Source organism: Rhineura floridana, chromosome 3, assembly GCF_030035675.1.
Source record: "Rhineura floridana isolate rRhiFlo1 chromosome 3, rRhiFlo1.hap2, whole genome shotgun sequence".
Classification (NCBI taxonomy): Eukaryota; Metazoa; Chordata; class Lepidosauria; order Squamata; family Rhineuridae; genus Rhineura; species Rhineura floridana.
Genome location: NC_084482.1, coordinates 192,673,328 through 192,741,673, shown reverse-complemented (window position 1 = coordinate 192,741,673; position 68,346 = coordinate 192,673,328). Strand labels below are relative to the sequence as shown.

Sequence of the window (68,346 nt, the reverse complement as noted above, 5' to 3'; positions counted from 1 at the left end):
TGTAGACAGTACTGAGCTAGATGGACAAATGGATCTGACTCGGTACAAGGCCAGTTCCTGTATTCTTTAACATTAACCCTTTATTCTGGATGAAACTTATTGCTCATTGTTTGGGTAACTACATGAACTACTGTATACTGTACTCATGAGCTGCTTTACAAGTACACACACAGAAGGTTTTTTTATTGATAGCTCATTGCTTCTAATGAAACCCTGGAATACTGTAAACTGCTTGATGAAACCACCAAACAAAGCAATCGAGTATCTTCCCTCCATTTTGGTCCATCCCCTCCAACGTCTCTTGCTGATTCTTTACGTAGTTTTCTCTCCCCTATCCAGAACTGAAATTGTCTTTCCCCCCAGGTGCTTTTGTTTTGGCAGGGGGTTGAATCCTCTCAGCCATGGCGATGCTGGGAACTATAATTCCCAGTAGACAACATGATATGAGTACAAGGCATCATCAGTATGCAGGTGCCACTACTATGAGATGGGAGAGAATTCTCGGAAACGGATGTTTCTGAACTCTTGTATACTGAAATGATTCCTAGTTGAGCCAAAGGGAGTTTGCTAATTTCTCCCCCACACAAAAAAGCCTCCCCACGTTAAAAAAACTAGTAGGGCAGGGAGAAGAAACTGTTAAATCCCTGGTGTGCCTGTTTTCCACCAAGGGGCTGTTGATATGGGGGTGAAGCATTCAAGTGCGCACATACCTACATTCTGAAGTGATACAGTCTAAGGAGGAATCTGCTGTTTTGAATGTGTACATAGGACCTTATACTTATAGGGAGGGAGTCTGTGGTGTAGTGGTTAGAGTGTTGGACTGGGGCCTGGGTTCAAATCACCACTCAGCCATGAAGGCTCACTGGGTGATGTTGGACCAGTCACTGTCTCTCAGCCTAACCTACCTCACAGGGTTGTTGTGAGGAAATAATAGGGAGGGGGGAGAAGCATGTATACCACACTGAGTTCCATGGAGCAAAAGGGGGATATAAATGCAAAAGCAAACCAAAATAAAATAATTATACAATAGCCATCTTAGAAGAAATTACTTTTCATCTGATGTTATTTCGAAGTTGTATGTTCAGAACTACTTTAGGGATGCCCTGCATCTAAATGCATATAGCTAGCTTGAACAGCTTCTTTTTAAATGTGCACAATACTGTGTACTCTCAACCTTGCGTCACAGGCTTTGAATCTTAATGTTACCAACTGGGAGTCTGTGTTTTCCAAGACAGAAACCAAAAATATTCTGCACATATGCATTTCAATTTTATATGTCAATGATTTCAACAAGGGGGGGGTGTAACGGGACAGCACGCATAATGGCTTAAAGATTTGCCTAGAATATGCATAAGATTTGCTGAAATAGCTTATGAAGTCTTCTTTTTGTACAAGAGCCAAACAATAAGACAAGAGTAGTTTACAACTGCCCCCCTTTTTCTTCCGTCTCCTGACCAAAGCTGTAATTTTCCTATGAAAACAACTGGAACGGTACAAGATAAAATGTCTGGGCAGACAGCCAATATGTTAGGTTAACTGTCAACATGAAGTAAAAGGAAGCTCATATGGCACAGATGATACTTGCAGAGAGGGCACAGCAAACTTTCCAGGGAGTTTAAAATAGAAGTCCCACCAGGAGCATCTGACTATCGACCTAATGGAGAGCCTGATGAGGCTGCAGAAAGAGAGCAAAAAGGCAGCTAGGCCATGGGAACACACCTTCCCTTAGATAAAATAAAAGTGTTTAAAAAGCCAGGTTGTATAGCACTCAGGACCCCTCAGCTCTGCTGGAGTGGTGGTGGGTGAAGTAAGCAGGAGAACCATCTATTCCATCCATGATATCTGATGGGCGATGTATCATTACATGTATTTCTGTGTACTTTATAACTTTGGCTCTATTGATGTGACTTAGAGTTTAACTAAGTCCTTATCTACTGTAACTTGTTTTAACTAAGATGTGCCTTCAGAGTCTTATACTTTGATGTTGAATTGATATTCAGCAATTTTTTTCATGATAATTTGTTTTTCTGTTTCTGCAATGATGGCTAAGGCCACCTAGAATGCATTTTATTAGTTGTAGAGTGCAAGATATGAATAAATAACATATATTATGAAGACTGTTCTGCTGTCTGAAGTCTGACTCCCCAATAGAAAATTTCTGGTACCTCCCAAGACTCACGAATTCTTGAGTGGGGTCTCTTCTAGTCTCTGCCTGCACTAGACAGCCGCAGTTGATAACCTGTGAGCTTAGGTGAACTAACGTTCGACATGCAAGGACTATGTAGACACGGAGGAAGGGAGAAAGCAAGAACCCTTGGCCCTATGTATTCATTGGCAAGGGGGCTGGCCTTGCCGATATCACTCAGAAACACCCTGACCTTCCATATCTTAAAAATAAGCTGCTCTCCTTCAGAGAGAAAGACACTCTGCACAAATTATTTGTTACTTATTTATTTATTAAATTTATATCCTGCCCATCAGGCTCGGCGGCGCTCTCTGCGAGGGAGAAGGGAGTCGGGATTCCTGACCCTGAAAGACCTGAGAGACTTGGGAGGCAGCTGACCAAGAGAGGAGGAGGAGCTCTGGTGAGGCTCGGCGGCGCTCTCTGCGAGGGAGAAGGGAGTCGGGATTCCTGACCCTGAAAGACCTGAGAGACTTGGGAGGCAGCTGACCAAGAGAGGAGGAGGAGCTCTGGTGAGGCTCGGCGGTGCTCTCTGCGAGGGAGAAGGGAGTCGGGATTCCTGACCCTGAAAGACCTGAGGGACTTGGGACGTAGCTGACCAAGAGAGGAGGAGGAGCTCTGGTGAGGCTCGGCGGCGCTCTCTGCGAGGGAGAAGGGACTCGGGATTCCTGACCCAAAAACCAAACCAAAATCCATTCAACTAACTCCTGGCGCTCACAAGAGAAACATCAAGACTGCCACTGGCAACCGAAATAGGAAACAACAAACATAAAATGGAGGGGGATCAAGCAGTTGTTGTCACCTGCAACGTGTGCGCTATGTTCATCTTCTTAACGGAAACCAGACGCGATTACACTTGCAGCAAGTGCAGATTGGTGGTGCTCCTAGAAGAAAAGGTTAGGGGGCTGTAGCAACGCATAGACACCCTGCGACTTATCAGAGAAGATGAGGACTTCCTCGATAGAACACAAGAGGAATTAAGGGAGCGACACAAAGTACAGGAAGAAAGTGACAAGGAAGAACAGGACTGCAAGAGCTACAAATCCCCGTGGAGGACTGTCACTGTAAGGGCAAGGAAAAACAGGAGGGATTCAGAACTGATGCAACTAACAAATCACTTTCAGTGTCTCTCGGCAGACAGCACCTCTGAAGAGCCTCAACAAACTCACCTGCATCAAGAGACACTGACTGCAAAGGAAGACTCCACACCTCGGAAGAAGGAAGCTGATGCAACCACTGCTCACGGCAAAAAGAGGAGGGTGCTGGTGGTTGGAGACTCGTTGCTCAGGGGGGTAGAGGCACCGGTATGCCAGCCGGACAAAATGAATCGAGAAGTCTGTTGTCTCCCTGGAGCGCGCATCCGGGACGTCGCTGACAACCTGCCAAGGCTCATTGGAAAACAAGATAGGTACTGCTTTCTCCTCATCCATGTGGGCACAAACGACACGGCCAGAAACACCTTGGAACAGATCACCTCGGACTATGAGGCTCTGGGTAGGAAGAAGGAGCCCAGAATGCCAAAAATTGGGAAAAACCAAGTAGTATCTTCAAAATAATTTTTTTATTGTATAAAACAGTATAAGAATATGCCCAACGCGTTTCAGCCCAACCAGGGCTTTCATCAGGGGCCTGAGACACAGAAGCAATTGAGATTGAAGGCTGCTTCTCCTTGCCGACTCAACCAGAAAGTCTATGGATAAGAGATGGAGCTGCATGTGCTGATCAAGTGTGCATGTGCAGTTTTCTAAACTGCTAGATTCTGCCTATGCAGCAGGCAGATGAGTTAAAATCAGCCTACACCTGCCTTCCATTGTTCTTAGCCAATGAGGGACACCACAGCTGTCCTGGGAAAATCAACAATTTTAACCCATCTGCCTGCTGCATAGGCAGAATCTAGCAGTTTAGAAAACTGCACATGCACACTTGATCAGCACATGCAGCTCCATCTCTTATCCATAGACTTTCTGGTTGAGTCGGCAAGGAGAAGCAGCCTTCAATCTCAATTGCTTCTGTGTCTCAGGCCCCTAATGAAAGCCCTGGTTGGGCTGAAACGCGTTGGGCATATTCTTATACTGTTTTATACAATAAAAAAATTATTTTGAAGATACTACTTGGTTTTTCCCAATTTTTGGCATTCTGGGCTCCCTCCTTTTTTTATACAGTTTTGAATGTCCATCACCCCCTTTTTTTCTCTGGGTAGGAAGGTCAAACATTTGGGGGCGCAGGTGGTCTTCTCGTCAATTCTTCCCATGCAGGATAGAGGACTACAAAGGGAAAGGAAGATACTGCATGTCAACGACTGGTTACGCAGATGGTGGCGATGGGAGAGGTTTGGATTCTGGGACCATGGTCTAAGCTTCTTGGAGGGGGGTCTGTTGGCAAGAGATGGGCTGCACCTCATGAGGACTGGGAAGAATCTCTTTGGCAGAAGTATGGCAAAACATCAAGAGGGCTTTAAACTAAAGTCTCTGGGGGATGGAGATGATAGCTTAAAGACCGATCCAAAAACAGCGGGTTGTAAACGCAGCGATTTGAAGGGTACAGGAGACACTGCGAGAGAGAAAGGGATGCACGGCAAAGCTCATGGTATATTAACGGAGGAATCCAATCGGGACAAAAGAGACTTCTGGTGTCTATATAACAACGTGCGGAGCTTGGGAAACAAGCAAGGGGAGCTTGAAGTCTTAGTGCATCAAGGCAAATATGACTTCATAGGGATAACAGAAACTTGGTGGGATGACTCCCATGACTGGAATATAGCCATTCAAGGATATAAACTCTACAGAAAGAATAGAAGCAACAGAAAAGGAGGGGGAGTAGCGTTATACGTCAAAGACAAATACACCTCTATGGAAATCCAAGAGAGCGAACAAAGGGGTCCGGTGGAGACCATTTGGGTAAAAATAAATGGAGAAACAAATAAAACCGACATGGTAGTAGGTGTCTACTACAGACCCCCTGGCCAAGAAGAGGTGGTAGACGAGGCCTTTCTCAAACAAATCTCTGAAATCTCAAGGAGGCAAGAAGTAGTAGTGATGGAGGACTTCAACTACCCGGATATCTGCTGGGAGACAAACTCTGAGAAGCACAAAGCCTCCAATAAATTCCTGATGGGCCTTGCTGATAATTTCCTCTTTCAAAAAGTAGAAGAAGGAACAAGGGGATCGGCAATCCTGGACCTGATCTTAACTAACATGGACGAATTGGTCACGGGAATTAAAGCGGTCGGTACCTTGGGGGAAAGTGACCACGTAATGCTGGAATTCGGGATTCTGGGGAAAGCCAAAGAAGAATATAGTCAAACATGGACCTTGGATTTCAGGAAAGCCGATTTTAGCAAGCTCAGGGAAATGATGGGTAGGATCCTGTGGCTAGATAGACTAAAGAAAAAAGGAGCCCAAGAAGCGTGGGAGTTCATGAAGAACGTATTACAAAAAGCGCAATCGCAAACAATTCCAAAGAGGAAGAAAAACGGAAGACATCGGAAAAAGCCAATGTGGCTACACGGAAGACTGGTGGAGGAGGTAAAAGTAAAAAAGAGCATGTATAAAGAATGGAAGGAAGGACGCATCACCAAGGAAGAGTACCGACGAGTGGCTCGGGCTTGCAGGAATAGCGTAAGGAAAGCTAAAACCCAGAATGAGCTGAGGCTGGCGAGGGAAGCGAGGAACAACAAAAAGGGGTTTTTCAGATATGTTCGAAGCAAGAGAAAGACCAAGGAAACGGTGGGACTGCTGCTCAATGAGGATGGCAAAATGTTGACAGATAACAAGGAAAAGGCAGAACTGCTCAACACCTATTTTGCCTCCGTTTTCTCCCAAAAAGGGAACAGTGTGCAACCTTGCATCGGTAGCAATCTCAGTAAGTGGTTGGGACTGCAGTTGGAGATTGATAAGGAGATAGTCAGGAAATACCTAGTTAACCTAAATGAGTTCAAATCGCCAGAGCCTGATGAACTGCATACCTGTCGGAAGGCAGAGCTGGGGTCCCAATCCCGGGGAGCTGGATCCCGGAGAGTTGGGAGAACAGTATTCGGATGGATGGCAGAGGGAAGGGGGAGGAACTTCCCCCCTTTGGAGCGAAGACGAAACAGAGGAACTGCCAGTGATAAGGTCGCTTAGCAACGGGGAGCCTGAGCCCTCCCTGGACATTCTCACGCCTCCCCCTCTTTCAGGCTCAGAGCAAGAGGGGAAAGAGGGAGGGCTGCTCACAGCTGAAAAGCGGGGAGGCAGTTTACCATCAGCCCCTCCCCTATCCCCCATCCTGGAATCGGAAACTTCAGAAGAGGAGGGGGTGATGCTTCCCCCCTCACCGCGCACACGCAGACAGCTGAAAAGACAGGAGAGAAGGGGGGGAAGGCGGGCAGTACCTGAGGGGCAGTTAAGGAGGAGCGAAAGATTGCGCGCCCGTTTGGCCCCTTCTTAAAGAACAGGCGGGAAGAAGTCCCTTGCTCTGTCAACTTTCTCCCAATGCCGCAGGACCTGTATCCCTGTATTGCTTCATGAGAAAACGCAGTCTTTGTTTGGACATTACCCTAATAAAACACGAATTAACTACAGCCGTTGGTCTGGTTCCTGAGTCACATCCTGGGCCTGACAATCCCAGAGTATTGAAGGAACTTGCTGATGTACTCTCGGAACCTCTTGCCATCATCTTTGAGAAATCCTGGAGAACGGGAGCGGTGCCGGAGGATTGGAGACGGGCAAACGTCGTCCCGCTCTTTAAAAAGGGTAAAAAAGAAGATCCGGGGAATTACAGGCCGGTCAGTTTGACTTCAATACCAGGAAAGATATTAGAACGGATAATAAAAGAGTCCATTGGCAACTATCTAGATGACAATGCTGTGATTAGAAGGAGCCAGCATGGGTTTGTCAAGAAAAAATCCTGTCAAACTAATCTCATCTCTTTTTTAGATCAGGTCACTAGCTTAGTAGATGGTGGAAATGCTGTAGATGTCATCTATCTAGATTTCAGCAAAGCGTTTGACAAAGTCCCCCACGACCTTTTGATTAGCAAACTAGTCAAATGCGGACTACATGGAAATACTGTCAGGTGGATTCACAACTGGTTGGAAAACCGTACTCAAAGAGTGGTCGTTGGTGGCTCTGCTTCGGACTGGAAGGAGGTCGCGAGTGGAGTGCCACAGGGTTCTGTCCTGGGGCCGATACTCTTCAACATTTTTATCAATGACTTAGATGATGGGGTGGAGGGAAGCCTTATGAAGTTTGCGGATGATACGAAACTGGGAGGGATAGCTAACACAATGGAAGACAGGAATAAAATCCAAAGGGACCTGGATAGACTAGAAAATTGGGCTGAAATTAATAAAATGACATTCAATAAAGACAAATGCAGGATTCTGCATTTAGGCCACAAAAACAAAATGCATGGGTACAGGATGGGAAATACCCGGCTTAGCAGTAGTGCGTGTAAGAAGGACCTTGGAATTGTAGTGGATCGCAAGTTGAACATGACCCAGCAGTGTGATGCTGCGGCAAAAAAGGCAAACGCGGTTTTGGGCTGCATAAACAGAGCTATAGTTTCCAGGTCAAGGGAAGTAATAGTCCCACTATATTCTGCATTGGTCAGGCCTCATCTGGAATACTGCATTCAGTTCTGGGCGCCTCATTTTAAGAAAGATATAGACAAGTTAGAGCGGGTTCAGAAGAGGGCGACAAGGATGATAGCCGGTATGGAGAACAAGTCTTATGAGGAAAGGTTGAAGGAACTTGGCATGTTCAGTCTGGTGAAGAGAAGGCTGAGGGGTGATATGATTGCACTCTTTAAGTACCTGAAGGGCTGTCACATAGAGGAGGGTACAGATTTGTTCTCTGCTGCCCCGGAGGGTAGGACTAGGTCTAATGGTTTTAAGTTGCAGGAGCGTAGATTCAGATTGGATATTAGAAGGAACTTCTTGACAGTAAGGGCAGTTCGGCAATGGAACCGACTGCCTAGGGAGGTGGTGGGATCCCCTTCGCTGGATGTCTTCAAGCAGAGGCTGGACAGCTATCTGCGGGAGATGCTCTAGCTGTGGATTTCCTGCTGTGAGCAGGGGGTTGGACTTGATGGCCTACAAGGCCCCTTCCAACTCTATGATTCTATGATTCCTCCCAAAAGGAGCCCAGGGCAGCAATCACAGAGTTTGTTGAACCTTAATGCCAGTATTCAAAGAATGGTGTCTTCAAGAAAAGAAAAGCTCTCAGCACATGCTCAGAGGCACTCTGCCATGAATGCCAGAATTTGAAAAAATAAAATTGGCAATGCTGGGAGAGTAACAAAAGGTGAAGGAAGAACCAAAGGCATAATATTCCAAAGAAAAAACAAAATTGTTAGCAAAACAATTTGATCCCAATGGCTAAATTTACATAACTTCCATGTACTTTGTGTCAAGAAGCTAAACATTTTTGAATCGCCTGTATTTGAAATTATGCAAGAAAAGCCCAACTCTTTGTGCAGAATTCCATCGTTTATTTTCTATTTATGTTTACAATTCTATTTACATTTCCTTGAAACACCTGTTCCTCAACCCCAGGTATTTTTTAAAACACCACCACCAGGAGGCTGCAGAGAGTGCCATCCCAGTCCATCCCAGCTAGAGTGGAAAACCATTTTTTATTTGGCCTAGGGAACAATGTGAAGCAAATTGGGGGGAGTGATTTCAGGTGTTTTGATTGAGGAAATCTGAAGGAAGCCCAAATAATTTTGATAAGATAGTAATTCCACCCCCCTCTTCTTCACATCCTGGCCTGCTTCCACGAGGGCGTCCAGCTCAGATCATTCTGCTGGAAAAAGACGAGCAAAGGCAGATGGGAAGAGGAACAGGAGGGCAAAGAGTGAAGGCTATGAAATGTCTAGCTCCTTTCCACCACTTTTCCAGGGCTTTTCACCTCCTTGTTAGATGTTGCAGTAGTCAGTGGAGCAGCACTTGATTGTTAGTTTGTGGCCTTGTGACTCCATTACTACGCCACAGCCTTTTTTCCGTTGTCTGCTGCAGCCAAGAATCTTGAATTTCAGTCTTCTGTCTGTGCAGGGAGGAGAGGGGGGGAAGAGGTTGGCATCCACTGGACGCAATTGTCACAATATCAGTCAGGGCCAGCTCTAAGCTTGAAGGTGACCTGGGCTTCCTTCTGGCTTATCACAGCTTCTTAAGACCCTTTCTCCATTTCTCTCTCACTACCCGCTAACCCTCTGTAGCATCCTGATTTTTTTGTTATTAATACTAATAAATTTCTATCCCATCCTTTCTCCCAGAAGGAGCCCAGGGCAACAAACAAAGAACAAAACAGTAAAAACATCTTAAAACATCCCCAAAACAAAAATCTTAAAATAAAACATCTTAAAGACATTTTTTTTAAAAAAACGTTAAAATCATATTAAAAAATAATTTCAAAACAGATGCAGATTGGGAATGGGATGAGATCTCTACTTAAAAGGCTTGATGAAAGTGGAAGGTCTTCAGTAGGCACCGAAAATATGGATATGGTGCCTGCCTAATATTTAAGGGGAGGGAATGCCAAAGTGCTGGAGCCACAACATTAAAGGTCCACTTCCTATGTTGTGCGGAATGGATCTCCTGATAAGATGGTATCTGCAGGAAGCTGTCGCCTGTGATCGACTGAGTATATAAGGAGTAAGATGGTCTTTCAGGTGTACTGGTCCCAAGCTATTTCAGGCTTTGTATACCAAAACCAGCACCTTGAACTTGGTCTGGCCATTTGTTTACAGGGAGGCTGTGTATACATTGCCAGCAGCTAAACCATTCTTTTTCCCAGTTCAGATCAAAGCTGGTTTGGGGATAAACCCATCAAAATGCAGCATTTCATAAAAAACGAGAGGATAGATCTGAATTGCAGGTGATGCCGCATGTACACCACTTCCCAAAACAGCAGTGGGAGTGCACTGGATGCAGAGGAAACAGGAGTGTATACGCAGCTGGAGATGAGGTGACATTGGCTATTTAGTGAACGTTCATTCTGATTTGTTTGCAGGGAGAGAAGATGATGTTGCGAGTGTTATCCCACACTTTCCAGAGCATTTCCCCATCACTCTCCTTTCCACAAAAAGCCAGATTGTTTGGGTGAAGTGAGTTCATTGTGCAAGAGCTCCCAATCAGTTCTAAGAGTCTGGAAGCGCCTTTGGCCATGCTGACTATTTATTTATTATTTGATTTATATCCTGCCCTTCCACCCAGTAGGAGCCCACTGGGTTCATAGGTTGACTTTACTTCAACCTATGAACACGGCACCCGTTTCTGCCCTCGGAACTTTCCCCACTTCTCCCTGGACTGGCCCTGACACTGACTCCTCCAGCATTCCCATCAGGAGTGCCTCCTGCGCACATATGAACTCTCTCTAATTAGGGTAATTAATTTTGTTTTACTTATTGTTCTGTTTTTATAGTTACATTAGCCATCTTTAGCTTTTCTTTGGAACTGGAAACCTGTGAGAGAAATCACTCAATAAGTACAATAAAAAATTGTGTAGTCGAGTATTACCTAGCCCAGTGGTTCTCTCCCTTTCTGTTTGTAGGCCACTTAAAAACTGTTATGAGTCTTGGTGGACCTCTTAAGAATCTCCACGCTTAACTGGAAATGTATTGGAGAATACTGGTAGAGTGCACCAGCGACTCCATCTGGGCTCCAGACCAGGGCCTTTTAGCTAACCTGTTAATAAGCACAGTCCTGGTTCAAATGGCCACAATTTCCTTTGTCTGAAACATAAATCAAGTTCAGGGCCCAATGGGGGGTGGGGGGGAGGGGGGGAGAAAGCAGAGATATTCTAGACTGTTCCACAAGTCAAAGGTCTACCTTTCTGCAGATCACCTGGAAGGTCCTTGCAAGCTACAGGTGGTCCACAGATCATGGTTTGAGAGAACCACAAGCCTGGAAACTGAGGCCTTCTATCAGCCCCAGCCTGCATGGCCAATTGTCAGGGATGATGGCAGTTGTAATCCAGCAACAACTGGAGGGCTGCAGGCTCCCCATCCCTGCTCTGGATTAATCCGTTCCTGTGGTTCTGAACAATGTGGCAACTAGACCACCATCACTTACTGTAGGTGATGCGGATTGTCATGCATCTTTCCAGAGCTTGGAAAAGTTACTTTTTTGAACTACAACTCCCATCAGCCCCAGCCTTTCTCCCACATCAGACATGCAACCTTCATCCCCAGTCAGGCACTCAGAATGGGTACTCTTCATAAGACAGGTATTGCACTTGACACTCTCTAGAAAAGAAAGCAGAGTGAGACCTATTTGCTTTTACCATATGTTTTGCCCTTTGTTTAAGACCCTCTTGCCAGGAGTTATGGGGGGGGGGAAGAAAACCTTGCTTCCACAAAGGGGTTTCAAGGAGGTTAGGAATGGATCAGACTATTTCCAATCTGTGTCAATTTAATAGAATCAAAGAATAGTAGAGTTGGATGGGGCCTATAAGGCCATTGAGTCCAACCCCCTGCTCAATCCAGGAATCTACCTTAAAGCATATCCACCAGGTAGCTGTCCATTCATAAGCCTGTTCCATCTTTATTTCCACATAAAAATTCAAATTTAGGTTTGTACTTAAATGCACATTTTATCACACAATGCATATTTAAAAACATATATTATCCTAATGTATGTGTTTCTAAACATATTTTATGCTATGAAGTGAGTGTAAATAAGTAAATAAAGTTATAATAAAGAGTTTGAGCTATAGATGTCCTTGGGATACAGAGCTTATCCAGTTCATTCCTAATCACTTCCAGGGCTGTGGAGTCGGTACACCAAACCTTCAACTCCGACTCCTCTATTTTTCTACTGTCCGACTCCTCTATTTTTCTACTGTCCGACTCCGACTCCACCCAAAATTGCTTCTTGTCAATCAAAATTTATTTGGAAGTTGGAGTCGGTACATTTCTACCGACTCCAACTCTGACTCCGACTCCTCCCAAAATTGCTCCTGACTCCAACTCCGACTCCACCCAAAATTGCTCCCGACTCCGACTCCACGACTCCGACTCCACAGCCCTGATTCTAATACTAATTTTTATCCATTTTCCTAGTATGGAGATAGCAGTAACATGCAATCTTGCATGTTGATCACTAATGCTGTTGTGGAAGATGCTTGCGGAAGAAAGGGCTCTGGCTCAGTGACAGAGCATCTGCTTTGCATGCAGAAGGTCACAGGTTCAATCCCCAGCATCTCTAGGTAGCACTGGGAATGTCCCTAGCCTGAAATCCTGGAGAGCTACTTCCAATCGGTGTGGACAATATTGAGATAGATGAACCAATGGTCTAACTTGGTACAAGGACAGCTTCCTATGTTTTTAAGCCTAAAGTCAGTAACATTTATCAGCTGAACTTTTTGACATTTTTTCGCTGTACCTATGAATCACTTGCTCAATGGATGAAATGCGCATGTGTGCAAGGACACGTGTGCACACACACCCCAGCATAACACTCCTTTCTTGTGGCCTGGGGTAATGTAATTTTTGCTGATTCCAGTTTTAGGAGACTGTCTTTCTTTGAATGAACACTTTTAGTATTTTATATTTGCATTATTTTATTGAATTTATTATCTTATATTTCTATTATTGTAACCAGGATGCCTCTGGATGAGTAAAGGAGTATCTAAGAATAATCTAAACTAAATTAATTTTGCAATGTGTTTGGGGGGGCAAAACTGTATTGCAAAGTTTGGAGAAGTGGAAAATCTGAAATATCATTATGTTCCAGTCCACTCATTGGTTTGGGAAGTATGGATCAGGTTAGTTCGCATCAGAATTCACAGAAATAAAATTCCTCGGGTATTTTATAGAAATGCCATTTCATTACTCCTTTTATTATTTGTGAAATATATTAATAGAATAATTGGAGGGAACTACAAGAATGGAAGAATTGCTTCGATAAACCACAACTATCACTGCTGCAAAGAATGCTCCAAACGTATTATACAAGTTAGGACTTACCCCCCAGATTCAAGCAGAGCAGAGCACAAGTAGCAAAGAGTATAACCCAGAACATCTTGGAATCGATTGCTTCTCCTTTTGGCTAAAATCTTCATTCAAGGGGGAAAATATGTACTGCACTGGCAGAGTCACTGTGGCAGGGTACAGACCTTTGCAAAACCACAATGTGTAGGCAGTGTGTGAAGTAAGTAGCTAATCATTCCCAAGACTGGGAAGTAGATGTACTTCTAGATAATCTGATGCCTCATCCCTATCTTATTCACAGGGTAATGCCCATCAACATCCCTAGTAATATCCATATTCAGCATCAATCAAACCAAATTTTACATTTAGAATTATATGATGCAACTTTCTGTATATTATGATGTCTGCAAAATGTACGGTAATGGGATTTATTACGGTAAATACCGCACATAATACCATACAGTATGGTATTTATTTATGGGTTATGATTAATTTAAAATTATACCATTATTTTCATATATGGTGCTGAAAGTAGCTATTGTGTTTTGTAAGAAAGTGAAGTGCCTCTCTCTAGGTGTTTGTCGAACTCAGTTGATCAAGTTGCTTACTCAGTGGGCACTGAGGGAAAGTCTGAATTTTGCAACTAGATGGCACAAATGTATGGGGAGGATAGAAGATTACTGCTTGCTTTTGTGAAATGAAATGGCTGTTACTTCATAGACTACCACTGTTTGCTCCTCCCTGGTCTTTCTGTATATTTTCTATATTTATAGATCTGGGTTGCCAATCCTTTTGGGCCTATGGGCACATTTGCAAACTGGAAAAATTGTTGGCACAATGCAGATGCTGTAACAACAAGCATGTCCTGCAACCACGCATATGAATGCACACTCAGTTCCTCCTTCCTTGCTGCCGGGATTTAGGCTTGGAAAAGTGTTTTCTCTCTCTCTTTTTCAAACCTAATTTGGAGGCGCAGGTGACCTTCCCAGCGATTGCAGTTGGGGTGGCAACAACTTTCTCAAGCCTAATTTCAGCTAAGTGAGGCGAGGGGACCCTGAAGGGACAAGGGAACCCAACCCACTGTAGATAAACAAAAAACCCCAACACGGACAGCAAGTCACCCTGAAGAATGCATTTTGACATAAATAATTTGAGACACCCTGCTGTTTCTCTTTTCACAGGAGAACATTTGGCCCTCCAGATCTTTCTGAGCTACAGCTTCCATCAGCCACAGCAAGCATAGCCAATGGCCAGGGATTATTTATTTGTTTGTTTTAATTTATTAAATGATGGGAATTGTAGTTTGGTAACATGTGGGGAGGACAAAGGTTCCCTACACCTGCTTTACAAGTAAACTGATACAGTAGCAGTTGCCCCTGAAACTTTATTCAGGGAAATTGGGAATGTGTGAACTAGCATCCCACCTCCAAAACACAAATGATGAAAGCCTGCCTAAAGAGGACAGTCCTCCTGTATTGAGCAGGAGGTTGGACTCAATGGCCTTAAATGCCCCTTTCAACTCTGCTGTTGTATGATTCTACTCCTGACGTCCCTCCTGAAGGCTGGCAGAGACTAGTTTCAGCAACACCATGGAGCAGGCTCTGTCCTGTAATCCCCATCAATGCAACTGCATCCCAAACCTGATCTTCACTAATGGGGCCAGTTTTGTGAGGGCACTGAGAGAGATCCTAAGCCCCTCCCCAAGCTACAGTTCCCAGGGAACTTCCCTTGCAGGAGAGGAAATGATGTGTAGACACATTTTCATTACTTCTGGGATGGTTGATTGACACATACACACACACACACTTGATGGGGGTTGCTGCCTATTCCCTTTGTAGCAAATGGCATGGCTTCCTTTAATGACTTGAGCCAACTTGCATTCCAACTCAGAACCCTGATGATGATGTCCACCTGGTTTTTTCCTGCTATTCGACTGTGGCACGCTGGATCGTGTGGGTTAATGGGAAGTACGGGAGGCTGAGGATAGAACATCTTGTGCTGGGCACCTGATGACCTCCTGGTCCTTCCCAGACTCCCCCACAAGCAGAAGTCTGGTGTGAAGTAGATGTACTGTGGGCATAAAACTGCTCTGATGATTATGTTTTACGGTTCCCAGTCTTATCATGTAACGTTGTTGTGTGTTGTACCCCTCTGTGATTGGTTTTGGTAAAGAGGAGCAGGCTAGATTTTTTAAAAAAAAAATAAATTAATCAAACCAGCATAAAACCCAGCAAAGGGGAACTTGGTGCAAAAACTGAAGCACTGGATGGATTATAGTCCTTGCCTCCTCTGTAGCAGATTTCCACCAGATGGCAAAGACTTATTCGGGCAGGCTTGTGACCTGCCCTGTTGATCTTTCTCCTGTCCACTTTTATACCACTTAAACAGTCATAGAGAATCCTGGGAACTGTAGTTTGTTCAGGGTGCTGGGAACTGTAGCTCAGCATCCATAACAAATGACATTCCCAGGATTCTTTGGGAAAAGCCACGACTGTTAAAATGGTATAAGAATGCTTTAAAGGTATGGGGTAGATGTGACCATATAAGATGGCTGCCTGTGTCACCACTTCCTCTCTCCGCCCCCTTTTTATTATTTATGTATTTATGGCGTAGTGGTTAAGGTGTTGGACTATGACCTGGGAGACCAGGGTTCGAATCCCCACATAGCCATGAAGCTCACTGGCTGACCTTGGGCCAGTCACTGCCTCTCAGCCTCATGAAAACCCTATTCATAGGGTCGCCATAAGTCGGAGTCGACTTGAAGGCTGTACATTTACATTTACATGATTGCATTTATATCCCACCTCTCCTCCAAGGAACTCAAAGTGGCATACATGTTTCTCCCTCTCTCCATTTTATCCTCACAACAACCCTTTGAGGTAGTGTAGGCTGAGAGGCAGTGACAGACCCAAGGTCACCCACTGAGCTTTGTGATGAGGATTTGCACTCTGGTCCTCCAAGTCAGAGTGCAGCCATGCTGGCCCTCCTATGCCTTCAACAGCTGCATGTGGAACAGAAGTAACCCCCTGAGTCCACAGCCCCAACTGGAACAAAGCTCAAGTACACAGAGTTAAAACAACATTGCTGTGGCATCCTAAAGAGGGAGGGAAATACGCTGCGGCATAACGTTCAGGCCAGAGAGCCAGCAGTTTGTCAGATGCTGTACATAACTACATTTGTTCACAAGGAGTCCCTTAGCATCCTTTTCTCACCCGCCCCTTCTAATATTGCCTTCCTTACAGCCTCTATAAATTGTAAGCTCCTTGGGATAGTGACTTTCCCGCCTTAAATCTTTCTTTCTCTTTCTTTCTCCCCCCCCACCTTAAATCTTGCTAATGACACTATATCCATTTCTAATCAGTTCAGTGGGTGACATTTCCAGAAAGGTGGAACTAGTGATGGGAAAGGAGGTGGGGCTTCACCTGTTGAATTTCAGCTTTTCAGATTGCTACACACCATACATTTAAAACATATCCCCTGCCCCCCAGAATCCTGGGAACGGTAGTTTGTTAAGGGTGCTGGGAATCGTAGCTCTGTGAAGGGAAAACTACAGTTCCCAGGATTCTTCAGGGGTTACAAATGTGCTTAAAATGTGCTTTAAGGGTATTGTGTGTACGCAGCTTAGCACAACTAAAAAAAATAAAAAAGTAGTAATCCTGCTTTTTGCGGCATCTCTGACCCTATCCCTATTGCAAAGCATTAAGCCGGATTTTTTCTCACTCTCAAAAGGGCTGAATCAATGCATTCTGGGACTTGTAGTCGTAAGAAAAATTGGTGGGCTACATCACGCTGTAATTTGCAGTACTTGTTTATTTAGTGTATTGGTGCTTGTGCTCTTCTGGAGTTGTAGTCCTTGGCTAGTTGGAAAGCGGAAGAGTTTCTATTCCTCCCCCGTGAATTTGAAAAGGAGGATGCAGTTTGGCATGTTATTCCCTAAGAAGCCAGAATAATGCAACTGCATAAGAGGAAGTGCCTAAGGTGAGCGGTAGCGAAAACTTTATTTTTTTTATTTGTTTCATTTATAGACCGCCCATAGCGAGTGGCTCTCTGGGCGGTGTACAAAAAGGTTAAAATACAAAATATCAACAATAAAATCAGACAACAAACAATAAACACAAGCAGCAACTAAAGAAAAAAATAAAAAATAAAAAATTTAAATTATAACATAAACGCTTAAAATGCCTGGGAGCATAGCCAGGTCTTAACCTGGCGCCGAAAAGACAGAAGCGTAGGCGCCAGGCGTACTTCTTCGGGGAGGCTGTTCCACAGTTCGGGGGCCACTACAGAAAAGGCCCTAGATCGAGTAACTGTCCTCCAGGCTTCTCGATGGGTTGGTACCCGGAGGAGGGCCTTAGATGCTGAGCGAAGTGACCGGGTAGGTTCATAGCGGGAGAGGCGTTCCACAAGATATTGCGGTCCCATGCCGTGTAAGGCTTTATAGGTCAAAACCAGCACCTTGAATCTGGCTCGGAAACAAATAGGTAGCCAGTGCAAACGGGCCAGAACAGGTGTTATATGTGCTGACCGGCTGGTCCTCGTCAGCAGTCTGGCTGCTGCGTTTTGCACTAGCTGAAGCTTCCGAACTGTCTTCAAGGGCAGCCCTACGTAGAGCGCATTACAGTAATCCAGCCTAGAAGTTACCGGAGCATGAACAACTGAGGCGAGGTCATCCCTGTCCAGATAGGGGCGTAGCTGGGCTACCAACCGAAGGTGGTAGAACACATTCCTTGCCACCGAGGCCACTTGCGCCTCAAGAGACAAGGAAGGATCAAAAAGAACTCCCAGACTATGAACCTGTTCCTTCAAGAGGAGTGTGACCCCATCTAGAACAGGGTGAACATCCACCATCTGGGCAGGGGAGGCACTCACCAACAGTGTCTCAGTCTTGTCTGGATTGAGTCTCAGTTTATTAGCTCTCATCCAGTCCATTATCGCGGTCAGGCAATGATTCAGCACATCCACAGACTCACCTGTAGAAGATGAAAAGGAGAAATAGAGCTGCGTGTCATCAGCGTACTGGTGGCAACGCACTCCAAAACTCCTGATGACGGCACCCAGAGGCTGCATGTAGATGTTAAAAAGCATGGGGGACAAAATCGACCCCTGAGGGACTCCACAATGGAGAGTCCAAGGTGTCGAGCAATGTTCCCCAAGTACTACCTTCTGGCGACGATCCCCCAAGTAGGAGCGGAACCACTGCCAAGCAGTGCCTCCAACTCCCAACTCCGCGAGTCTCCCCAGAAGGATACCATGGTCGATGGTATCAAACGCCGCTGAGAGATCAAGGAGAATCAACAGAGTCGCACTCCCTCTGTCCCTCTCCCGACAGAGGTCATCGTACAGGGCGACCAAGGCTGTTTCAGTGCCAAAACCAGGCCTAAAACCGGATTGAAACGGATCCAGATAATCGGTCTCATCCAAGAGCACCTGGAGCTGATTGGCAACCACCCGCTCCAGAACCTTGCCCAAAAAGGGGATATTTGCCACCGGTCTATAATTGTTCAAGTTATCTGGGTCTAAGGAAGGTTTCTTCAAAAGAGGTCTCACTACTGCCTCCTTGAGGCTACTAGGGACTACTCCCTCACTCGAGGCATTTATCACTTCCTTGGCCCAGCCGGTGGTACCAGTCCTGCTAGCCTTGACCAGCCAAGATGGACAAGGATCTAGAGCAGATGTGGTCGCCCGCACCATTCCAAGTACCTTGTCCACTTCCTCAAGCTGCACCAACTGAAACTCATCCAATAATGAAAGACAAGACCGTGTTCTGGACACTTCAATGGATTCATCTGTCGTAACATCAGAGTCTAGGTCCCTACAGATGCATGCGATTTTATTTTGGAAGTGCCCTGCAATGTCGTTACAGCGAGCTTCAGATGTTTCAATGGTATCTTGAGGACCAGAATGTAAGAGTCCTCGTACAACCCTAAAAAGCTCTGCTGGGCGGCAGAGAGATGTCTTGATAGAGGCAGCGAAGTAGGACTTCTTCGCCGCCCTTACCGCTTTTATGTACGACTTAGTAGAGGCACTTACCAAAGCATAATTGCATCCGTCTGGAGTTCGTCTCCATCTGCACTCCAGCCTCCTTCTCTCTTGCTTCATCACTCTCAGCTCTGGGGTATACCACGGAGCTGTATGAGCTCTGCATCGAAGAGGGCGTGCGGGAGCGATCGTGTCGATAGCCCGGGCCATCTCTGTATTCCACAGTTCGACCAAGGCCTCGACAGGAGCGCCAGTACTATCAGCTGGAAAAACTCCCAGAACCCTCTGAAAACCCATAGGATCCATAAGCCTCCGGGAGCGGACCAACTTAATAGGTTCCCCCACCCTTGCAGAGGGAAGAGTCTGATCTGTCCATGACAATGGAGTAGATGAAAAATACCCCACCTCCAGATCACCATCTCCATGACCAGTGGCGAAGATCAAATCAAGAGTGTGACCCGACACATGCGTTGGGCCAGTAACAAATTGAGACAGCCCCATGGTTGTCATGGAGGCCATGAAGTCCTGAGCCGCTCCAGATAAGACAGTCTCGGCATGAACGTTGATATCCCCCAACACCACAAGTTTGGGGGACCTCAACAACACCTCCGAGACTATTTACAACAATTTAAAAAATACTTCAGTCTAAAAGTACGCTTACTTGGGAGTAAGCTCCAGTGAAATCAATGGACTTCCATCTGAGTAACACACAGGATTGAGCTATTAATAACAGAAGCTTTTAAAATGCACCTCGGAAGTGTCTCACTCACAGCCGGGGGGAGTTTCTGTGTATTTATTTTGGGCATGTTCTGAACTTCTGACGAGCGTGCAAGGCTGTTCTCCTTCAAGAATGTTCAAACCTAGAATCCTGTTTTTAAAGGGCTGGGTTTCGTTGCTGTTTATTGTGCAGATATCCTGTTGATATGCGAGTTCTGTTCCAAAGTGGTTCAGTCTACTTTTTAGAAAAAGAAGATTCGCTGAACCCCAATGATATTTGAACATACATTAGACTAGGTGCGGGGATCTTTTGGCACTCCAGATATTGCTGAATTACAACTCCCATCAGCCCTAGCAGTAGCAGGCATGGTTAATAGTCAGAGATTATGGGAGTTATAGTTCGACAACAGGCTAAAGGTTCCCCGACATCTCATTTAAATACCTGTTTGAAAAATAGGTATTTATAAACTGTTAAATGTTGCAAAATGCCATAGTGGTATACAGTAAAAACTGCACACACTCGTTAGTAGTTTGCATAAATGACATTGCAATGCATTAACAGGTGCACTTAAGCAGAAAGTTGGTGATTCTAGTCCATTTTAATTACGGGAAGTATGAAGTTGGGGGAATCACTAACAGCACAATCCTATACCTCCTGGAAAACTAGGTATAGACATTTAACTGGAGTAAGCTTCATTGAATACATTAGGGCTTACTTCCAAGCAGATAAGAATAGGACTGAAGTTGCAGGGCTGTTCCGCCCCCTCCCCATCTGATACTTTAAATTGTTTTTTGCAATTAAAATATAAGAGTATTCCATTTTTAGAATTCCAATGTGGAGTTGGACTGGGACCTGGGAGACCAGAGTTCAAATCCTGACTCGGCTATGAAGATTACTTGAGTAACCATTGAACCATTGCTCTCTCTCAGCCTAACCTACCTCACAGGGTTGTTGTTATGATAAAATGGAGAGGGGGAGAATCATGTTTGCCACATGGAGCTCCTTGGAGAAAAGGAGGGATATAAATGTAATCATAAATGAATAAAATAATAAATCTTCTCCTGTTCGGACTATACAGATAGCACCAGTGGCTCAAGGTGCTTTTAATGTTGTTTGTGCAAACACCCTTAATCTAGATTAATCTAGTGTAAATGAGTGTCATCCTGTGTATCATAATCATCATTTTGTTTTGTTTATAAAACTGTCTAAAATTGCTAGGCTCAGTACAAAACATTTTAAAAGACAATTCCCCGCCTGCATGTTCGCAATCTAAAATGATACAGGAAGAGATAGGTTTAAATCTTACAAACTAACTGCATATACACCATATATTTAAAGTACATAGCTTACCCCACAGAATCCTGGGAAACATAGTTTACCCCAACAGAGCTACAGTTTCCAGCACCCTTAACAAACTACAGTTCCCAGAATTCTTGGGGTGAGTCATGTGCTTTAAAAGTATGGTGCAGTAAGTCCCAGGTAAGCATACGCATAGGGTTTGCAACTTTGAGAGGATAAAAACATCATTCCTTTCTAGGTGAGGCCAGAGTCCTTCTAATCCTGCAACATCACCAATGTGTTTTTAAAATTGTTTTTAATGTTTTAAATTGTTGTAAACCACCCAGAGAGCTTCGGCTATGGGGCAGTATATATAAATAAACAAACAAATAAATAAATATAGTCAGATGCCTCTGGGCACTTTCAAGCCATGCAAGAAGGTGATGGGCTTTTCCAATTGTTTGTCCCTAACATAGTGATGTACTGCCCTTTTCACTGGAGGTTCCATTTCACTATCATAATTAATGGTTATCACCCTATCGTCCATGAATTTGTCTAATCCTTAAAATGACATCTTAGCCAGTGGCCATGAATTCCCTAAGATAATTGTGCATTGCATGAAGATGCATGTGTTTATTTTATTTTTTAAATTTATATCAAAATCTAAAAACAATCACCTGCTCTCACCACTCGTTCCTTTCTTGCTTCAGAAACCTTATCAGGATCTGAAGTGGTAGCTCTAAAAATGTGCAGTCTTGTTGATAATACATCTGTACATTCATTATCAGCCAGCAAGAGCTACCTCAGGCCACTATTTATTTTATTACTGTGTTACTGTTTTCATAATATAAATAATTATTTTAAATAAATAAATAGTAATAATGTAATTGTTATTGTGGGAGCTGGTGTGATTTAGTGGCTCAGAGACTGAACTAAGAATGGGAAGGTCCCTGGTTCAAATCTTACCTCTGCTGTAAACCCGCGAAATAGCCTTTTTTCTATACCTCGCTCCCCATATCTGCAATATCAGGGATAATAATATTGACTTGCCTTACAAGGTTGTCACAAGTATTACAATTAGATAAAGCATGTGAAGCACTTGGAAGCACTATATATATGTTTAAAGTATTTCTTTTTTTATTATGGCTCGCATTCTGAGTTTCAATTAAATCCAGTCCCCCCCCCCTTGTGGCTGACTCCTGCAGGCCTTAAAACAAGGGTGGGGGATTAGTGGCCTATTGATGGACTCCAATTCCCATCAACCCTAGCCAGCATGGCCAATGGCCAGGGATAATGGGGGCTGTAGTCCAGCAACATCTGGGAAGGCCACAAGGTCCCCATCCCTGCCTGTATCCCAAAGAAAAAGAGCCTCGCTGGATCAAATTTCCAGCATCCTGTTTCTGGCTCTGGGAAGCCTACCACAACCAGGGCCTAACATGGCAGCTGCTTTTTCCGCCAGTGTGGATATGGAGGGGTTAATCCACAGCAGTGCTCCTCCTGACCTATGCTAGCGCTATCTGTCACCCTCCCTCTGGTGGCCAGTGCTTCTGCATCCCTCCCCCCTTCTTCACTTGCTGATCTTGGGTTTTTTTGTTTGTCTCAAAGTTCAGATGTTCAGTGACTCACTGCAGTTTCCAGAGGTTAAAATGCACCAGTGGGTGAAGTTAAGCGAACCTTTTGGTATCCGCGGATGAAAGTGAGGAGGCTGTGTGACTCTTCCCTGCACTAGCCGTAGCTCTCGGGGATCCAGCGCAAGGACCATGGGCAGGTTTGGTAAGCATGAGGGCTGGCTAAGATGGTAGGGGAGGTATGTGCGCGATCCCCTTGATGGCTTTAAAAGAGAATCTGACAAATTCATGAAGAATACAGCTATCAGTGGCTACTAGCCATGATGGCTATGCTCTTCCTCCATGGTTGGAAGCAGAATGCCTCTGGATGCCAGTTGCTGGAAACTGCAGGAGGGGGGAGTGCTTTTGCACTCAGGTCCTGCTTCCAGGCTTCCCATGGGCATCTGGTTAGCCAGTGAGAGAACAGGATGCTGGATTAGATGGGCCATTGGCCTGAACCAGCAGGCTCTTCTTATGTTCTTAGGGAACAAAGATGCCGTGAAATTTTCAAATGACATATGAACAACTACATAGAATCATAGAATAGTAGAGTTGGAAGGGAACTGTAAGTCCATCAAGTCCAACCCCCTGCGCAATGCAGGAATCCGAATCAAAGCATTCCTGAGTACAGTTGTTTTCAAACATGTGTATCATACAGAGAGACCAGGAGCTGTGAATGGGTGCATCTTTCTGTTCAGCATATCTTATTATTATTATTTTTAAAATTTCTGCTCTTCCTCCCAAAGGGAGCACAGGATGGTAAATTCAGGGTTAACTCTCTCTCTCTCTCTCTCTGTGCTTGTGTGTGTGATGTGTTAAATGATCCTCAAGAAAGCTTTTCAGTCCAGCACTGAGATAGCTGCCAAAAGATGACATAGTTGGATGCATTAAATGGAATAATAAGGGGTGGAATATGTCCATTGCATTTTTCACACTTGAGACTAAAAAACACCTTTGAGCTTCTTTTTCAGTATTTCTGAATGTTATTAATTAGGGTAGAATGGTGAAGACAGAGATTCAGTGTACTTTCTAGCTAATGTAAACTTGATGTTCGCATTACAGGCCAAGCAAAAGCACAAACTAATTTCAGTGTTGCACGTGAAAACACCCTCGCTGTGTGGTTTGCTATTATGTCTCACAACAACAACAAAAATCTGTCCTTCGAGCCGGAATCAAACCAGCGACCTAAGGATGACTTTGATAGCGCTCTACAGTCCTCTGCTCTACCAGCTGAGCTATCGAAGGGACAAACCTGAGGTGCTTTGTGTCTCCTTTTAACTTTGGGTGTGGTAGCATCTACTGGGCATGGAACTGGAATTTCAGTTGGAGATTTTCCCTTTTATAATCTTCCCAACCTTCCTGTCTTTCAGCCAGCAAACTTAAAGATTAAAGGGGGTTGTCTGAGCACCTCCATAACACATAGATAGGAGTGATCTTGTAGCTATGCATGGACATTCAAAAGCTTTTGACAAAGTCCTTCACCCTCAGAGTGCCCAGCAGACATAGGATAAGAGATCAGGGTCAGGGTTCTTGTCTCAATTTACAAGGCCCTTAATAACTTGGATCCATGATATCATAAGGACTGCCTGATTCCTTATATCCCTGCCCTTTCAGATCTTTGGGAGAATCTCCTTTGGTGGTTCTCCATGGCTCAGATACATGGTTCTGTATCTACTAGTAGCTGTGCATTCAGTGTTGTGGGTCCAAGCCTGTGGAATTACTGTGGAGCTGAGATTAGACAGGCCCCCTCCTTGCTGAATTTCAGGTGCATGATTAAAATTTCTTGTTCCAGCAGGCATTTTGAGGTAGCGTTTGGTTTTATGATGAATGTTAGTGTTTTATGTTCTGTATGGTTTATTTTTATGCACACTGCTGAGAAGTGCTAACGATTAAGTGGTATAATAATGTCTAAAAATAAAGGAAATAAATGTTATGCATTTAGCATAATGAAAACTCCCTTCTGTTTCTCATTGGCCCCATTTGGGGCTCCATTACTCTTGACTTTCTCCACCTGCATTTGCTATGAGGAGGACTGATAATAAGAAAACATAAAACATAACATTTCAAAATCAAATAATCAACAATTCAGAACATATTGGCTAAATTTTAAGTAAGTGTAGAGTCAATATTTCTGCAACCAAGAGGCAAGAGGAGCATGTGAAAGAAAATGATGCAGTCCACAAACTGCTAGTCCACACTGGGGAGTAGAGGGAAGCAGAATGGGGATGGGGCTATGACCCATCGGCCTCTGCCCTTAAGGGAAAAAAGGGTTGCTGAACAGGGCCATAGGAGACCATATTTGCTCTTCAGACTGTATTGTTTTAATATAATAGTTTGTCTTTTAATGGACAATTGGCTGTTATGCACCAGGATTTCTGAAAGTATACATGGAAGCTTTCGTTGACATTCCAGTTCCATGCCCTGTAGGCTAATTGCTATCTATTTTTAAAAGGAAACCACATCCAAAGTTAAAAACAGCATGGCAAAGTTTTGGACTCGTTCCTTCAATAGCTCAGCTGGCAGAGTGGAGGACTGTAGAGTGCTACTGAAGTCATCCTTAGGTCGCTGGTTCAATTCCGGCTCGAAGGACAAAGTGTTTTTGCTTGCGAAAAGTAGGTTCTGATTTCTCAACAAATCATACACTGTGGCTTCTCTCCTTATTACTACAAACAGTGTGGAGAAACCTGTTGAGTCATACTAAGGCTGTGATGCGTCCTTCCCTGGCTCTCCCTGTCAGGTTCCTACCTGCTCGTGGTTACTGCCTGTCTCTAGGCACCACCAGGGACTCCACCAGTCCGGACCGCACTCTCTTATGGTTTACCTATCCGCTCTAGCACAGATCTCAACAGATCCCCCTGCTAGGCAACCACCAGTAACGTCCCAATACTAGTATTCCCAGAGACTCTGAATACTGGTATTGTTATTCTCTTCACCGCTGCCACCATTTGTTACAGTTCCCCTTCAGCCTTGGTCATTACCTTACCCTCCCTTCTGGTCTGTGAAACCCCAGCCAAGGATCAGGCCTTTGGTAAACCAAATTAAGTATTTATTACAGATAACAAAGCTAACAAGATTAACAAGATTTCTTCTTAAGGCACATAAGCATATGGTTTTACTCAATACTAATCCGAACTCCACCTCCCTCCTTCTTCACTCTCTCCTGACAAACAACTCTCTCAAACCCCACCAAGCAATCCACTCTTTCTCTTCTCCCCCCCCCCCGATTCCACTCTCACTCTTCCTTTTATACATTCAGCCATTTTAAACACTCAGCCAATCATCTCGCATTCTACTGCCCATTCACTCCCCCTCCTCTTTCACTCCACTTACCATGTATTTTCTAAAACAACAACACTTACCATATATACATTAATATAGGAACATCACAAAGGCCTCTAAACAAAATAATATTTAATTTTCTCAAAGTTTGAAAATGAGGGTTTTCCATGTTTGGCCTTGAGATGAGTAAGTTCCAGCTCCTGTTTACGTTGCCTGTTTGTGGACTGAATGCTGAAGATCACAACATGAAATGGGAGGTGGTTTTGTTCATCAGTGATATGGCAGGCACCATTCAATAAGTTCCCATAATGCTTGTGCAACTACTTTCCAGATCTAACCTGCCAGTGCCATGGCCCCTGCAAAGTGGTACTTGCTATGTGGAAGGGCCATAGCTCAGTGGTCGAGCATCTGCCTTGCATGCAAAAACATCTTGAGGTTCAATCCCTGGCATCTCCAGATAGGGCTGGGAGAGTCCCCTGCCTGAAACCCTGGAGAGCCACTGCCAGTCAGCGTAGACAGTACTGAGCTAGATGGACCAATGGTCTAACACAGTATTAGGCAGCTTCCTATATTCCTATGTGGTGGAAACCATATTTTCTCAGTAACAATATATTGCCATCTGGGTGTATTGAAAATGCAAATCCTCAAAACAGAAATGCTTCTTGGAGGGGAGGAAGATCCTGCACAACAAATAAGGAAGAGTTGCACAGTTTGTTGCACTGTTGGTGTCTGGAAAGCTGCAAAGACTAGAAAAAGTAGGGAGAGCCAGTCTGGATGCAGTAGTCCAGGAAAAAAATGGCACGACGAGATAGGAAAAGTGACAAAGACTTTTCTGAGGTCAGCTTATTGCAGTATGTTGCGATATCGGAGCGTTCATGTACAAGGTTTCAGCCAGCCAGCCAGCCAAGCCCTCCTCTGGGATACTCCATTCCATTTCCCCTTTTTGCTCTATTCAACATTCCATGCCTACTGAGCATGCTCAGTCTTAAACTGATTGTATCCCTTTGGGACAGGGATAGGGAACCTCCACCCTGCAGGATAAAATTGACCCAGCATGGGTACCAGCTTGGCCTGTGAGGCCATTTTCCAAAAACCACAACTGGCCTTGCACCTGATGTCGTATGTGACGTCAGGTGTGGGGCAAGTAAAGATGCAGCTGGATCAGCTGTGCAGCTGAATTCCCCATGGGGAACTCTTTTTCACAGCCGATCCTTGCAGAAAGCAGTGTTGAAGTCACTGCCCATCTGTTAATGGGCTGTAAATTCAAACCTGCTGGATTGGCTATGCAACTGAGTTCCGTGTGCAGCCAATTCCTGCAAAAAGCAGCTTAGTCAGCCCTCTGTTTGGTGCTGGCAAACATAGGGCTGGCCAAGCCCCTTGTACTGTGGTTCTGAAGTGCTGTGCAAGGGACTTTGACAGGTGAATGGGAGATCCCACTTGTCAAACATCTGGCATAATGATGTCAGATGACTGACAGATGGGTTGGCCTGCCCACCTGTCCAAGTTGCCCACGGGGGCAGGGTCAGATAAGGATCTTGCCTGACAAGCCAAAAAGGTCTCCATCCCTGCTTTAGAATGTTTTCTGCTAAAAAAAATTGTTACAGTTTTGCAAAGGGAAGCTCGGAGGATGGCAACAAGGGAGCCTTCTCAGTGGTGGCCTCCAAATTATGGAATGATCTCTCTGATGAGGTGCGCCTGACTCCAACACTGTTACCTTTTCGGCACCAGGTCAAGACTTTCCTCTTCTCCCAGGCATTTTAGCTTCTGTTTTTAAATTGCTTTTTAAAAATGTGTTTTTAAATTTATATATTTGTTTTTAATGTTTTTAATTGTTGTAAACTGCCCAGAGAGCTTTGGCTATGGGGCGGTATACAAATGCAATAAATAAATTTGTAGGTTCCCGTGAAGGTGCTGGTAGCTCCTACCTCTTGCATAAAATTCAGTTTATTTTGGCTTCATATAAGGATCAGAACTCGGAAAATGAGTACAAAAAAAGTAGGGGGGAGAAAAAATTCTGTAATAAATTGTTTCTTTCTTATTAAAAAAAACTTAGGGAGCAGATGTTTTTTAGGGGGAGCACCCCCTTCCCCCCCTGCAGTCCTGGTCCAGACTAGGCCTATAGGACTTGTATTCCTATAGTTTAAGCAGGAACATCAACATTAAGCAAACATCTTTAGCAAGCCATCTGTACAAACGCCTAAAGAGAAGGCAATCACTTCATTTGACACAATATAACATTCCCCTGTCTTCATTATATCAGCTGGCAAGTCATCAAGGACTCCCTATAAAAGCATTAACATGGGGGTTGCAGGGGATTTTTCACCATTTGGATGAAACTATGGGCTTCAGCTTTGCACTATTAATCACAGATGTACGTGACACTAATCTTCCTCTTTTACCTGGCTTCAGTTGGGTTGGTCTACCTAAGTGCCATACGCTTGTTCATTTAAAGCAGAGATAGCCAATGTGGTACCCTCCAGATGGTGTTGGATTTCAACTCCCATCTGCCTCAGCCAGGATGGCCAACGGTCGGGGGGTGATGGCAGTTGTAGTCTAGCAAGTATGGTGTAGCGGTTAGTGTTGGACTAGGACCTGGGAGACCAGGCTTCAAATCCCCACTCAGCCATGAAACTCACTGGGTGACCTTAGGCCAATTACTGCCTCTCAGCCTAACCTACCTCACAGGGTTGTTGTGGGGATTAAATGAGGAGGGGGAGAACCATGTACGCTACCCTGAGCTCCTTGGAGAAAAGGTGGGATAGAAATGAAATGAATAAAATGGGGAGGGCACAATGTTGGCTACTCCTGATTTAAACATTCATTCATCTGCCCCTTTTATAAAAAAAAAAGACAGAAAAGTGTGGGAATGGAGAGGGAAAGCCAGTTTGCTGTGCTGCATTTGAGTCTTTGCTACTTCAAGACTGAAAAGATCCAGATAACTAAACTTGCTCTGGACTATCTTTGGAGAAGTGTTAAATGTTTGTGAATGCACTCTTCCCCAGTAAACAAACACAACGCACAGTGCGGCACTACGGAACATGTCGATTAGGGTGTAATGAGGAGTTCAGTTTTTGATTCACATCTATGCCATTGTTTTATTCTCTTTGATGAGGAGTCAGACTGCTCCTTGAACTGTGTACAGGGGAGGCAGCGTTAGAGGGTTAACATTAACTGGAGGCCTCTTAGGCAGATTTGGGGGCCCCTCAAAAATGCCTGGGCCCTGAGTTGCCAAATTCAAAACAAAAGAGATGGAGGTAAAATGCGTATGTGCCTAAGTCAGAGGGTGGGTGACAGGGGCCTGAAGCATTGCTCTCAACACCTCCCTCCCTCCTCAGAGTGGCTCTGAAGTTGTTCATCTCTTTGCTTTTTCTCATAGGTTTGGCCTTGTTTCTCCTTTTCCATCTGCACCATTCCGCCTTTCCACAGTGCCCCTCTCTGGATTGATCTTGAAGTGGCCGGGGAGCATGCACCCCTGTTGCCTAGCAACCAAAACCCATTTTTTCTTCCCTCACCACATAAAATGGCTGACTGAGATGGGGTGAAGCTGTGGTCAGGAGATGGAGTACATCAGGGACAGCCAACATGGTGCCCTGCAGATTTGTTGGGACTAAACTCTCCTCGACCTTGACAGTTGGCCATGCTGGCTGGGGCTGATGGGAGTTGTAGTTCAACAACATCTGGGTGGCACCATGTTAACTATTCCTGGAATACATAGTAGCCTAGTACTTTATTTATTTATTATTTGATTTGTATCCCTTTTATTTACTTTATTTATATATACTGATTTATATACTTTTTAGAGTGTTTAGCTTTTGGGATGGAAGTTCCATTTCCCCAATGGGAGGGTTGGCTCATCCCCTGATAATGACCAACTAGACTTCCCATATTCCAGGTGTGGGAAATGTGTGATCCTCCAGATGTTGCTGAACGACTCCCATCAGCTCCAGCAAGCACGGTCAATGAACAGGGAGCTGTAGCTAGCAGCCTCTGGACGGCCAAACATTCACTACACCTGCCCTATTCAAATCTCACCATCAAATACAGATGCACAATTGCAATAGTGTGGTGTAGTGGTTAAGGTGTTGGACTATGACCTGGGAGATCAGGGTTCGAATCCCCACATAGCCATAAAGCCCACTGGGTGACCTTGGGCCAGTCACTGCCTCTCAGCCTCACGAAAACCCTATTCATAGGGTCACCATAAGTCGGAATCGACTTGAAGGCAGTACATTTACATTTTTTATTGCAATATTTACAAACACATGCACAGCCCACTCAAATCTTTCTGTTGATTTTAATTGTTAATTACAGCAACAATGAAAACAAATTTAAATTTCTTTCACTTGACATTTCATAAATATTTTCCAGATTCTTTCCCATACATATTTTTCATTTTTCTTGTAACTTGGTTAAATTTTATAATTGTTTCTGCAGCTTCCTAGATCTTTAACAGTGAGACTTCAGTTGCTGGCGGCTCTGCACAAGTCTGATATCTAGCAACTACTGCTTTTATCATAATATATTTGCAGTTCCCCTCAGGGACTACTTTATAGAAAATGCATACACAGAAAAGAGGCTTTTCCTGTAAATCTGCCCAATCATATCTCAAATGGCTTTCCAGAATAAACTTCTTTTTGTTTTGTTTTGTTTTTTAAAAGTTTGTTTAAATGTTCCAACATTTTACTGTTTAGTATCTCAGACATGTACTCACATTGAGTGTTGGGTTGGGTCAGGTCTGTTTTATATATGTGTGTGTGTATATATATATAAATATACTGTTAATATAAATATATATATACACACACACATGATGCAGCAGAATGCAGAAATAACTGGTCTAATAAGACCGGTAGTTGAAAGAATAAAGAAACTTAACTGCAAAGAGGTAGAGTCGTACATACTGGAGCAGCCATGCAGCTTCCCCTCAGGGAGATATTGCTTACTAACTGAGAACAAAGAAAGGAAGAGGAAGGGAGGAGCAAAGCCTTCAAAAACAACAAACACTTTAGAGGAGGAATCAGCAGAAGGAAGAATAGATTTCTGTCCATCACCCTTCACTGGTTCAGGTCACTTGTAACATGTGTTGGCGCTTTACTCCAACAAAGGCAACATAGACAGAGTTCCCATTCAAGCACTAAGCAGACTGAGGCCTACTTAAATAGTTGCAGAAGTCCCAAGGCATGATCTAAAGCATGGGTGGAGAACATCTGTGGCCCTCCAGGTGTTGTTAGATTCCAACTCCCATCAGCCCCAGCCAAAATGGCCAATGGTCAGGTTACACCCTTATGAGGAAAGGCTGCAGTATTCAGGGTTCTTTAGAGAAAAGACAAATAAGAGAGGGATGATAGAAGTGTACAAAATCATGCATGGCATGGAGAAAGTGGATAAAGAAAAGTTTTTCTTCTTTTCTCATAACACTAGAACTCATGGACATCCAATAAAGCTGAATGTTGGAAGATCCTGACAGACAAAAGAAAGTACTTCTTCATATAGTGCATAGTTAAACTAAGGAATTCACTCCCACATAAGGCAGTGATGCCACCAACATGGATGGCTTTAAAAGAGTATTAGACAAATTCATGGAGGAGAAAGCTATCGGTGGCTACTAACCATGATGACTATGCTGCCCCTCCATGGTTGGAAGCAGTGTGATTCTGAGTGCCAGTTGCTGGTAACCACAGGAGGAGAAAGTGGTCTTTGCACTCATGTCCTGATTGTGGGCTTCTCATGGGTATCTGGTTGGCCACTGTGAGAACAGGAAACTGAAATTGGATGGGCCACTGACCTGATCCAGCAGGACTCTTCTTATGTTCTTATGACGGGAGTTGTAATCCAGCAACGTGTGGAGGAACACACGGTCCCTGGCCCTGTTCCAAAGATGCATGAAGAACCAATGGTATTCAAGCGAAGCAGGAGGAGCTGTCACCAATGCCTGGATGGGAGACCATTTGGGAACTCGACGTCTGATGCCCAGAGTTCCATTGGAGAAGCTGAATGCTGGAAGATTCAGGACAAACAAAAGAAAGCACTTCTTCACACAGTGGCATGTAGTTAAACTATGGAATTCACTCCCTGTCCTGCCCAGAGCCCGAGACATGAGACGGAGGCGAGGCTTGGTTCAGTTCATGTTTTATTAGGGTGATGGTTACATCCACAGCAGTGTGCTTCATAAACCTGTCTACTCTAGCTCACTACTTTCCCTAGCTAAGCTACCTAAACAGTCTCTGCAGCGTGTGGGGAGAGTTGAATCGCCCATAAATGACGGCTCCTCTGAAGTTCCACCCTCTCAAGGTCCCTTTTCTCTCGCCGTCTCCTGTGGGGTGGGGGGGGGGGCGAGCCTCCGACGGCCCATCTGACAGCAGGGCTTTGCCAGGTGATGGCTGGGTTTCAGGAAGCGGGAGGCTGGTTGGCAGGGAAGCATTTGAAGTGCCAGGTGGGGCTTCCTGCAGGGGCGTGGTTGATGCGCACGAGGGGTTGCTTCCCAACGACTCAGGCGGGAGGCTAGATTTGAACAAGAAAATGTAACTTAGGACCCTCAAGGGTTACTAGATTCCATATGGGCCAGATCTAGCCCTGAAGCAACTTAATCTCCCCACTCTCTCCCACCCCCCTCCCCACCGTGGCTCTACCAAATTTTAATCAAGGTATGGTAATAATTTTTGCAAACAAATTCACATGTCAGGAAAAGAAACAATGGGCTGTATTCAATTAAATCACTGCCCATGTGGAATGACTTCTGCTGAAGCTTTCACAGGTGGCATGACGCTTACAAGTGAGATGGGCAAGGAGAGGCAAATCTTGGCTGCAATGGCATGGCAAAGAGCAGGAGGAGGTGGCAATGATAATCAGAAACAGCGCTGTGGCAACTGTAAGCAACAATATGAAGAAGTCCCAGCAGGGGGGGCAGTGGGGCATGGGGGGGCAGTGGGGCGTGGGGGGGCGGGGCACGCAGGTGGCTGGCTGGGTGAGTGAGTGAGTAAGCAGCAGCAAGGCCAAAAGGTAAGTGGGCAGTAGGAAGGGAGGCTTGGAGACCTGCAGAGGTGAGGGCAAGGGGGGAGGTGGAGGGGCAAGGCCTGGAGACCCGGGGAAGGGGGATGCTTGGAGCAGGAGGGGGAGGGATAGGTTTGGAGACCCATGGGGTGGTGGTGTAGTTTGGAGACACTTGGAGGGTGAAGGAGGAGGTTTGGAGACCCATGGGGGGGTTGGGGTTCATTTGGAGACCTGTGGAAGGGCACAGTTTGGACACCCTTGGAGGGGAGGGGAGCTTCAACAACCCATGTGCCCATGGGGGGGCTCTGGCAACCTGTGTGTGGTGAGGATGGGGTTGGTGAAGGGGGTGGGGGGATGGCTAGGGGCATCTGGCAGAGCGTGGTAGGGGGTGGCATGGCAGAGGGGATGGAGAGATGACTAGGGGTGCCTGGCAGAGGGGGTGGGGGGCCTTGGGGTTCTGTAGGGTGGGGTATAGGCAGAGTTGATGAGCAAAGTGAGCAGGGGCAGCAGCCCCTAGTATTTCCTATAAATGGATGTTGTTCAGAAATCTGCTGTGTAGTTTTGGAAAGCCAAAGGATAATTCCCAATCTGGTCTGGTGTAGATGCAAACTGTGGTTTGCAAATCAACAGCCAGCCTTGGGAATGCACCCAAATAGTAACCCTAGTTAACTTCAGTATGTATGTAATGTTAAACTGTGGTTAAGGGCTACAAGGGAGAATTCTTCCTATAGAGGGAAACATAGGAAGCTGCCCTGTACTCAGACCATTGATCCATCTAGCTCAGTATTATCTACATTGATTGACAGCAGCTCTCCAGGGTTTCAGGCAGGAGTCTCTACCAGCCGTACCTGGAGATGCCAGGGATTTTCTGCATGCAGTTGTAGATGCTCTATCACTGAGCTATGGCCCTTCCTGGAAGGAGGGTGAGGCTACTCATGTTCTCGAGGCTGGCTTCAAATCTGCACACCTTGGCCTTTAGGGAGCCAGGCTTGCATTTCAAAACACAAAGCCTGGCATCAACAGGTGGCATCCTCAGGCAGCTGCTGGGGACCCAGCATCCTGGCAGAGCCTGCCATTGATCCCTGCGCTAGGCCCCCATTTAAACAAATGCCTGCACAGGGCAGTTGGAGCTGCTCTTTTAATTTCCCACAACAACTCTGACATAGCTTCACTCCAGGTATTATGAGAAATTAAAATGGCAACCCCCAAATGGTGGTTCGACCAGAGTGGTGCTACTGCTGCTGCCTGCCCACCACTGATGTTGAAGGAGGCCTACTGAGGTGATAGAAACTACGGGGGCTCCTGAGAATACGGCGGCTAGCCCTTCTTGCATTACGATATGGCACATAGACACACACACACAAATACCATATGCAGCTTTCATCATGGTGGAGTAGATCAACTGCATACAGAAGGAGGAGCCAACATGGTGTCCTCAGTTGCCAGGTCAGAAGCATCCCAAAACCTGAGATTTGAGGGGCGGGCCCTAGTGATGTCACGGGGCGGGTCTGAGTGATGTCATTAAGCATGATACATTAAGCATCAATCACAGTTGCTTGGAGCATACAATTAAAAAAAATATCTGATTGGAAATTAAGATAGAAATCTTAGCTAAAAGATGGAGCCTGGGTAGGGAACATTTAATCTAGCCTACTTGCTTCCAGCAAGAAGGGTTAAGTGCTGCCAGGCCAGGGCAGTCACCAGAAGGCCACTGCAGGGACAAAGGAACCTAGTGTTGTGGAGATGTTAGATGGGAGCTTTGCGGAGTAAAGATGGAGGCTCCTGAAGGCTGCAATTCTGAACACGCTTACTAAGGGATTAAGCCCCATAGAACTCAACAGGACTGACTTCTAAGTAGATATAGTTTGGACTGTGCTGTTGGTAAACCTTGACTAGGGTTCTTCAGCAAAGACATCCATATCCAAGCAGGGTTGGCAACCCCCTGCCGCGAATACCCTGCCCTTATCTTTTAACGTGGCTGCTCCAAACTTTTTTTACAGATTTGACCCTTCAGAAAGAGGTCTGAGAAATGAGTAAGAGTAAGAAGTATCTTTTAAAATTGTTCTTTTCAATTCACTCTTGAATGAACATCATACCTAGGGCAGATCCACACCATTCATTTAAAGCACATTCAACACCCATTTGAAGAACATGAATCCCACCACAGAATCATGGGAACTGTAGTTTGTTAAGAGTGGTGAGAACTATAACTGTGAGGGGGAAATGACACTTCCCAGAATTCTTTAGGGGAAGTCATGCGCTTTAAATGCGAGTTGGATATGCTTTACACATATTGTGTGAATCCACTTAATAAATTTTGCCTGCATGTAAATTGTTTTAATTAATTTTTCAAAATGGAAATGAGCTATAAACTGTAGTGGGTGACCATGGGCTACTCACCATCTCTCTGCCTATCTGCCCCTCAGGATGAAAACAATGGAGAACCATGACTACCCCAAGGCATACTTAAAATGTAAAGGAAGTATTGTTCAACCATAGTATGAAATTGGATACTTATAGAGACATAGCATGACAAAACTGGGCAGAAGTAACGAGTGGGGTACCACAGGGCTCGGTCCTGGGCCCAGTGCTCTTCAACATTTTTATTAACGACTTGGATGAGGAGGTACAGAGCATGCTTATCAAATTTGCAGATGATACAAAATTGGGGGGCATAGCTAATACTGTGGAAGACAGAAATAAAATTCAAAGGGACCTTGATAAGCTGGAGCATTGGGCTGAAAACAACAGAATGAAATTCAACAGGGATAAATGCAAAGTTCTACACTTAGGAAAAAGAAACCAAACGCACAGTTACAAGATGAGGGATTCTTGGCTCAGCAGTACGACATGTGAGAAGGATCTTGGAATTGTCGTTGATCACAAGCTGAATATGAGCCAACAGTGTGATGTGGCTGCAAAAAAGGCAAATGCTATATTAGGCTGCATTAACAGAAGTATAGTTTCTAAATCATGTGAAGTATTAGTTCCCCTCTATTCAGCACTGGTTAGGCCTCATCTTGAGTGCTGTGTCCAGTTCTGGTCTCTGCGCTTCAAGAAGGATGCAGACAAACTGGAACAGGTTCAGAGGAGGGCAACAAGGATGATCAGGGGACTGGAAACAAAGCCCTATGAGGAGAGACTGAAAGAACTGGGCATGTTTAGAGAAGAGAAGACTGAGGGGAGATATGATAGCACTGTTCAAGTACTTGAAAGGTTGTCACACAGAGGAGGGCCGGGATCTCTTCTCGATTGTCCCAGAGCGCAGGACACAGAATAATGGGCTCAAGTTGCAAGAAGCCAGATTTCGACTGGACATCAGGAAAAAATTCCTAACTGTTAGAGCCATACGACAATGGAACCAATTACCTAGAGAGGTAGTGGGCTCTCCAACACTGGGGGCATTCAAGAGGCAGCTGGACAGTCATCTGTTGGGAATGCTTTGATTTGTATTCCTGCATTGAACAGGGGGTTGGATTTGATGGCCTTATAGGCCCCTTCCAACTCTACTATTCTATGATTCTATGAAAATATTTATATAAGCATGACTATCAAATATGCTTATTATTTATACAACCTGTAAAAATATTTATAGTGCAATCCTATGTTTGTTTACTCAGAAGCAAGTCCCAATGTATTCAATGGGGCTTACTCAACCAGGGAAAACTGTACCCTGAAGTGATAAGGAACTTGTTCTTTTAACAAGTCTTTTAAGTTGAGACCTTATCCGAGTGTGCGTCTGTGTTGGAATTGCTTTTTAATATGTTTTTAAACATTTTCTTTAAAAAAAATGTTTTTAAAGCTTTAAAAAATGTTTTTAAAGATGTTTTGTTTTAATATATTTTAAAGTCTGTTTTTATGATTTTTAAAGTGTTTTTAGTGCTTTTGTTTGCTGCCCTGGGCTCCTACTGGGAGGAAAGGTGGGATATAAATAAAATAATTAATAAATAAAAATAGCCAAATAAACTTCATTCATTTTTTTAAAAAATCAGTATTAGTTTCCTACATAATAAAAACTGTGATAAACCCTGCCTAATTTCTTTAAAAATGGGGTTGGAGGGGGAGAGAAAGATTTACAACACACAAGTCTGCGCTATGTTTACTCATAAGTCCCATTAATTTACAGCACAATCCTAACCATGTCTACTCAAAAGTAAGTCCTAATGGAGTTCAATGTGGTTTACTCCAGGTACATGGGATTATTAGAATTGCTTTACTCCCAGAAAAGCAGATACTGGATTAAATACTTTCATATTTCATAACCCAGGGTCTGAATCTTGGACAGAAGAGGAAAAAAACCGTTAAGCCATATTACTTACGCAGACTGCAAAAATCTCAAACCCACTATTTTCTGACGTTGAAATTAAGCCTAGGCATGCCTGGATCAATAAATCACAACCCTGGCTTCATTGGCTACAATCCTGAAAGGGCGGGGTTACAGCCAGAGCTTTGAAAAGTTACTTTTTTTAAACTACAACTCCCATCAGCCCCAGCCAGCATGGCCACTGGGTTGGGCTGATGGGAGTTGTAGCCAGAGCAAGGAATTGTTCTAAAGATCTGTAAAAAACAGTCGTGCAGGGTTTTTTTTGACATTTTGGTGTATATCTTGAAACCAGACCACCTAGAAATTTAAATTTTTTTTAAATTGAAGCTGAGTGTCCGGAGATTAAAGGGTGCTAGCCGGAGAGCCGGAGCCCCCCCCCCAAAAAAACTGGAGACTCCAGCTGAAAACCGGAGATTAAACAACATGGGGGCAATTCTGGCCGGAGGTGAGAAAAGCAAGGGCGGGGCCGGAGCCTCCGGCCATTTGCCAGAAGCCTGGCATCACTATGTTCTCCAGATGTTGCTGGACTCCAACTCTCATCATCCCTGACCATTGGCTATTCTGGCTGGGGGCTAATGGCAGTTGTACTTCAAAATATCTGGAGGGCACCACATTGGCTATCCCAGGGTTATAGCGTTGCTTTTCTCAGCCTAGATTGGCAGGTTAAGGACTGGGTGGATCAAGTAGCAGGATATGGGGCCTTCCTCCTTGAAGACGTGCTGGCTCCAGTTTAGGCCCAGGTGTGGATAGAAAACAACTGCTTCACTCAGACTTCATTCCTTGACCTTCCCCACACTCTGGGCGGAACTGGCTCATTCCAGTCCAATATCTCAGTTAAGCACGTTTGCTGTGTACCTTTTCCTCATCAGTTGGGCCAACTGGCATGAATTAATTAGTCTTTTCTCCCACAAGGCAAGATTATTAAAAAACAAATTGGATGGGCCATAGAGTGTGGCATTGCACAAACCAACAAGCAATTAAATATGTAAATAACTGACATGATCCCCGTGGGTTTTTTTATTACTGTTATTTTTAATTTAAGGAATATAAAGAAAGCAGCTATACATGAAAAATATGCAGCACAAACTTTTCTATCCCCAGCTAAAAAATGCCTTCCCTACCCCAATGATAAAGACAACACAGAAACAAGGAAGATGAGATATTGAAAAGTTGAACAGGAAAGCAATGACTGAGACAACCAATTATAGAAGCATTAATACATGTAACAGAGCTTAAATAAGTTATGCATTCCAAATTCTTGCATAGTGAGATGATAGACTTTTGTTATTCTCCTTTATTTAACAAATGCAATGAAATGATACCAATTACTAACAAATTTGTCTGTTTTTGAAGTTCTGTGCAAAACTCTTGAGTTTGCACGTGATCCCTGTTTTAGTACTTGCAGATCTTGCAAGCCTTGTGTTTTTTGGTGACCTAGTCATTGTAGTTGTTTTAGTAATTTAAATGTTTATATCTCTCTCGCTCACTCTTTTGGCACAAGCAATCTCAAAGTGGTTTACATGAAAAAAATAAAAGAAATCCTATCATTACAAATCACAAAACAATTAAGGCAACAGTAAAATATCAGCAACATCAAAATCAGTAATAAAACACAAACTCAGTACCATATAACAGTAAGGCTCAAAAGCCGTCTAACCAAAGCCACCAACAGCTAGAAAAAAGTAAGTTTCCAGTGAACCCGCAGCAAACACACAGCATGGCTCCAGAAGGAGAGTGTGCCAGATTGGGGGACACCACTGACATACTATTTTTTATTATTTATTTTTTTATTATTTGATTTATATCCTGCCCTTCCTTCCGGCAGGAGCCCAGGGCAACAAACAAAAGCACTAAAAACTTTAAAACATCATAAAAACAAACTTTAAAACACATTAAAACAAAAACATCTTTAAAAACATTCCTTAAAAAAGCTTTCAAAAAATCTTCTTAGATTAAAAACATTTTTAAAAAGAAGGTTTAAGAACATATTAAAAAGCAATTCCAACACAGATGCAGACCGGGATAGGTCTCAACTTAAAAGGCTTGTTGAAAGAGGTATGTCTAGATAGAACCATACTAAAACCATTCTTTTCTTTCTCTCCTCCTCCATCTCCATATTCATCCTGCCTTGACTGCCTCTCCATTAATGTCCTCTCCATCAGGACGAGAGCCCTTTGGCTCGCACCCTTCCAGGCACCAGCTTTATATAGTACCTGGGGTGGTGGGCTAAGCCGCCATCAGGAGCCCCAGCTGAAGCCCTTCACCAAACACACAGCCCCACTTCACAGCATGCAGGACATATTCTGGATCCTGCAGAGTTAGGGGAAGGTGTATAGCCAGGTTGGGTAATGTGGCCCTCCAGGCGCCTTCCTGCATTTGAGATACATGGGGAGGGTCCAAAGACGGGTAGAAGGTCCTAGGTTCAATCCCAGCATCTCCAGGTAGGGCTGGGAAAGACTCCTGTGTGAAACCCTGGAGAGCTTCTGCCAGTCAGTGTAGATGATCCTGAGCTAGATGGACTAATGGTCTGACTCCACATAAAGGCAGCTTCCTATGTTCCATGTGGAAGTGAGTATCCAAAATGTGGTGCAGTGGAGAAGGCCTGTGTCCTTGCCTTTTTGACTCTCTTTGCCAAGGAGCTCAGCAATGCACAACAGCTTAGTTTCCCAACAGAGCAGTGCAGTTGCTAATGAGTCAGATCTTGGAGCTCTGTTTATACAGGTGCATCAGTTCTGAAGTATAAATCAACAGAAAGACTATCCTTTCCCTCGGGGATCTTAGGTAATTGCTCACAAACAGATGCTCTGGAATGTGCCACTTGGAACACTTTGGTTGATTACATCAAGCCATGGAACAAAGCTCTCCTACCTGCCTGTTGACCTGTGTTCCTCATTTTTCTTTTTGAGCTTGCTCCCCACAATCTCTTAAACTTATTCCACCTTCTGCCCTCCCAGCCCAGGGCAAACCATCTGTTCCACAGCAGAGCATGCAGAGATCCTTGTGCATAGTTGTCTGTATGCAGCCTGCTGCTGTGTGCAGAAGTTTTTGGGTTGCTTTAAAAGGTTTTTATGTTGCTGTGCACTGCCATGATGTTTTGTGAGAGGGCGGTATATCAGTACTTTTATAAATAAAAATATATAACAGATCTATGGATCAGGGCACTATTACTAGTGTGAAATAATTTATTTAGCCTGTCTAGAATAAGGTACCAACAACAGATCATTGTATAACTTAGCTGTCCCCAACTTTTGGCCCTCCCAGTGTTGCTGGACTACAATTCCCATCATCCCTGACCACTTGCTATGCTGGCTGGGGCTGATAGGAGTTGCAGTCCTACATATGGAGGGTATCAGCTATGGGGAGGCTTGTATAACTAATTGAAGTCAACTCAATGAGGACTATGAACCAGCTATTCTTAGAAATAACTCTTTGATTTTTTTCCCCATTGGCACCTTCTGCAAAGGAGGCATTTTGTGACAATGATTATCCTTTTTTGTCCCCAGGTAAGAATTCTAGAAGCAAGCGGTCATGTGGGAGGCCGGATGGAGACTTACTAGGATCCTGCGGAGGACTGGTATATGGATTTGGGTCCAAGGCCTTTCAGCCCAATAACATTTGATGCAAGAGCAAAACAAAACAAAAATCAAGAATGAAATTGAAATTAGCCTGCTGGTAAAATGCCCATTGTTATGTCATGCAGCATGTGCCGAGACAAGGAGGATTTGTAATTAATAGAGATCCTGCGGCATGCAACACATCCCTGTGCACATTGCACACTTTCCCTGTGTGATCCAAGTCAGTAGAAGCAGAGTCCCCAGTGTCATGGGAAAAGAACATGGGTTGCCCTCAGTGACTTTGCCTCCTAGGAATAGATGGCAGCCATTCCCCTGCATGTCAGAAGATAAAGGTGTTTACTCAGGGACCCTACTAGGGTAGGAATTAAATCTGCTTCGGGTCCCTTGCTGATCCTAGCTATTCAGAATTAAGCCTGCTCCTGCCTGATTCTTGGAGTCTGTTTCTTGGTCACGCTAGAGTGTAGCAGAATGTTTGGAACTGGCTTTTGTAGAGAGAGAGTGCTCCAGCAACAGGCCACAGGGTTGCTAGGTTTCAGGCTAGAGAGATTTCTCTTTTACTTTAATATCTGCTCCTGAATCAGGAAAAGAGGCAGCTGGAGCTTCACCATACTGTGTTTTCCCCAGTCTTGCCAGCCCTGCCTCCCCCGCAGTTGCTGGAATCTAGGTTGTTACAGCAGGGGCAGGAAGAGAGTGGATGACAGGACTGTGAGAAAAATGGGTGCGAGAAGTCACATCTGCTTCATCTCCTGATTCAGCAGCAGAATTAAAAGGAGAATCTCCAGGTTGCAACCCAGCAAGCAACTGTCCAGTTTTGTGGAAATGTGAAACTCACGGAAGAAGCAGGAAGCATACAGAACCTTGGTCAGCTCCAAGAGATCCTGCTAAGGCAGCCTTTCCCAACCAGTGTGCCTCCAGATGTTGCTGGACTTCAATTCCCATCTTTCCTGACCATTGGCAATGCTGGCTGAGGCTGATGGGAGTTGTGGTCCAACAACATCTGGAGGCACACTGGTTGGGAAAGGCTGTGCTAAGGCAACTCCCTCCATACGTTGTCTCTGCAGAGAGCTAGCACCAACTAAAGCCTTATGTAGGCTCACCAGACCTGGTTCCGCCTCCCTGGAGGTGCTGGCTGGCTAGTTAAAGATCCCTTGCCTTGTTTTGAAGTCTTTAGCTTCTGTGAGGTTGGGAAGACAGAGGTACTGCAGGGGACTCATCCCCTGAGTCAGAGACTAGTGGCGGGCCTGTGTTCTCTGGATGGAAGGGCCCTGAATGAGGACTTGGTGGTTCTCCAAGGAAGTAGCCTGAGCCTTTTCCTCATCAGAGTCTTCCAACACGCACAATAAGGTCTGCAGGTTGTGGGTCATGACACCAACTCTTGCAGACCATGGCAATAAAACAGAAGATACGAAAAGAGAATAAATTTTGCAGAAAAACAAAACATAGGAAATCAAAGACCGGGGACATAGTAAATGTGTACTGTGTGTTTAATAGCTGTTCCTTCTTTCTGCTCCTATCTATCTTCACATTCATTCCCTCTGATCTGCCTGCTGTCTCTCTATCATAATGCAGAATTTTCTGGGAATATGTGAAAAAATATGACTTGAAATTAAACCATTATTCAGATGGCAATGACAGTGCCTAGTACCTGGTGAATAATATCTGAGCTAGAGTCAGAGAGGTGGAGAAGAATCCAGACTTCCTGAGATACCCTGTAGATACCTCAGAATGAGGAAAGGCTGTTGTGGAGCTGTATTAAAAGCACTGAAACCTGTGACTGAGAGTATGTGTTGGTAGGATTTGCAAAGGGTGATACCAGCCTACCTGAGGGGTATCCATATTAGTCTGTTGCATCAAAAACTGCAGAGAGGCTTGTGGGACCTTAAAGAGCAACACATTTTATTGCGGCACAAACTTTTTTGTGCTAAAGCCCTCCTCCTCAAATACATGAAGTGTAACCCTACATATGGGAGGAGTTGTAAGCAGTGTAGCCAGAAGAAAGTAAAATACAAGAAGTCCAGATAGTAACAATTCAGTTCGAGCTAGAATGCTTGCATAAAAGTAAACATTGAGCTTATTTTGCACGTATAATAGCTAGAATTTATTTATTTTATTTATTATTTATTTATTTATTATTTTATTTATACCCCGCCCTTCCTTCCAGCAGGAGCCCAGGGCGGCAAACAGAAAGACTAAAAACACTTTAAAACATCATAAAAAGACCTTAAAATACATTAAAACAAAACAACGTTAAAAACATTTAAAAAACCTTTAAAAACATCTTTTTAAAAAAGGGTTAAAATATTAAAAGACATATTAAAAGCAATTCTAACACAGACACAGACTGGGATAATTGAGTTGTCACTATTTGTATGAATAAAAGAAAGTCCCATTGAATTTAATGGGGCTTACTCCCAGATAAGTAAGAATTATGGAACAGTCTCCCCGATGAGGTGCGCCTGGCGCCTACACTTTTATCTTTTAGGTGCCAGGTTAAAACCTTTTTATTCTCCCAGGCATTTTAACCTATTTGTGTTTTTAATCTATCTTGGTTATTTACTTGTTTAATACTGTATATTTTACTGTTTTTGTGATTTTATTGTATTTTATCCATGCTGTGCACCGCCCTGAGAGCCCTTGGGCTGTGGGCGGTATATAAATCGAACAAAATAAATAAATAAATAAATAAGTAGAGTTAGGATTGCAGTCTTGGGCTGTTATGCAGATGTAGGGACTTTTGGCCCTCCAGATGCAGCTGAATTACAGCTCCCATCATACCTGGCCATGTGCGCCTGGACGTGCTTTGGCATCTGATCTCTGCACATAGTTCCTGATCTAACAAGTGAATCCCCTTCCTTGTTGCAGTGGAGCGCATGGAAGTGCTGTTGCTCAGTAGTAGAGCATCTGCTTTGCGTGCAGAAGGCTCCAGGTTCAATCCCCGGCATCTCCAGGTAGGAGTGGGAGAGATCCTGGAGGTGCACTGCTAGTCAGTGTAGACAATACTGAGCTAGATGGACCAATGGTCCAAATCAGTATAAGACAGCTTCGTATGTTCTTCCTTCGGAGCCTTCTTTTTCTCTAAACCTGAGGTTGATGGGGTTTGGAAAAGGAAGTGCAATATGTCTTTCAAGGATTGCCTTACAATAACCTGTCTTTGCTTGTGTCTGTCAAGATGGAGATATCAAACTGTAGCCTTGTGCTTGAAAAATATGATGCCTTTTCTCTCAAGGTACTCAGGGTTATTAATATGTGGGTGATGCTTGGGTGGGTGAGTAAGCTGTTTTGCAAAACCTTCCGTTTCTCCCACCAGAGGGCAGCAGAATGCTGTCATGTGTGTTATGATCATAATGAAAATAGACTTGTTTTTAAAAAATGGAATTCAAATTTTCATATCTCAAGCTGAAATTTCAAAATATTCAAATGTCAAAGTCTGGAGTCAGTATCTGAAATTCAGATATTAGTGAAAGAGGGATTCCAAATACAACAATGGAACTTGTGTTTTAAGAAGATGGTCACAAACATTTTAGGCTTTCAGAAGTAAAACTTATCATTTGAGTTTCGACATTACAATTTGAATATTCAATTTGTACAATTTGAATATTCAATTTGTACAATTTGAATATTCAATTTGTACAATTTGAATATTCAATTCAGATTTGGGCCACAATTTTTAAAAGATGCTAATCTAATGATTTTTAATTTGGGAGTATAATGACAGCTTTTGAATTTAGGCAAAATTTAGGCTCTAACAATATTTCATGTCCATCTTTGTTTCAGACCTAATAAAGGTAATATCAATCCCAACTATGAGAAAAACCAAAAGCACTTTCACGTTCCAACTACTAGAGGGGGAGAAGATATCCACTGCAGTGTAAAAATTCCACGTAGTTGCACATTCCAAGATAATGGAATCTCCATTTGGGTGCAACCCTATTCTTCTTCTTATACTCTCCTACCTTCACAGGAGTATCTGACTGAAAAGGGGAATCTAAGTCATGCAGCCATACAAATGATCGAAGACCTGATTAACCTGAGTGCAGATTAACCTGCATGCAAGGCGAATGGTCCACCACCGACCTACAGCCCTTCGCTCAGTGCTAGATGTTGCATAACTTCCATAAGTGTTTCATAACGTATGTAAGGGGAAGCAGAACTATGCCACCAAATCCACGTCCAACATCTTCACACTGTCCAGTCCCACCACCGATATCTGCATTCAGCAGAACCTCAGGAAGGAGAATATCCTTTTCAGCCCTTGGATGTTGGGGGCGGGATCAGAGGCCATGTTAATACTGGGGGTGTGGTCTGTGGATGCATTCCCACTCTCCTATCCATATACGCAAGATATGTTTGGAGGGCTAATGAGTTGACACTCCTTATCTTTTGCAACACAACAGCTACTCAACTGGGTTCATCAACAGGGACCACCCTGGCCAACTATTTCATTGTCACTTCCACAGCAGAGACCACACGTCTCATTCAGTTCCACCTGCCCCTCTCGCCTGCCAAGACCAGGCACTGCGTTTGCTGCGCTCCACGGCGGCCACCAAGGTGGTGTTAGCCTGTACTGAGAGGTTATGGGAGGAAAAAGGGGAAGAGATCTATGGTGGAACTTCCACCAATGACCTCCCCTCCAGGATCAGCACCTACCCCAGCCACAACTTCTCCAGCGGCTTGGGGGTCATCCTAGGGTCCCAGACTTATGGGATGACTCTTGAGGTTTTTTTTATTATTTTATATATTTATTATTTTATTTATATCCTGCCCTTCCTCCCAGCAGGAGCCCAGGAGTTTTTTGCCCCCCTTAGCCCCCCAAAAAACCACTGAGGTGGTTTTGAGAGATTTATCTACCATCCACCAGCGCCCTCTGGAAGAGCTGAGACGTCTTTGCCGTCAATGGGTGGTCAAGAAGTGGAATCTGGATCGCCACACAATGGGAGCCTACCAGCTGAGTGAACATACTGGGGCCCTAGCCTGTAAGGAGGGAAGGGTCTATTTTGCTGGAGAGCACACAGCTTTGCCACACAGCTGGATTGATAATGCAGTGAAATCTGCCTTGAGGGCAGCCAGGGATATTCATCGGTATGCAGGGGCACAAGGCTGTGGTTATGATACAGACAACCCCAGAGATCAAGGGGATAGCTCTGAAGTTGTAGATCAGCCATAAGGTTATACTGAGCTCCCTTGTGTTGAAAAATTTCAAATCAGTGACCAAATAAAGATGACACATTTGAATATTTTCAGCAGTCTATAAAATGCATTGAATATTATTCTGTACTCCTTATGAAACTGTTTACCTATTCATTAAATTGCTCTCCCTTGGGTCTCATACATGTTTCTGTCTCTAACTACTTATCTTCAGTTTCTGCTAGGGTTGCCAGGCTCAGGGCCTGAGAATGATTCTGTATCTTTACGAGAAGTGAAAATTCAGCCAAGTGCAGGTTTTCTTGCAACACTGTAATGGGAAAAACCACAAGGTGGAATTCCCCCTTCCCCCTCCACAACTTTTAAAGATACAGAGGACCTCTTGGTTGCCAGGCCCAGCCTCCAAGAGGTCTTCTGTATCTTTAAAAGTTATGCAGGGGGAAGGGAGAATTCCACCTTGTGGTTTTTCCCACTATAGTGTTGCAAGAAACCCTGCACTTGGCTGAATTTTCTCTTCTCTTAAAGATACAGAATCATTCTCAGGCCCTGAGCCTGGCAACCCTAGTTTCTGCCAATCATGTCAGGGATCTTCCAGATGTGGCTTTGCAACACTTTGAAATGATTTTAGTTACCCTTAGTGGTGTTACCATGTAGTCAGATGTGTTTGGCTGGGTAACACCATGTGGTCATTATGATCACTGAGTGATCACTGATTGGTTGGAATCACTCATGTGACTAATCTATGAAGCATCACATTTATTCTTTCCTGCCCTAACTTGTACTTAGTGATATCATCAGATGCCTAATGTTTATTGGCTGTGTGATGACATGCTGTTCTTTTTGTGGTCCCTGATTGGCTGGAATCACCCATATAACTATTCCAGGAAGGCGAAAAAGCAGCACACAAGGAGGGAAAATGTACTTGGAATCTTGGTACCAAAGACAGTTTTAAAAAGAAAAATCAAACAATCCATAATCAAAGTGTTTTCCTGGAATCATTTCTACCCTGTGAAATTCCTAGGGTAGCGCCTGAATACTGAAGCTGGAGAATATTTGGTATAGCCCTAAACGAAATATTTCTCCTTCAACCTCTGTGGTTAGAATTTTAGCTGCCATATATACCACAAACTGTTATGCAGCAACTCATATGAAAATGAACATTTGGGTCTTGTATATGTCTCTGCAGTTCTCCCTGTTGAATCCATATCTTCAGTTTCTTGCCAGCCCTCCCAGGGATGTTCCAGATGTGGCTGCTGCAATGTGAGGACTTGGGGCCACGTCTAAGCAAACCAGATGGTGTTGCTCCCCTTGTTGATAGGAGCTGTGAAACCTGCAACACCAGTTCATAGAAAACAGCAATTCCCAGCCCCAACAAGCAAGTAGAATAGACAAAGGCAAAGGAGGCCAGAGCTCCTGTAGCTTTAATAGTTGTACAGAATGATGGTAGCTGCAGCTTTTCACTCTCTTTCACGTAAGCTGCCAAAAAAATCCTCTTTTATGCACCTCTCAAAGGTACAGGAGTCCTCGTTGTCTTTGCATCTGGTTGTTTTACAAATGGCACTGGCATTCCAACATTTCCTGCACCGTGGGGAATAGGACATAGCAGCATTGCAGCAGCAGCATTTATTGGATGGCTTTGTGATGTGAAGCTTCTCAAATTCCTCTCCCTATGCCATTTTGAATTTCCTACCCCTTCCAATTTTTAAAAAAAGTATCTTCATAGGCCATGCACTTAACCCCAATTGCACACGAGTGCATGCCCTCTACAATTACTTTTTTTTTCTTTTTAAGTTTCTAGTTGATGGTGGTGCCGCTTGCTGCCTGTGGGTTGCAGGGATAATGCTGCTCCCTCCTGGAGTCACTACAGAGGAAGAGGACTAGGAATGATAGTCCAAGAAGTGTGTCTGTTCCAACTCCCTGTGCCAATATAGTGGCCCTAGTTTGCATGATATAGTAAGCCAAACTATGGCTTACCAGGACCACACAAATGTGCAGGCTTCTGGATAGAAGCTCACAGCCACTTTGTTCCTGCCTTGTCTTTTTTTACCTCTGTGCTGAGCTTCTGGTTTTGGTGTACAAAGTCCTATACAGTTGGGACCAGGATACCTGAAAGATCATCTTATCTCTTATATACCCAGTCAATCACAGCTCTCTGCAGGTGAGGGCCTCCTGCAGATACCATCTTATCAGGAGGTCCATTCCGCATAACAGCAGAAACAGACCTTTAGTGTAGTGGCACCTACCCTTTGGAATTCCCTCCCCTTAAATATTAGACAGAGATCCTCCGTGGCGCAGAGTGGTAAGCAGCGGTAACGCAGCTGAAGCTCTGCTCACGGCCGGTGTTCGATTCCAATGGAAGGAGGAAATGGAATCTCCGGTAAAAGGGGTCGAGGTCCACTCAGCCTTCCATCCATCCATGGCCAGTAAAATGAGTACCCGGCATATGCTGGGGGGTAAAGCAAGGCCAGGGAAGGAACAGGCAATCCCATCCCATACGGTCTGCCTAGTAAACGTCATAAGACATCACCCTAAGAGTCGGAAATGACTCGCACTATAAGTGTGGGGACACCTTCACCTTCAAATATTAGACAGGCGCTATCTCTGTTATCTTTTCGGCACCTACTGAAGGCCTTCCTCTTTCAAAAAGCTTTTTAAGTAGAGACCTTATCCCAGTCTGCATCTGTATTGGAATTGCTTTTTAAGATGTTTTTAAAGCTTTTTTTTAAAAAAAGATGTTTTGTTTTAATTTCTTTTAAATACTATTTTTTTTCAATTAATTTTTATTCAGATTTTCAAAACCAGAACAATACAAAAAAAAAACACAGATCAATACAATAAAAAAAGCAAAAAAAAAAGAATAAAAACTATTGACTTCCGATTTGTCGTAGTTCAGCTATAAGTCTATAATATATAACAAGCCTGTCTCTTAATAGATTATAAAATCACCTTCCTCCAGCGGTTATCTTAGTTGGTATCAAATCTCATTAACATCATATCATTTTATTCTTCCACAAAAAGTCAAAGAGAAGTTTCCAATCCTTGAGATATATGTCCATCAATTTTTTTCTAGATAAACATGTCAATTAATCCAACTGATCAAATCTATTAAGTCCAGTAATTTCAAATCGCTCTTCTTCCATTATCCGTGTTGGTTCCATCTTCCATCTTCCATCTTTACGCACCCAATAATCTTGCTGTCATAGTCATATAATAAGAGTCTGATAGGAATTTCCTTTATCACAGATATTTCCTTGCCATCAATTCCAAACATATCACTGAAATATTGTTGCAAAGCCGCATCTCTGTTCCTCTTTTTTACAGAATACACTAGCACATCTCTTGAAGGTTTTTCCATTGACACAAAACAGGAATTAATTCTGTTAACTTTCTCCATTTCAAGTTCCATCAAATCCTTCCAGTCCAGGAATTTTTTCAAACCGATAATATCTTTATCTCCAATCTCTTCATCAATTCCTTCAGGGACAGCGCTGAGTTCCAAACCATAATATTTGTCTCCAGGATCCATCACAGCCAGGAAATCCAAATCTTTTTCCATATTTAATCCAATCTCCATAGTTTGAACCTTGCCTTTAATTTTTCTTTCATCCTTTTTTAGTTTTCCAGGTCTATCTTTATTCTCCTTTCTCATAGAATCCTGAATTTCTTTCAGCTCCTGTCTCATTTCGTCAAATTCAATTCTCAACGCTTGTCTATTATTTCTCAGTTCTTGTTTTATTGACTTAATCCCATTCATTATTTTCTGAAACATATCTAAAGATAAAGTCCCTTCTTGTACATCCATGATCTTCTTAATTGTCATTCTTAAAACCAAAGGAACAAAACTCCTTCAATTTTCAATGTCCCAAGCAAAGAGCAGTTTATTTCTTTATCCAGTTACAAAGGAGTTAATCTTTCAAACCAACTATGTCACACTCTAGACAGTACGGATTTCCTTATCTCTTATATGCCCAGAAGTGCAAAAACAGCTTTAGTTCACAGCATCCAAATAACTAGTTGCAGAAGGAATGAGCAGATTCGTCAAAAAAAAAAGACCGGAAAAAATAGTCCCAGACATATATTACACAGAAGTCTTATAAATCAAAAAATTACCCAATCAGAAACCCCTCATCCGTTGTAATCTTTATAATGCTGATTTATATGCCAGCTTTTTGCAATAAAAAAAGATAGGCTATTTTTATTTTCTTCCCCCTTAGTTCCGTGAGTAAAAGAGAAGGTTTTGACTCACCCAGGTTTTCTTAATTGCTGGTTCCTTGACAAATCTCTTTAACTGTATAGATAACAAAATAATGAGCATAGACAGGAGGATGCTTGCCTGTTAATCCGTTTTTCTTTGAAGAAGAAAAAAACGGCTCACTTATTCAGCTGAGCTAGTTAGAAATCCTAGCTCCGTCCGAGCTGTTGGAAGACCTTCTTTCACAGACAATTCTAATGAATTCCAGTCTCCAACAAACACAACAAAGCTGTGTGGGAAATCTCACGTTCCTTCCTTATCCGGAAGAAATTATCCCCAGTCAAAAAAAGCCCTTTTGACTGGATTTAAAACTGAAAAAGTTTCATCCAAGACGGGAGCCCGTCTCAGAGGCAGCACAGGCGGAGGGATCCTCCTGGGAAGTCACCTTAAATACTATTTTTATGATGTTTTATAGTGTTTTTAGTGTTTTTGTTTGCTGCCCTGGACTCCTACTGGGAAGAAGAGTGGGATATAAATTTAATTAATAATAATAATGAAAAATGGAAATGGACTGCCTTCAAGTCGATCCCAATCTATGGCTACCCTATGAATAGGGTTTTCATGGTAAGAGGTATTCAGAGGGGGTTTACCATTGCCTCCCTCTGAGGCTAGTCCTCCCCAGCTGGCTACGGCCTGCTCAGCTTGCCACAGCTGAACAAGCCAACTGCCAGCTGGGGGGCAACTGCGCTCCTTGGGACTATAAGAACATAAGAACATAAGAAGAGCCTGCTGGATCAGGCCAGTGGCCCATCTAGTCCAGCATCCTGTTCTCACAGTGGCCAACCAGGTGCCTGGGGGAAGCCCGCAAGCAGGACCCGAGTGCAAGAACACTCTCCCCTCCTGAGGCTTCCAGCAACTGGTTTTCAGAAGCATGCTGCCTCTGACTAGGGTGGCACAGCACAGCCATCACAGCTAGTAGCCATTGATAGCCCTGTCCTCCATGAATTTGTCTAATCTTCTTTTAAAGCCATCCAAGCTGGTGGCCATTACTGCATCTTGTGGGAGCAAATTCCATAGTTTAACTATGCGCTGAGTAAAGAAGTACTTCCTTTTGTCTGTCCTGAATCTTCCAACATTCAGCTTCTTTGAATGTCCACGAGTTCTAGTATTATGAGAGGGAGAAGAACTTTTCTCTATCCACTTTCTCAATGCCATGCATAATTTTATACACTTCTATCATGTCTCCTCTGACCCGCCTTTTCTGTAAACTAAAAAGCCCCAAATGCTGCAACCTTTCCTCGTAAGGGAGTCGCTCCATCCCCTTGATCATTCTGGTTGCCCTCTTCTGAACCTTTTCCAACTCTAGAATATCCTTTTTGAGATGAGGCGACCAGAACTGTACACAGTATTCCAAATGCGGCCGCACCATAGATTTATACAACGGCATTATGATATCGGCTGTTTTATTTTCAATACCTTTCCTAATTATCGCTAGCATGGAATTTGCCTTTTTCACAGCTGCCGCACACTGGGTCGACATTTTCATCGTGCTGTCCACTACAACCCCGAGGTCTCTCTCCTGGTCGGTCACCGCCAGTTCAGACCCCATGAGCGTATATGTGAAATTAAGATTTTTTGCTCCAATATGCATAATTTTACACTTGTTTATATTGAATTGCATTTGCCATTTTTCTGCCCATTCACTCAGTTTGGAGAGATCTTTTTGGAGCTCTTCGCAATCCCTTTTTGTTTTAACAACCCTGAACAATTTAGTGTCATCAGCAAACTTGGCCACTTCACTGCTCACTCCTAATTCTAGGTCATTAATGAACAAGTTGAAAAGTACAGGTCCCAATACCGATCCTTGAGGGACTCCACTTTCTACAGCCCTCCATTGGGAGAACTGTCCGCTTGCCCACGGCTGCACAGGTGGCAGGGCACGTAACCCCTGAGCCACTCCCTGTGAGGGTGATCCTTAGCTGGCCCTTGACACCCAGGAGACACGAGCGGGGATTTGAACTCACAGACTCTGGACTCCCAGCCAGGCTGTCCTCCCCACTGTGCTATACCAGCTGCCAATAATAATAATAGCCTGAAATCCTGAAGAGTTGCTGCCCGTCAGTGTAGTCCAGCTTTTTTCAACCAGTGTGCCTCCAGATGTTGTTGGACCACAACTCGCATCAGCCTCAGCCAGCATTGCCAATGGTCAGGAAAGATGGGAGTTGTAGTCAAACAACATCTGGAGGCACACTGGTTGGGAAAGGCTGGTGTAGACAGTACTGAGCTAGATGGACCTATGGTCTAATGCATTCAACATAAGGGAACTTTCAGTGTTCCACTAGATGGTCCACTGGAAATTGGACCATGGTTCATTGGTGGACTGTGGACTGCCTTCTGGCCACCTCTGTAATGCCTTCTCTTTGGAGGCACAAAGGAAGAATCCCTACATTACTCAATAACATATGTTCATCTTATCACCTCCCTTCTGGGATGATGACAAAAGAGCATGGTCTGTGATGCTGTATCACATGATAGACTGGCCTCTCGTAGTTTCATTCATTTGTAGTTTCCCAGCATGCAAGTTTGTTATCTGCTATCTTGTGAATCTTCTTTCAGTTTTGGTTTCTTTCAAAATTGCAAACATTTAAAATAGTCTGCTGTCTTGAAAATCTTCTTACATTGTTTTGATGTTTTGATGTCTTTAAATATAACAAACTTATAAAGGAAGAGTTGAAAATCAACCAAGATGGCGGTAGGTTCATCAGCCCCTTAAAGATGCTTCTGCCGCCATCTTGGTTGATAGCAGCCCTGCACGCACACTGTGCACAGCAGCAGCAGACAGGAGAGAGGCAGGTGGAGTGAGTGAACAGGTGGGCGGCCTGGAAGCTCCATCCCTGTGATCCACATCAGGGACCCTGCCGCGGATAGTGGAAGGGGAGCACTACTCCCCCAGCCTAATGAGGGGCCCTTCAGGGGCCCCTGTGGGCCACGGGGCCCTCGGCCAGGGCCCGACCTGGCTGCCCTTTGGTGCCAGCACTGTGCGTGTGTATCACATTTTGAAAGTCTTGAGTATTTATTATTATTGTTTTATTACATTATCAGTGTGTATAGCACTTCAGAGTATAACAGGATAGTCTGTCCAAATGAGGTAATTGATCTAAATTCAACACAGGGAAAACAACAGAGGAAGGGAACTATGCATGATGGAGGCCAGTGTGGACAGTGGAAGAACATGCAGTTATTTCTGTTACAAGCACTTAGGTAATGGGGACTTGGGAGTTGTGCTAGTAACGCAATATATATTCCATGCTTAGGTGGTGTAAGTGGAGAACACATGTTTTCTAAAGAAATGTATTGTTGTTGTTATTCACAAATGTTAGAGCCATGGGAGCAACTAATGACATCATAAATGTTACCCAACATATGTGCCCACACCAATTTTACAACCAAATTCTACACAACACTAGAATTTGTTTTTTTTGAAAGGGGGAAATTGCATGTTCTAAGTAGCAAAACATTGCTTTGTGAGAGGGATGCAGTTTTCTTGCAGCAAAAGTGTTAACTGAAGAAAGGACACCTGGATCCCCTAAACAGGGATGGGGAACCTGTGGCGCTCCAGATGGTGTTGGACTACAACTTCCATCATCCCTGACCATTGAGTCTGCTGGCTGGGACTGGAGGAGTCTAACAATATCTGCCTCACAAGAATTGCACAACTGTACATCTGAAAATCAACACCTAGAAGGGCTTTCAATGGGTCTTCTCTGAAAGTCAAACATTTCCTTGCATGAAGATGCACTGATTTTGGAAAAGCTTAATGTGTCAGGTTGCTATCTCTGCCACATTAGCAACGAAGAGCACACGAACCCTGCTGGGATACTCTTCTATCACACCGAAGGCAAGCCACATAGCCTAGGAGGACTTATTTGACAGGAAGGTAAAATGTTAGCCATGGTCTCTAGCTGATTCACCTCTCTTGAGGCTCTTAGCCATAAACCTCAACTGATTTTTAATGAGCTGTAGCAAACCTCTGAGAGATGAAAAGGGAGTGGCTGCCAAAGTTGCTGGGGGAAATAGCATTATTAATTATCATGCTAATTGCTACCCCACTATGCAGGTGCTCTGTTCCCAAGGCATCAGCCCTGTTGCTTCACCATATCAGAAATCAAATAGGCACAAGTAAAGCTGTGATGGAAGAGAGAATGTTTGCACCTCTGGTTGTGTTGTGACATTATGTAACTATGTTCCAGAAGCATGACTTTTCTGGTTCTACCAGAAGGTAATAGATTAAACATTGGGCCTTATGTAAGAGCCTGTGAGAGTGTATTAACCATTCAACAAGAGACAAGTGTTGAGCTGAAAGTGAGTCAGAGCTGCTGTCAGAAAGGGAGCCAGGAAACAAGGGGTCAGAACAAAGGCACCAGAACCCAAATAAAATTAAAACACACACTATTGCTCATGCAAGCATCTCCATTCAAACAGGAAAGTCTTCCTGTCTGGGCGAGCCCAATAAACTGGCATTTATTAAAGGACAGACATGTTTGATAAGAAAGATCCCTAGTTCTAGCTAACTAAGGTAGAAAGGCAACAAGGCATGCTTGTTCCTGCATCTCGAGAAGAAAGAGCCAAAAGGTCTCCTTTCCAAGGAAGGAGTGTAAGAGAGAGAGAGGAAGAGGAAGTGAGGACAGCAACCCTAAGAGTATCAGTCTAGTACTGGAAGGAAGCTCAACACATGTTAGAAGGACAGTGTAGGAGGCATGGAAATTCCTCTCTCTGTCTACTCTTTCCCATGCTGACACATCAGCCTCCAGTGCCAGCTGAGTTGAACCCCAACACTTCCAACAAAATTTCCATAGTAAACCATATTCAAGGTGGCTCATAGCATCAAAAAGTTTACATGATTCACTAACAATAAAATTAAGCAGTTCCCTGTACAAGAACATAATCCAGATAACAGCAAAAATCATGCATCTCCAAAACTAGATCCCAGGAACAATCCCTAAAGCAGGACTGGGCAACCTGTGGTCCTCCAGATGTTTGCTGAACTTCAACTCCCATCATCCTTGACCATTGTTCAAATTGGGAAGGGCTGATGGGAGCTGTAGTTTGGGAACACCTGGAAGGCCAAAACTTTCCCAGCCCTAAGCAATACCCCCATTCTGATGGCCTCTAGATATCCTGAACAGTAGCAGTAACCTTTGCAGCTGCAGTCAGTCAAGGCCCTGCCTTCCCAGGCCAGACTAAACAAAGAGCAGGTCTTAACACAGGATGCTCTCTGGCACTTTCAGAAGCAGCCTTTATAGCTGGAGTCAGTCAAGGCCCCACTCTCCTGTGTAGGGTTGCCAGGTTCAGGGCCTGAGACTGATCCTGTATCTTTAGGAGAAGAGAAAGTCAGCCAAGTGCAAGTGTTCTTGCAACTCTGTAATGGGAAAAACCACAAGGTGGAATTCTCCCTTCCCCCTGCACAACTTTTGAAGATACAGAAGACCTCTTGGTTGCCAGGCCCGGCAACCTAAATCTTCTCCTAAAGATACAAGATCAGTCTCAGGCCCTGAGCCTGGCAACCCTACTCCTGTGGCAGGTGGAAACAGGCTAGACAAAGCCACCCAGGTGGCTCACCACATGGGCACCTGACTGTGCATAGAGTCAAAGGCTTCTGGTTCTTGCACCGGTGGCAGTGGGCCACAGTGTGAGGCAGATAAAGAAGCAGACTGCAATGATGAAGAGGGACAACAGGCCCAGGAGGCTCTTATCACTGGGCTCTCTGCTGGGGGAGGGGACCCTTGCCAGTTTCCAGCTGTGGCTGGTGACCATTGGGACTGATAGGGTGGAAGACAGGGAGCCCAAACAGTATGTGAGCCAGAGCCAACTAATTCTAATTTTGTCCTATCCTCCTCCCTGCTGAGTTCTACAAGGTCAACCCTGAGAGTAAGGAGGACGTTGACAGGCTGTGCCATCCCCTGGATAGGTTGTAAGCAATCAGATGGGTGAGGCTGGCTGAGGTTGGTGGGGCAGTACCCCATTCGCCCTAATGGACCATCCCCCACTGGCAGGTTTGTGACCATGCTGACCCTTGATGCTGGACCAGGAAACATTGGTGAAAAGGTGGTGGTTTCAGCTAGTTCCGTATTTGCTATAGGAGAAAAGGACTTCAATTCATGCCCCATAAATTCGGGTTCCATAGGAGACAAGATTGTTTATCTGTTGACCCACTAACCCCACCCAGCCCACAGGCCTACTGAGATACATTTGCCCTTACCATTCCCATCCTCCTAAATGATGTTGTTGTTATGTGCCTTCAAGTCGATTTCGACTTATGGCAACCCTATGAATCAGCAACCTCCAATAGCATCTGTTATAAACTACCCTGTTCAGATCTTGTAAGTTCAGGTCTGTGGTTTTCTTTATGGAATCAATCCATCTCTTGTGTGGTCTTCCTCTTTTTCTACTTCCTTCTGTTTTGCCCAACATTATTGTATTTTCTAATGAATCATGTCTTCTCATTATGTGTCCAAAGTATGATAACCTCAGTTTCATCATTTTAGCTTCTAGTGATAGTTCTGGTTTAATCTTTTCTAAATGGAAATGGACTGCCTTCAAGTCGATCCCAACTTATGGCTACCCTATGAATAGGGTTTTCATGGTAAGCGGTATTCAGAGGAGGTTTACCATTGCCTCCCTCGGAGGTTAGTCCTCCCCAGCTGGCTAGGGCCTGCTCAGCTTGCCACAGCTGCACAAGCCAGCCCCTTTCTTGTCCGCAACTGCCAGCTGGGGGGTAACTGGGCTCCTTGGGAATTGCCCACAGCTGCACAGGTGGCAGGGCACGTAACCCCTGAGCCGTTCACTGTGGGGGTGATCTTTAGCTGGTCCATGACACCCAGGAGACATGAGCAGAGATTTGAACTCACAGACTCTAGGCTCCCAGCCAGGCTCTCCTCCCCACTGTGCTATACCAGCTGTCTTTAATTTTTTCTTGTTGTTATGTGCCTTCAAGTCGATTACGACTTATGGCGACCCTATGAATCAGTGACCTCCAATAGCATCTGTCATGGCTTTGGTCTTCCTCTTTTTCTGCTCCCTTCTGTTTTTCCCAGCATTATTGTCTTTTCCTGTGAATCATGTCTTCTCATTATGTGTCCAAAGTATGATAACCTCAGTTTCATCATTTTAGCTTCTAGTGACAGTTGTGGTTTAATTTGTTCTAGCACCCAATTATTTGTCTTTTTGCAGTCCATGGTATGCACAAAGCTCTCCTCCAACACCACATTTCAAATGAGTTGATTTTTCTCTTAACCGCTTTTTTCACTGTCCAACTTCACATCCATACATAGAGATTGGGAATACCATGGTCTGAATGATCCTGACTTTAGTGTTCAGTGATACATCTTTGCATTTGAGGACCTTTTCTAGTCTCTCACAGCGGCCCTCCCGAGTCCTAGACGCCTTCTGATTTCTTGACTATTGTCTCCATTTCGGTTAATGACTGTGCCGAGGTATTGATAATCCTGGACAAGTTCAATGTCCTCATTGTCAACTGTAAAGTTACATAAATCTTCTGTTGTCATTCCTTTAGCCTTTTTGACGTTCAGCTGTAGTCCTGCTTTTGTGCTTTCCTCTTTAACTTTCATCAGCATTTGTTTCAAATCATTACTGGTTTTTGCTAGTAGTATGGTATCGTCTGCATATCTTAACTTATGGATATTTCTCCCTCCAATTTTCACACCTCCTTCATCTTGGTCCAATCTGCTTTCCGTATAATATGTTCTGCGTATAGATTAAACAAATAGGGTGATAAAATACACCCCTGTCTCACACCCTTCCTGATGGGGAACCAATCCTAAATGATTCAGTAGTGGTGTAGTGTACTGCCTTCAAGTCGATTCCGACTTATAGCGACCCTATGAATAGGGTTTTCACGAGGCTGAGAGGCAGTGACTGGCCCAAGGTCACCCAGTGAGCTTCATGGCTATGGGGGGATTCAAACCCTGGTCTCCCAGGTCGTAGTCCAACACCTTAACCACTACACCACACTGGCTCTCTGTCTGTATCTTGTATCCTATGATACAACCATATAAAGACTGTGTACATTTAATTAGGAACATAGGAAGCTGCCTCATACTGAATAAGGCCTACTGCCCTGCCCCAAGGCCTTTTAATGCTTATCACATATGCCCCATCCAATTTCGTCTTTGTTGCTGTGCTGCTCTGCTCTCTCTTCTAATGGCAGTCTTCCTTCAGAGTCTCCAATGCCCTGGAGCAATCCAGTGTTCAAAACACTCATGGAGCTGCAGTACATCCTTGTCTCTAAATTCTTGTCTCTGAGTCAACAATCAAAATTCTGGGCTGGTCATTTCAGAGCCTCAGTGTCTCCACCTATAAAGTGAGAAAGAAAACAATTAGCTTGGGCCTGCCAGGGAAGCTAATCAGATGGCATGCAGCCTGAGACAGAAATAGCTCTGGGTTATTATGGTCGCTGCCTCTTAAGTCAGCTGGGATGCCAAGGGGACCGATCCCTTTTGTGGCATTCCACAGATGTGATACACGAGGGATGCATTTCCCATCTTGGAAGGAAACAACAACTTCGAGGAAGTTCAAATACCACGTGTTTCTTTTAAAACAATGAGACGTACACATGGATTGTTACAGAGCTAACATCATCATCGTTATTATTCATGGTTCTGAAGTGGTGGCAGAACAGGCATATTTCAGGGATCTGCACCCAGAGACACAATGTCCCCCTTCCCATATTTCATTTAGGAAGATCCCTGCTGGATCAGACCAAAGGCCTATCTGGCCCAGCATCCTGTTTTCACGGTAGCCAACCAGACACTCGTGGAGCTTGGAAAAGTTACTTTTTTGAACTACAACTCCCATCAGCCCCAGCCAGCATGGCCACTGGATTGGGCTCATGGGAGTTGTAGTTCAAAAAAGTAACTTTTCCAAGCTCACATGGAATTGTTTAATTATTGATGTTTTTACTGTGAAATTGCTTTGAGATATTTTATGGGAAGCAATTCATAAATAGTCAAGCAAACAAAAATCCATCTCTCTTTGGATCCTTTCATTGTCTCTCACATTGCAGCCACTCCTTTCTTTGGACTTGTCTGAAAACTCTTTCCTCTGCTTTGAACTCATTCTTTCTTTTTCTGTGTTTGTATACCACCTTTTAACAACATCAGCTATTAATAATTTTTAAAAATGTGGAAAATTGTAATCACAGATCTCCTGTGGCACACCTAGTCTAGCCCTTAGGCTGTAAGATTGAGGGGCAGGGCCTGTGTGCTGTTTTTGTTTGATATAAAACACCTACCCTTTAGGTAGCTCTAGAAAAAAATGAAGAGCAACCATTCTAATGAAGCCAGTTCAGAAATATGAGGAGAGGAATCATAGGGGCAAGAATCTCTGGTTTGCCCTGCCCTAACTTCTTTTTATTGGCAAAGCATGCTATGGTGCGACAGAGCGATGGAACTCAGGAAATGACTTTGAAATGTTTTGAGCAGCAAAATGCCCATTGTTATGATGGGTATGGACTGTGCTGAAGGAAGAGGGGAGTTGTTTTGAAAGAAGAATTACACAACGGACACACATGCATACACACCCAGCCAAGATGGTGCTCTTCAGGTGTATCCGTGCGCACATTCATTCATTTATTTATCAAAACACTTGTATACTGGAGTTCCATAAAAAATACCAAAGCTGTGTATAATAATTATATATACACAATAAAAACTACACATAAATTTAAAGCAGATCACCCGCTAAGTATTACAAAAATATATTTTTTTCTTAATTGTTTACATAAGCCTGATGGCAAAGCAAGGTTTTCCTCAAACATTTAAAGGTTAATATAGGTGACAAATGCTGGACTCCAACTCCCATCATCCCTCTCCCATTGGTTACTCTGGCTTGGGCTTATGGGAGTTGCAGTCCAACAACATCTGGGGGGCACCACGTTGGCTACCCCTGCCCTAAGGACCGCCTCCAGTATCACCAATCAGGCCATCTTACAAGATCAGCCACACAGGACCCCTCTTGATCCACCAGTCAAAACAGCTAGGCTGGTGCAGACTAGAGAGAGGGCGTTCTCGGTTGTGGCCCCCACCCTCCGGAATTCTCTCCCTCATGATCTTCGGCATGCCGCCTCCCTGATGACTTTCTGCCGAGCGTTAAAGACCTGGCTATTCAGGCAGGCCTACAGAGTCCTTGGGGTGGATTAGCTTAGCTTTTTGTTTAATTAACTGATGTTTTGATGTTATCAATTGATGAGTCTGTTTTGGATTGTATATTGTATTTTATTATGCTGTTGTAAGTCGCCTAGAGTGTCCGTTAATTCGGACAGATAGGCGACTAACAAATAAAATTTTATTATTATTATTAAGCCCTGTCTTAGGTTGCTTCCAGACTGTCATCACTTTTTCACAGATCTCTCATCCTTTCAAGTAGATGCCAACAGATGACTTTCATGCATTAAAGTGCACTTTCATAACCCACCCCTAGGAGAGTGGGTACACTGCAATGAATACTTTTTACAGCAAGAAAAGTGATGGGGGAAAGCAGTGGGAAAAGTGTGGGATAACTGTCATTTAATGGTGGCACCATATAACCTCCATGTAAATTTTGTGCAAACAAATCAGGACAAATGCTCAATAAACAGGTCATCCGGAAGTGACATTAATTAGTCTGCAAGGGGCTTTTTCCATTAACCTCTTAAGACTTCAGCAACCAGCAGCCTGGGCTTATTTACTTCTGTAGTAATTTACTTACATAATTTGTGTCCTGCATCTTCAGTACAGATTTATGTTCCCAGGCTTAATACCACTTTCTTCATCAAAAAGATGTTTTTCTCCCTTAAAAAAGCAAGCAAACATCCAGCATGAGGAAGAATTCTGTGTTATCTGAAAGAATACAAACCACACCCTGAACCTTGATTGGTACTAATAAAAGTTGTTTTTATGCTTTTGAAGATATTGCAGGATATAAAATTCTGCTCCAGCTACCAAATTTCCATACCTAACACAAGTAGAATATTCACCTCCCAGTTTACAGCTTCTGTTCAGAATGGTAAAAGCTGCTAATGCCCAGCTCACTTTACCAGTGTAATTAATTGCCACAAAGCATATTCAGCACATGCCTCCAGTGCTGCAGTTTTGCAAAGCATATTCAACCTTTGACCCAAGAAGAAGGAAAACATTCCTCCTTCGAGCCGGAATCGAACCAGCGATCTAAGGATGACTACAGTAGCACTCTACAGTCCTCCACTCTACCAGCTGAGCTATCGAAGGGTTGAGGAAAGGATTCTGAGTCATTCCTTTTCATTTCCAGATTGTGGTTTGCCTAACACTGATGGCACGTATAACTCTTTATTTTCATAATCTGGCTGGCCTGAACTCATTCCCTTTCAAGTTCTGTGTTATTCAGTAGCTTCCACTAGAAAGAAATGATTGCACCAAGAATTGGATATTGTATTGCATGTCTAGTTTCATTTATTCCCAGTGCTAATAGAGGGCACACACAATCACAGGTATGCACCCAAACAGAGAGAAAGGCAAACGCAAGCCTACTCATTGGCTGATCCATGCAGATTACTGACAGCAGGGGTTATAGTCCCCCAGATTCTTCAGATGATCAATCTGGCAAGTGGAAAGGGGTGGTTTTCACCACCATGTCATGCACTGGGCTGGGAGGAAAGGTTTAAATCTCTGCCCTGCCCAGGCTAGCCCTACAATGGGGATGAAAAATGCACTGACCCCACTTTATGCATGCATATTTGTTTGTTCCACTAGCAGCACTTCTGTCACCAGAAAATTGGGTCAGTGGGCCAGAACAGGCTCACAGGCTGACAGTTCCCCACCCAAGCTTGCCCCCTCCTGTGGTCCTCACCCAGATCAGAGGGCCTGCACTGCTATTTGCACTGTGGGGAAAGCTTCCGTTGGAGCAAACAGAAGCTTCCTCTCCCCAGTGCAAATAGCGGGTGCAGCCCTCCTCCACCACCAAGATAGGGGTGGCAGTGGGAGGCAAAGGGTTAAACGCCCTTACCCACCATGACAGAGATCAAAATGCAGATCAGGGTCCATGTGCCTCCAATGCACTTTTGAAAAGCCATCTGCGTCATTTCTAATTGTGTGGATACATGGCATCCTGTCTAGTTTGGCCCCTCGGTCAGTGTCTTTGAACACTCCCCCAGAACTCTCTTGCAAAATGGCTTGGCGGAAAAGCTGATGTGGAAAAGGTTTCTAGAAGTAGAAAGCTTTGAAAACAAATGCTATAGAAGTATCATGCATTAAAAAAGTTAATCTGAAGCTGGGCCACCTCAAGGGCACATGGAACATTCATTCTTGCCATTCATTCTTGAGGGGTCACAAAGGAGCCAACTGCAGGGGGGCAGGAATAAAAAGCCTGCTGACTCCCTTGCAAGATGCGTACAGCCTACGAAAGGCCCAGCCCCCCAAACATGATGAGACCTCCTCTGAAGAGGAAGAGAAGGGCTTACTGCAGCTCCCACCTTAGGCTGGGACACCAGGGATCTAACATCCTGCTCTAGAAAGCCTGATCCTTACGCACACACACAGAGAGACCACCCTGCCCCAGGAGACTATGATACTGAGAAAACCAAAATGGGACCACCAGTCCTGCTCCAGACCCTCCACCGTCACCCCCAGGACCATAGCGGCATCAGAAGCAAATGACAATCTTGTGCCAAATCCAGCACTGGAAAGACAGTTCTTGTCTATTTAGCAGGCTGAGACCTCTGTCCTTCAGCCCTGCTCCAGAGGAAGAGGCAGCAGGCGCTAGACTAGTGGATGGGAGCTGTGCTGAGCTCCAAGAATAGGTGAGGCCGTTAGGTCCACTATAAAACTCAGTCCTGTTAGGGATTATTATTAGTAGTGGTGGTAGTAGTTAGATAGTTGTAAAAGCATTCCTTCATACAGTTAAGGAAGTGAGGGAGAGGGATAAGGGATCCGAAATCACATAATCTTAAATATGGTACATGGTCCCTGTATCCAAAGTTATCCTCTAGCATGTTTATGCTTATGCCCATATGTTGGCATCCAGCTCTTCATGTTGTTGTCTATGATAAGCCGCCTTTTCACTGGCAAGTTGTTCAGACGAGCAAATCACCACACAACCAAGAGTGTGGGCTATTCCTTGCAGAATTACAGAGTCCAACATTAGGGCCCTTAGTAGCTACTTCTATTGTCCAACTGTTAACTTCCAAAGTATAGGGATATTGCTGGTGCAACAACTCAGCAAGGAAGCCGCTTGCCTAGTTTTGCTGATTCAGCTGTGGGTTCTGCTGGATAGCCCCTCTGCTGGCCCAGCCCTTTGGGAAAGCCCCTGCACTCCCCATCTTGTTCCTGCTGGACAACTCCATGGCTGATCCAGCCCTCTGACGGTCCCTGATCTGGTCTCTGGCAACCATCTGTCAGCTCAGGATTAGCAGATGTGGAGACCTATGCAGGTCCTCCTCCTGATAAGTATGCAAGTGTTTGAACTGCATGTTTTCCTCCAGGATGCTTTGACTATGTTACTCTGCACACAGTGAAGGACAGCTCTCCAGGACTGACTAGACAAGCCTAAAGTAGCCTGCCTGCTAATGGGGTGGATTGCTGCGACTCCTTCGTATTGTTGCTCACAGTTGCCACAGGGCTGTTTCTGACATCGTGTGTCCTGGTTCTTCTAGGGCTGTAGAGCTAGAAATTACCCAATTCTATTCCAGCATCCAATTCTGAGGCAGATTCTAAGGAACTGAATTGCTTCTAAAGAAAAAGATTTCTCACCCTCTTTGAGTTGAGGTGGGAGGATTTCCAGGCACCAAATTGCTTCGGTGATATGGTGAATGTAACGTGTGAATCAGGCTCTTTGCCGTAATTTGCCCACCTTTGGATCTGAAAAAAAGAGGTCTTAAGATTCTAGCATCAATCAAGGCCTCTATCTTTCTGCATCAGCAAATTAAGAGCCGTGAGAAAGATCAGAACAAACTGTGCCTTTGGCACATTAACTGCTATTAATGATTGCAATTTGCTTACCTTGAGCAAAGTGCTTAATTACTCCCAGCAGGAGCTTTCTGCTAATTCACTGGAAAGGGCAATTTTCTAGAATTACACATATTTGGGCTGAGACAACCTTTGCTTCCCATAATGAGCACAACAGTACGTGTAATTAGGAAACTCCGTATGTAGAGAACAAACAACACTTTCTCCGTTGGATTATTGTATTAATTCTTTATTCAAATAAAGGAACCTTTCAAACATTACCATCACTCCCTCCAATAGCTAACTCAAGTGCTGAGTGCCAAGACTGGAGGACCCTTTACAATGCAAAGCAGGGGTGGGGAAACATTTGGCCCTCCAGATGTTGCTGACCTACAACTCCCATCATCCCTAGCCAGTAGCCATGCATGCTTGCTAGTCCAGCAACATCTGGAGGGCGAAAGGTTCCCCACACCTGTTGTAAAGAGTTACGGTTTATAAAATCCACAAGCTCCAGTCTCTGACTTCACCCCCCCCATTTTTAAAAACCAAATAATGGTCCCTCTATTTCCTTTTGAAAACAATAATCAAGGGAAGGCCTAAAAGCAAAAACATCCACATTGGTCCCCAAGACAAACTCCAAAATACACTGTTGGGCAACACCTTTATAAGGGCCAATTAAAATGCACAAAATAACAAGCAAGCTTTTATGTTCTTCAGATCTCTTCATCTGCTGCTGGATGTTCTGCGAAGCACAGGGTAGGGACAAGAAGAGGAAAAATGATGTAGTAGCCATAAGGCCAGCATTTACATTCAGTCTCAAGGTGGAGATTGCCGGCTGGTTGAATTAGTCTCTGCTAGGCACTGCAGTTATCAGGTTATGCCAGGCCTTCGGCCAAAACATCCCTTGGCCTAGTATTCTGGGATAAAAAAGCAATAGCTGAACCCCATTTTTGAAAAAAAAATAGAGTCTGGTAAGGACTGCATTCCCATGGAGGTAATCTGTTGGACCTGCATGGTGGTGGGGGGCATGGCCAAAGCCAGCAGTGGGCATGCCAGAGCCAAAAGTGGGCAGGGAACCCATATTTCTCTCCCTCTGACATCCCCTTTCCCCACTTTTGTTGTCCTTGCCATCGGCATGCAATTATGCCAAAACCCACATGCCCCTACTTAGGCAGACAGCAGAAGTAAAAACACACACAGTTCTGCAAATGCCAGTGTGGTATAGTGGTTAGAATGTCAGACTGGGGCCTGGGAGATCAGGGTTCAAATCCCTGCTTGGCCGGAAGCACCTTGGGCCAGTCACTGTCTCTCAGCCTAACCTACCTCGCAGGGAAGGTTGTTGCAAGGATAAAATTGGGAAGGGGAAAACCATGTTTGTGTACCCCCCTTAAGTTCCTTGGAGGAAAAGTGGGATATAAATGTAAAAATAAATAAATGCTCCCCTCTCCCACTCAAGACCTATTTTCAACAGATGACAACAGGGCCCAGACTCGGGCCTTTCTTTTATGCAAACCATGTGGTCTGCCATTGAGAGAGTTCCTCCCCACAATGGCGAGTGTGGGGATTGTTCTCACAGCCACTCTCTTGTGCATCCCTGGAACCCCAGCACAGGCAGGGCCCCACTCCATTCCCCGGCAACAGCCATGGCAGCAAGGAAGAAGCTTTAGTCATTGGCTCTGCTCTCACTGGAGGCTATCAGGCCGCACCCCTTGTCACCCCCAGGCTCCACCCACCCAAGCAGCGGAATGGTTGTTTAATCTGAAGTTGGCAAGGAGTACACAACAGTCCAGGCAGTCAGCTCAGCAATATGGCTGCCCATGTATTCATCCAAGCCACAGTTGGGGAAACTGTGTCCTGCCAGATGCTACGACTCCCAATCATCCCCAGCCAGAACGGTTAGGGATGATGAGAGTTGAAGTCCCACAACACCTGGGAGGCCGCAGGTTCCCCATCTCTGATCCAAGCAGTGGCAGCTTTTACTTCCATTGGCATCAGAAGTACTTTTCAGTAACATGAGCCAGAATATCAAAGACATTTTTCCCCCAAGGCTTCCTTTTCTTTTGAATAGGCCCAGCCCAAGACATTTTGCCGACTGAGGCAAAGAGCTAAATGGAGTTTCCCCCAGCTTTCCCAATTCCTCGTAGAGGGGTTAACCAGATTGGCAATTGAATCTTAAGCTGTGTATGCACCATACATTTCAAGCACATTCCCCATCCCATCCCCCCAAAGAATCCGGAGAACTGTAGTTTACCCCTCACAGAGCTACAATTCCCAGCACTACAGTTCCCAGAATTCTGGGGGGGGGGAGTCATGTGCTTGAAATGTATGGTGTGTACACAGCCTTAGTTCAACACTGGGGACGGGACAGCATCCTCCACTGTACCAGAGGCCAGAAGGCTAGCTTAGAGGCCAGAGGGCAGGCCACAAGGCACATACATGTGGCTCTTTTCGCTAACCCCTCCCTGACTCTCCCTGCTGCCAGGATCTGCTACCTGAGGTGGCTGCCTTCCTCTACCTAATTGTAGGGCCGGCCCTGAGTTTCAAAACATGTCTAGCTGGAGGAAGTCAAGTGTGAGCTCCACTCCCCTACTTAAAGAAGGATGGACATTCCTCTGAAATAGCAGCTGCGTCATTAAGGGTAGAGAAATGTCAGCTCACTGACATTACAAGAGTGTAAGCTGAGAATACTCACCCGCTAGGAATCTTCCAAGATTCCTGTGCCACATCCAGTTCCCAGACGTTCAGAGGCTGGATGAGCTCCCATGCAAATCCTTTCTTCAGCCACCATATAACCATATAGGGCTATTTCATGAATTGCTGAAGAATTCAGGCTCTAGGGACTAGTGGGTAAAATCCTGAACCAAAGTGTTCTCCTCGGCACACCTCCACTTAGACTGTTTCATTGAAACTAGCAGTTCATCCAGCTTGTGTGTGCGTGTGTGTGTGCACTTAACAAAGCTCACGCACCATTGACAGGCAGCTAGAGCTAAGAGAGAGAGCCCAACTACACTATACATTTAAAACAGTATCATACCACTCTATTCAGCCATGGATTCCCCCGAAGAATCCTGGGAACTGTAATTTAATGTTTAGTGCTGAGAATTGTTAGGAGACCCCTATTCCCCCCGCAGAGCTACAATTCCTGTTGTTGTTGTTATGTGCCTTCAAGTCGATTACGACTTATGGCGACCCTATGAATCAGTGACCTCCAAGAGCATCTGTCATGAACCACCCTGTTCAGATCTTGTAAATTCAGGTCTGTGGCTTCCTTTATGGAATCAATCCATCTCTTGTTTGACCTTCCTCTTTTTCTACTCCCTGCTGTTTTTCCCAGCATTATTGTCTTTTCTAGTGAATCAGGTCTTCTCATTATGTGTCCAAAGTATGATAACCTGTTTCATCATTTTAGCTTCTAAGGACAGTTCTGGTTTAATTTGTTCTAACACCCAATCATTTGCCCTTTTCACAGTCCATGGTATGCGCAATGGTCTCCTCCAGCATCACATTTCAAATGTGTTGATTTTTCTCTTATCTGCCTTTTTCACTGTCCAACTTTCACATCCATACACAGAGATCGGGAATACCATGGTCTGAATGATCCTGACTTTGGTGTTCAGTAATACATCTTTGCATTTGAGGACCTTTTCTAGTTCTCTCACAGCTGCCCTCCCCAGTCTTTTCCTGGGAACTGTAGTTTACCCCCCACAGAGCTACAATTCTCAGAACCCTTAAAAAACTGCAGTTCCCAGAATTCTTGGGGTGTGTGTAGCTGAACAGACCAGTTAATGATTATCTCCTTAACTGAGCCAGTGTGATGGAGTAAGCCCTGGGAGACCAGGGTTCAAATCCTCATTCAGCCATGAAGATCACTGGGTGATCTTGAGCCAGACTCAGTCTCTCTGTCTAATCTACCTCAGAGCTTTGTTGTGAGGATAAAATGAGGAGGAGGAAAGCCATGTACATCACCATGAGCTCCTTTGAGGAAAGGTGGGATGCTCATGCAAGGCAGCTTACATTAAAATCACAATAAATAAAGTGTATCAATAAAATGTAGAGAAAAAGAAAAGAGAGATTAAAAACAGTTCTCAGCGCAGACCCTTATCTAAGGCAGTCCAGCAAAAAGCAGTACAGAAAGTTAACATAAGAACATAAGAAGAGCCTGCTGGATCAGGCCAGTGGCCCATCTAGTCCAGCATCCT

The 68,346-nt window shown here is 44.4% G+C and overlaps 3 non-coding genes and 1 pseudogene across 3 annotated transcripts; 2 read left to right on the top strand and 2 right to left on the bottom strand.

The window, feature by feature from the left end:
* Positions 1 to 23,829: 23,829 nt before the first annotated feature.
* Positions 23,830 to 23,917, bottom strand: TRNAY-GUA (transfer RNA tyrosine (anticodon GUA)). The gene is given in 2 exon segments: positions 23,830 to 23,865; positions 23,881 to 23,917. It is a non-coding gene; the product is annotated as a tRNA-Tyr (tRNA).
* A 1,256-nt stretch (positions 23,918 to 25,173) lies between these two features.
* On the top strand, positions 25,174 to 25,261 carry TRNAY-GUA (transfer RNA tyrosine (anticodon GUA)). Its single transcript is given in 2 exon segments — positions 25,174 to 25,210; positions 25,226 to 25,261. It is a non-coding gene; the product is annotated as a tRNA-Tyr (tRNA).
* Positions 25,262 to 27,005: 1,744 nt separating this feature from the next.
* LOC133378836 (L-amino-acid oxidase-like) lies at positions 27,006 to 46,004 on the top strand (annotated as a pseudogene).
* A 15,364-nt stretch (positions 46,005 to 61,368) lies between these two features.
* On the bottom strand, positions 61,369 to 61,456 carry TRNAY-GUA (transfer RNA tyrosine (anticodon GUA)). Its single transcript is given in 2 exon segments — positions 61,369 to 61,404; positions 61,420 to 61,456. It is a non-coding gene; the product is annotated as a tRNA-Tyr (tRNA).
* Between the last annotated feature and the right edge of the window lie 6,890 nt (positions 61,457 to 68,346).